Here is a 60948-nt window from a genome sequence, read left to right as displayed (position 1 = left end):
GGCAGTGTGACATAGTGTGAGCTTCAGTCTGAGTGGTTGGTGTTTGTGTGTGTGCAGGAGAATCAGTAATAATAGATAATATTATAGATATAATAATAATAGATAATAGATACAACTTTATTGTCATTGCATAGTACAGATACACAGCAACAAAATGCAGTTTGGCATCTACCAGAAGTGCAAAATATACCAGAAGTGCAAAATGTTCATTAATGCACTTCACAATGATGAAGTGCTTGTATCTTTTGTCTGTTGTGTTTCACATGGCTGCAGGTGAGTGATGTTATTTTCTATTACAGAAAGGAAAGAGAATATTATACAGTTCTTAGTTCAGCTGCTTTGAGTTTAGTTAATGTACTTACTGTCCAGATTGGGTTTACAGTAGTCTGTAGTTCAGCCCTGTTCATGAACAACCACCCAAACACTGTCAAATGTTTATTATTTTAATGAATACTACTATTCTACGTTAACAGCAGACATGAATAATTTTGATTAAAATATATAAAGTAATGTGGTTGTCAATAAATAAAGATAAATTGTCCGCTAACATCAATCTATATTAACAAGAGAAATAATGAACTGATAAAGCGAGGTAGGCTAATGATTCAGATTAAAAGATTTTACATCCCCATAATACTTAACGTGTATGTTTTTATACATTTACTGAATGACATCTATTGCAAATGGTTTATGGTTCAACTGTTTAGACAGCAGTAATTGTGGCCTGCCCAAGACCTAAGACCTAGGAAAAGTGGGCTAGTCAGTTTCTGAGGCTGGTGGTTTTAATATAATACAGTGGAACCTCGGGTTACGAACGCCACGGCATACGTATAATTCAGGTTACGAATCGCAGTTCATCAAAATTTTTGCCCCTGGTTACAAACAATATATCGGGATACGAACGTCGCTCACCAAAAAATCGCAGGCAAGTTGGTTGTTTTTGCTCTATCCACGCAGCTCATCACATCAGTTAGCATCCTGTGTCCCTAGCGAGAGCATCGTGTTACTTATCCGCTTGAACTTTTCCCAGCAGCAGCGTAACAACTCGTTAGTTGATGCTCGTGGAATGATGAGATGGACAACATTAGCCGATGCATAACCACTTTACTTGTTTTTATGAAGATAGATTAGCAGGGTTACAGTCTTTTCCAAGTACAATACCCATAATGAATTTCACTCTGGACTTCAATACCAACTGATAGTAGCCTTAAAGAAACAGCTCTCATTTTCCCTCTAATGCAACAATTGTCTCAGCGTTCGTGTTATTAACACTGTCTTTAATATTCTATAATATAATATATAATAATATATAATAATATAATATATAATAATATATAATAATATAATATAATAAGATTCTCCTTCCAAACAATAACTCTCCTCCTCCCCTTCTCTGACGTCGTCTCCTGCAGCGAGTCTTCTCAAAGGAAAGTACCGGTAAAGATCTTTTCTCTTTTGTATGTTTTTATGTGGTATAATTTTAATATAACATGTTAAAAGTAAATAATATTAGTGAATATTGGCTTTATTTTTATTTAAGTAATATTTTGGTTGTCCAGAACAAATTACAAGTTTCTGTTCATTATTATGGGGAAATTTGTATCGGGATACGAACTTTTCAGGTTACGAATAAAGTACCGGAACAAATTAAATTCGTAACCCCACTGTTCCACTGTATACGTTTTCACCTAATTATTTGTATCTAACCAAACTCTGACTAATCTCACTTTAAAGTAATGTTTTTTGACATGATCCAGTGGACAGGGTTCTTCGGGAACTCGAGCTGCGTCAAAACGCTTTGGGAACGACCCAAGAGAGTTGTTCACGCTTGGGCATTTCCAAAGCGTTTTGAAGCAGCGTCTCATTCCCTCGGGGAACTAGGGTTACGTCTGAACCTAGAGACATGTATATTGTACTATTTAATTCAAATGAATGCTTTACAGCATAGCAGCTTTACAGCTTTGATGAAAAAGTACTATAAAGTTGGGAAAGCTGCAGGAAAATATTTTTGGGCCAGTACTATAGTGGACAGGATAGGCCTTCTTAATTTTATTCTGATAAAATATAGATGTCCAATAAGCAATTATCTGTAGTAGCAGGTTCTAGGCACAAGATGGCACTAAACGCAACATAGAACGACTTATGAAAAAAATTCAAAAGTGAGAAATGACATAATGGTAGTTGTAATTTCCTGAAAGCAGAGTATATGAAAGAAAGACATTCAGACAGTTTGAAAGAGTGTGTGTGTGTTTCACTGTGAGAAATTAGTGGTTGTGCAGAAGAATCAGCGATGAGGAAGTGCTTGTATCTTTTGTCTGTTGTGTTTCACATGGCTGCAGGTGAGTGACGATATTTTCTATTACAGAAAGGAGAGTGAAAATTAGCCAGTTCTTAGTTCAGCTGCTTTTTGTTTATTTAATGTGCTTTTAGTCCAGACTTGGTTCACAGTAGGCTGTAGTTCAGCCCTGCTCCTGAACAACCACCCAAGCAATGTCAAATGTTTCTTATTTAGAGTTTTTATTAACAACAACTTTACATACTGTAGTGTTAGGATCTAAGTAGATGTGTACTTGTAGTTAAATTGTCCAAAGAACAGCAGTAATCTTTATACACAAGGTAAATCTACATATCATGCCTTGTGTTATATTGTCTTCGTTTAGTTCTGTAGATTTTTCTTCTTACTTTTTTTATTTTATTTTATTTTATTATTATTATTATTATTTTATCAATATAAGTATAAAATGTACTGATGAATAGAGGTGGCCTAATGAATAAGGAGGCTTCTACCATAAGATAATTCTACATCCCTATAAGCCTTGGTGTATTTTATCTAATAATAAATTATGTCTCACTTACTGTCTTATTGAATCTCTATTAACTCATAAAAGTGTAATAGAAAAGGTAATTTCCTGTTTCTAGTTTGTCACTGCTTTATTGTGGTCATGCTATAAATAGATGCGTGTGAAGTTCACACCTCTTTCTTTGTTGTCTTATTGGTGGTCAGTGACCACAATCTTCACTTCCTGCAAATCAATGGCATGCTACATACCACTTGTAAACATAAATGCAAATTACTGGCCAATAAAAACAAGTCTGAGACAGTTTAATGTTTTTTTTTTCCTGTTCAGCTATCAGATTATGATAAGCTGCTGGGGATAACATTTTCACCAGACGTGAAAAGATATGTACCCTCTCTGGATTACCACCCTACCTTCATGTGGCACTGGTCCAGGAAATACCCGGGTTCACTGCAAAACCAGCAGACTGCCCAGGTCTTCGTTATAAGTAGATACATGAGAATTTCACACCTTTTTCTGTTGTCTCTCTGGTGGGCAGTGACCAGCTTCAATTTCTGTTTCATGTCTTATTAAAGTTTTTTTTAGATAGTAACATGCATTTATCCTGCATATTATTAATACTGCATTTATATTTTCAAAACTCACAGTGGTATGTAAACTGATGTGTATTAATTGTTATTACTTTAACACAAAAGGATTGAATCACCTCTGTAAGGAGATTGTTGGCTTATATAATATGAAATGGGCACATTTATTTTGACATGTTAATGGTAAAATTTTCCATGACAGCACAAATATGCTTATACACGTACACATCTCTCTCTCTCTCTCTCTCTCTCTCTCTCTCTCTCTCTCTCTCTCTCTCTCTCAAGGGTCTTGTCTGTCCCCCTTTTATCCTCGCCAATATTCCCTAAAACAGAAAACTTATTAGTGCAACTAAGCACATGTATGTGATTTGTACCACTCACATTCTCTAGCTGCACTATAGCTGCAATAATAACAATGTTTGATCAATACATTAAGTGAGAGTTGTGTTAATATATTTCACATTTTGTTTACAAAAAGAATATGAAAAGTGCCCTTTTTTTTTTCAAATTAAGCCCCTGCCTCTCAAAATGTCTGTGCAGAACCATGCTCAGGAACTGGGATGAGAAACAAGATTTTACAATTAAATGTACCAAAGCATAAATATTTTCTCAGATTTATTGTGAAATAGTGTACTTTATATTGTTGTAGTAAATACTGACATTTTGTATGCTTGTTTGTAAAGGCTGTGCTCTCTCTGGTGATAAAAATACACTAGATATGGTTGGACACAAAGGTGGTTCAGTGCTGTTACCCTATTTTACAAGCAGGGAATATTAATAATTGCAGTATTTCAATTATTACCTGTAAATGTTCTGTTTACAGGCTGTGAGCTGGTGAAGAAGACAGCAATAGAGAAGGTGACTGGGTTCACAGGAGAGTCTGTAGTTCTGCCCTGCGTCTGCACTGACATTCATCACAACCCAAGCTCTGTAAAATGGGAGTTTAATAAAAAGGAATTTGGGAAAGATCAAGAAATTTACCCTAAACTGACTGGACATCACAGAAACAGAGTGAAACTGGTCAGTAAAAACTCTCCAGGAAACCTCTCTCTACTCATATCAGACCTGACTGAAGAGGACCAGGGAATCTACACATGTTTTGTACAGGCGGAAAAAAGAGATTTAATACTCTTTGTTGAAGGTACTTTAACTTTTTCATGCATTACTCTAGTGTCATTTGTTATATTACTATCAGTGTTAAAAAACGATCATTTGTTTTAATACGTTTTGTCATTCTTTTCAGTAAAAAGAGGAACTTCAGTGCCATCAAGGAAAACACAGACAACACCTCCGTCAGAACAACCTCGGAGGAAAGAAACGTCAACCGCTACACCTACATCATCCTCAACAACACAAGGTAAAAAATGAAGCAAACTCTTAGACTCCCACTAACTGATATAACTTTCTGTTTTAATGACAATTGAAAATTATATTATGCACATTATTAGATTTACTCACATCTTGGATGTGGTTAATTACACAGTTTTCTTCATTCCTGTGTTTTTTCTGCTGCTGACCCTTTAATGTAGTGGCATTTATTAGTCATAGATTAAATCTGTCTATTAAACTCTAATGTCAACTTCACAATTTAGAATGAAAGCAGATTTGGAGATTAACTGAAGAATTTACATGAGCATGGGTTTACATGAACATTAACCACATCATTCAATTCATACTGAAAGAAAACTAAATGTTTTGCTGATACATTTTCCTGATTTATTTTCTCCCGGGATCAGATCAGTGGAGGGCAGTCAGTCAGTAAATCTGTCTGTCTCTGTATTTGTTCACAAGAATTCTTAGATAAATCAATAAATGCTTTCTTTTTCACTTATAGCCAGTACTGCAACATAAATGTTTAAACATGGATATTGGTTTTGTTTAGTTTTGTTTTACTCTCTGTTATTGTTTGAGTGCAAATATCACTGCAGGCCTCCACACCCTACTTGAGAACCACTTACAAACCACTACTATTATCTGAGGACCAGCTGTAGTAGCAGCTTTATGAAACAAGATGGCACCAATTTGTCATAGATTTATTATCAAGGAATTATAAATGATATAAATACCTTTGTTTTAAATTATATTAAGTAGCTCTTTAAACTCTAATAAGTCATTATCAATTGCAATTATACTTTTTATTTAAATTTATTTATAAAATTTAATAATGTGTCATGCTCATCACTCATGACCAGCTTCTACATGCTCTTCAGATAAGACATGACAAATTTGTTTGGTCTGATCTATGTGAGAAAATAGACAGTGGTTGAAGTTTTCTGAAAAATCCAAAGTATGTAGATGAGAGACACTCAGGCAGTGTGACAGTGTGTGTGTGTGTGTGTGTGTGTGTGTGTGTGTGTGTCTTCAAATAAATAATCTCCATTTAACACAACTTAAGGGGAAATCTACGAGTCATATTGTGACACATCAGAATCAATTTATAAATTAAAAAAAAAATACTGATTATGGAAATGAGACTTTGAAACCGAAACTTTGGATTTGTATATTGCATTGGACAGATTACTCCAGGGGTGTCAACTTCAGCATGATTTCTCTTTTAATTGGATTGTATCAAAGTCTCAAAATATAGTGGTCTATGGCCCTCACATAATATTTGAGCTTAAATGCATTGTAGTTCTGAGTTTCAACACTAGGTGGAGATACTGTTAAAGAAAACAGTCTCTTTGTCTCATTTAACCATCTCTTCTTTTGAATTTCATGCAGTTTCAGTTACCTCTCCAATCAACCTTTTCATCATTGTCATCTACCGCCCTCCTGGTCCCCTTGGGGACTTCCTAGAAGAGATGGACACGCTCCTCAGTACTTTCCCCTCGACGGCACCCCTCTGACAGTTCTTGGTGACTTCAACCTCCCATCCGACAAACTTCAGTCATCTTGCCTCTTGCCTTTTCTGAATACCTTCTCCTTGACATTTAACAGCTGCCCTCCAACACACAAGGGAGGAAATGTCCTGGACCTGGTTTTCACCCGTCCTACTCCAGCTACAGACATGACTGCCACTCCACTTCCAATCTCTGATCATCACCTGGTTTCCTTTTAATCACTCTTCCTATTCAACCTAAAAATAATTTACATGTCTCTCTTATCCGTCCTAACCTTCACTCTATCTCTCCCTCCTCTGTAACTTCATGTACTCTTTCATCTCTTCCTGACCCCGTCTCCTTTTCCTCTCTACCCTTAGACGTTGCTACGGACTCCTTCCTCTCATCTCTTTCCTCAACCATGGACCTCCTTTGTCCCTTGACTACAAGACCCAAGAAGACTTCTTGTCCCACACCGTGTGTCAGAAGTTTTGCGCAGTAATCGACGAGAACTCCAATCTGCAGAGAGGAAGTGGAAAAAATCACAGCTTGATGTAGACCTCTCATCTTACCATGCACTCCTGACCAAATTTTCTTTGGAGGTGACTTCTGCCAAAACTGCCTTCTACAAAGAAAAGCTTGAGGCCTCTGCACAAGATCCTCGTAAGCTTCACTACATCTTCTCTTCTCTACTAAACCCCCCTGCTGCACCTGCTCCATCCTCCCTGACTGCTAATGACTTTGCCTCCTTCTATGATGAGAAGATTAGGAAAATCTGCCAGACCTTCACTTCCTCTCCAACAATGATTACACAACACAGCCAACAATCCACTACGTCTCTGTCAAGCTTCTCAACCTTAACAGAAGATGAGATACTGCAAGTCATCCGATCCTGCAATCCCACCACCTGTCCTCTGGATCCAATCCCTTCAACTACGCTCCAGACCATCACGCAAGATCTCCTGCCCTTCATCTCCACAATCAACAATGGGTCATTAACATCTGGCTATGTACCAACTACCTTCAAGCAAGCAAGGGTCATTCCTATCTTAAAGAAACCGGCTCTGGATCCATCAGACATCAACAACTACAGACCGGTATCACTCCTTTCCTTTCTTTCTAAGTCTCTGGAACGCACTGTTTTTAACCAACTGTCTGTCTATCTCTCACAGAACAACCTCCACGATCCGAACCAGTCTGGGTTCAAAGCGGCACATTCCACAGAGACGGCCCTATTGGCTGTTTCTGAGAAACTACATGCTGCTCGGTCAGCCAAGCTATCATCTGTACTTATCCTTTTGGACCTTTCAGCAGCATTTGACACAGTCAACCACAAGACACTTTTGTCAACCCTCAAGAGCCTTGGTATCTGCGGAACAGCATGGGAATGGTTTGCTTCCTACCTGGAAGGTCGCTCATACCAGGTAACATGGAGGGGATCCACATCTGCCCCATGCAGACTCACCACTGGTGTACCACAAGGCTCGATACCACAGCTTCCGCTCGGATCTCAGCATGCTTGTCAGACATATCTTTATGGATGAGGGCTCACCAACTTAAACTCAACCCCAGCAAAACAGAACTGCTGGTCATCCCAGGTGATTCATCTCCAGGTCAAGATCTACAAATAACACTTCATGACTCTCTGCTCTCCCCTTCAGCCACTGCTCGTAACCTTGGGGTAACTATGGACAATGAACTCTCTTTTTTCCCACATGTCGCTAATGTTGCTCGTTCTTGTCGATTTCTTCTCTATAACATCCGAAGGGTTCGACCATTTCTGTCCATACAGGCTGCCCAGTTGCTTGTTCAGTCTCTTGTCATTTCAAGACTGGACTACTGCAACTCTCTGCTGGCAGGTCTTCCCCTGAACGCTATTCGTCCACTGCAAATGATCCAAAATGCAGCTGCACGACTTGTGTTCAATCAGCCCAAGTTTTCCCACACCACCCCACTGCTGCGCTCCCTTCACTGGCTTCCAGTAGCTGCACGTATCAGATTTAAAACACTGATGCTTGCCTACAAGGCAAAAAATGGACCAGCACCATCTTACCTCAGTGACCTCATCACATCTCGCACTGCACCACGCTGTCTGAGATCCTCCAGCACTGCTCGACTGGTACCACCTTCTCTCAGAATGAGAGGTAAGTACAATTCAAGGCTCTTCTCTGTTCTGGCACCGAGGTGGTGGAATGAACTTCCCCTAGATGTCCGTACAGCAGAGTCCCTGATTTTCTTTAAGCGACGACTGAAGACCTACCTCTTCCTGAAATACCTAAATTAGCACTTTCCAAGTTTGTAGAATTCGAGTTATATTTATATTGAGTTTGTATTCTTGCGTACCAGTGTAGATTTATTCACTACTAGAGATTTAAAGCACGTTTGTACGTCGCTCTGGATAAGGGCGTCTGCTAAATGCCGCAAATTTAAATGTAAATGTAAAACATTTGCTTAGTGTCATCAGAAATGGTGACACCAATGAGGCTGTCACTGAGAGAATTACCTGCCAACCTTTTTGTAAAAAATAAAATAAAAATCTACTAATGGAAAGCTGTGATAGAGGTTTTTTTCTTCCAACATTTACTTATCAAATGTAATTTACCTGCATTTGATTAATTTTACCAATATTAGTGCATTAAAAGTGAGGCAGTATACCTCACATCTAGTGAGTGGCCCAGTCCTTTGTATATTTTTCTGTATGTGGCCCTCAGGAAAAAAAGTTTGGACACCCCTTTATTACACCATCTCATGTGAATTGAACGATAATTTGACATGACATTAAAATCAGTGTTATTTTAATTTTACAGTCAGAGAAATGATACAGAACTTTGTTGTACAATGTAGTGATTGTCGTTGTCAAATCCCTTACTATATAAAAACACAATAGAGAAATATGGCCTTTGTCTACTCATTCGCAATTTGACCCTAATTGGGCAAATTAATAGCCCACTCATTACATTATATGACACAGACAGAGAAGATGGAGACTCAGCTCCATAGTCGGGTTGTAATGATATACCATAATTAGCAACACAGCTTTACCTCCAATGCTTTATGTCTATAAATATAAAAGTGTTTCACTTTCAAACTGATATTAACACTGACAAATGCAATCTTTATATCAGCTCACACTTATTGATATAAATCTTTATAAATATATTTTTGTAGGTTTATGTCACTTGTCATAAAGGATTTGTGCACATATACATGTATATTCATTAATGTGTTTGATTTGTAAAGAATATATTTTGGTTGTTAAAGGTATACGTGTCATATTACTAACAGTGATGAAAACAATCATTTGATTAAACAAGTTTAGTCATTCTTATTAGTAGGAAGAAGAGAAACTTCAATGCAATCGAGAAAACCAGACACAACACCTCCATCAGAGCAGCCTCAGAGTAAATCAACAACTTCGCTTCCTGCATCATCGTCAACAACACAAGGTAAAAAAAAACACTCTTTCACCCTATAACTTACATTAGATTTTATTTTTAAATACAAGTGAAAAAGCACAAATCTATTACAAGATTTACTCACATTAAGCATGTGTTTAATTGCACAGTTTTGCTGGTAAAAAAACTGGTAAATGTTTCCTTTCACTTATAAGCAGTACAGCAAAATAGGTTTGAACATGGACTAGAGCAGATTTCAGTGTTTCTGGTTGATTCCTGTTATATATTATATACTGTAGTTCCTTCTTGTGAGAGATAGAGAAAGATGCTGCCCTGGCCACAGTCATGCGGTTACTCTTATGTGTTTCACAATGTCTTTAAAGTACCATGAAAATATTGTCTAGAGCTGTTAAAATTACAGAGATACCTTTCTGTGCATGTGTTTGCTGAAAACATTCAATAAAGTCACAAAGGGATGAACTGTATGTCAGTATTTGAAATAATAATATGGGTGAGGAATATATATGTATATAAAAGATGGATATATCCAAAAATGATCTGCTCTTTGCTGCTGGGTGTATTTAGGTGCCAGCAAATAAAATATTATTTTACTTGAAGTTTTGATCTTATTGATATCACAAAAATTAACGCCACATGGCCTCTCATATTATATGAATTCCCGGAACTGAAATGGAATTATAAAATATATAATCAATTACATAAATGAAACATGACACATCTGTTTTTAGAGAGTGAATCAACAAATGCATTACTGTTTAAAGTACTTGTAATACATTCAGTTCCAGCACTGTTATGTAGGTTAGTGGGAGATGTTAGGTTTACTTCCACAGGGGGGTAGTGTAGAGTCATCTGTTCAGCTTTGATCATGTGGATTTTTTCTTCCTGAAGTTGTAAAATGTATTGATGAAGAGAGTGAATATGGAGAATTCTACAGTGAGATTATTTACAGTGTATGTTCTTACACATTTACTGAATTATATCTTTTACAATTTCTGTTTAATTGAATTAAACTTTAATAATTCACATAATAATTCACATAATCACAATTAATCTAATAGAAAAGTAATTTTCCTGTAAACTAGTGCATCACTTCTTTATTCTGGTCTTAGCTGTAAATAGATGAGTGTGAATTTCACACCTCTTTCTGCTGCCTCTCTATCATTCTCCATCATCTTCACTTCCTACGTCATGCATTAGATACAGTTTATCCATACAAATCTAAAAATCTGCTTATCTGCTATTAATGCTCAAAAAGGCATGTTGTTCTAGCGATCTAACAGTAGGGGGCTCTAGCAGAAATGTGCAAACGAGGAGTAGAAATAGAAGGTTACGTTTTTGGAAGTGAGTAAAAGTATGCAGTGTGTTTTTGCTGTGAATAAGCATTTCTGTGATGTAAAAAAAAAAAGAAAAAGAGATTAAAAGAGCGAAACATCAAACTACACACACTTGGAACACCTGAGACTAACTGCTGTACTGAGCTGAACACTGGGAAAGGAAACTGTAAAAAGTTTTGAAAAAGTGATCATAGTATTGAGAAATGTGTTTAAGTAACTGTAGAAAACTAACTGAAAACAGGTGAAAGAAATCTGCACATTGTCTAGTTTTACTTTCTCCAAGTGCTTTTTATTTTCACATGGAGTTGTAACATGGTGTCTAACCAGAGCTGCATATGTGTACATTTCACTCTGGGATTTAAAATAAAAATTACACACATGAGCACAGGAAAGTGTAACACACACAGTAGTTACTGTAGGAACTGGGCTGAGAAACAAGATCTGAGATTTAAATGTGCAGAAATGTTTATTTTTCTTTAAATTTTTTGTATGTTGTCTTTAAAAAAACATTGTATAATATTGTACTGCATATTGTATTTAGTAGATTGTGATGTTTTGTGTGTTTGTTTCTGTAGGCTGTGTTCTTTCTGTTAAAAATCACACAGAAATCACACAACACAAAGGTGGTTCAGTGCTGTTACCCTGCTCCTGCTCTGACCTGCTCTCCAAACCTCAGAAATTCACCTGGATGTTCTTTAGACCAGGACAGTGGACTGAATTAAATAATAAACACTACCGTGGCAGATATCAGCTGTTTAATTACACTTCTCCTGCTAATCTGTCACTACTCAAATCTGACCTAAGAGAAGAAGATCAGGGAGTCTACAGGTGCAGCACTGAGAAGGAACACAGAGACTTCACTCTTTATGTTAAAGGTAAAACGTTTAAATACAGAATTGAAATTGATATTTATTGTAAAAGCAGACTTGATGACTCTTAAATTGAAGTTAGAAATGTAATAAAATATTTACTCCATTTACTCCATTAAGGAGTCATATTGTAACACATCAATATCAAGTTATAAATGACAATAAATACTGATTATGAAAATCAGACTGACCTGAAACTGTGGACTGCTATCAGATTGGATGTGACAGATTTCTCAGTCTAATCTATGATTTATTTTGGTAACACTGCAGTGTTTATAGAGCTACATGACACCTGTATAATCCCTTTATTATAACAGACATAAACCTACAAACCCGATTCCAAAAAAGTTGGGACGCTCTACAAATTGTGAATAAAAAAGGAATGCAATAATTTACAAATCAGGCTCAGGAATTTTTTAGAAAACATTGTCAGTGGACACAATCCACCGTGCTATTCGCCATTGTCGGCTAACACTCTATAGGTCTAAAAATATGCCATATCTAAACATGATCCAAAAGCACAGGCGTTTTCTCTAGGCCAAGGCTGATTTAAAATGGACTGTGGCAAAGTGGAAAACTGTTCTGTTGTCAGACGACTCAAAATTTGAAGTTCTTTTTGGAAAACTGGGATGCAATGTCATCCGGACTAAAGAGGATGAAGATAACCTAAGTTGTTAACAGCACTAAGTTCAGAAGCCTGCATCTCTTATGGTATGGGGTGGCATGACTGCCTGTGGCATGGGCATCTTACACATCTGGAAAGGCACCATCAATGCTGAAAGGTATATCTAAGTTCTAGAACAACATATGCTCCCATCCAGACGTCGTCTTTTTCAGGGAAGACCTTGCATGTTCCAACATGACAATGCCACACCACATACTGCATCAATTACAACATCATGGCTGTGTAGAAGAAGGATCCGGGTACTGAAATGGCCAACCTGCAGTCCAGATCTTTCACCCATAGAAAACGTTTGGCTAATCATAAAGAGGAAGATGCAACAAAAAAGACCGAAGACAGTTGAGCAACTAGAAGCCTGTATTAGACAAGAACGGGAAAACATTCCTATTCCTAAACTTGAGCAACTTGTCTCCTCAGTCCCCAGACATTTGCAAACTGTTATAAAAAGAAGAGGGGATGCCACACAGTGGTAAACATGGCCTTGTCCCAACTTTTTTGAGATGTGTTGATGCCATGAAATTTTAAATCAACTTATTTTTTTCCTTAAAATTATACATTTTCTCAGTTTAAACATTTGATATGTCATCTATGTTGTATTCTGAATAAAATTTTGAAATTTAAAACGTCCACATCATTGCATTCTATTTTTTATTCAAAATTTGTACAGTGTCCCAACTTTTTTGGAATCGGGTTTGTACGTAAACATTAATAAAAGCTTAAGTTGATGTCACTCTCACATTGTTCTGTGAATTTGAATGTAAATCTATAGTTAAAGTTAATGTAAACATCAGATACATCAGAATTATATGTTAATGTGACATGAAAAATTAAACACCAAACTCACTGTAATTTACAGTCAGAGAAAATCTACATAACACACTTTACATAATGATCTAAAGAAAGTCGACCTGGAAAACGTCATAAAACCATTTAATGTCTACAGAAATCTGTCACTAGACGAGGTGTTATAACTTAACATTCACACTGAGAAACACAGTCTGTACATCAGCTGACACTTCTGGAAGTACATGTCTTTATAAATGTTTATTTAACTTCATGTCAGTAGTTATGAAGGGTTTATGAAGTTGTCTTGTAGCTCTATGAATATGTTCCTTAAATAAAGTCTTACTTTTATTTATATGATAAAGCACATGCTAAAAACACTTCATCATAATAAGTAATTTATTGTTTTATGCAAGGTGAAGTAGCTTATATGGGATTATTATTATTATTATTATTGTTATTATTACTAACTGTTCAAACTGATGTTGAAGATTATTGTGGATTCAGCAGTTATTTAATTATCTTTATATATATTTAAGTCTCAGAGTCCTGATATTGGATTCATGTAGAGAATTTAAACAGCTGATTGTCACATCATTTAAAAATCTCTTCTGGTTTGCAGCAGAAAATGTTGTGATTTACAAACGGAATATTAATAATTGCAGTATTTCTATTATTACCTGTAAATGTTCTGTTTACAGGCTGTGAGCTGGTGAAGAAGACAGGGGTAGAGAAGGTGACTGGGTTCACAGGAGAGTCTGTAGTTCTGCCCTGCGTCTGCACTGACCTACAGAACGACCCGATGAGAGTAACATGGGAGTTTAATAAAAACAATCACTCTCAGGAGATTTACTCTAAACAGACTGGACATCACAGTAACAGAGTGAAACTGGTCAGTAAAAACCCTCCAGGAAACCTCTCTCTCCTCATATCAGACCTGACTGAAGAGGACCAGGGAATCTACACATGTTCTGCACAGGCCGATTTCAGAGATTTGAGACTGTCTGTTAAAGGTAAATTTTTTTATGAATGATTGTGTGATTACTTTTCTCCAATGTCATGTGTCATATTACTAACAGTGATCAAAGCAATCATCAGTTTTAATAAGTTGTCATTCTGTTCAGTAGGAAGAAGAGAAACTTCAACACAGTGGAAGAAACCTGACACAGCACCTCCTTCAGAACATCCTCAGAGTAAAACAACAAAGTCTCAACCTGCATCATTCTTAAAAACACCAGAACAAGGTAACCAGCCCAGCAGCCTCCTTCTAGGTGCCAAAACTTTTCATTAGCAATGAAAAATAAACAAATCTGTATTATTACATTCATAACCAATTTAATGTGTTTTATTTCAGTTTTCGGCATTGTGGCAGTTTTAATGTTGGTAATACCCGGTGTAGTGGCGTTTATTTGTTGGAGACGCAAAGGTACAAAACACACACACAAAATGTGATTTTAGAGGTTTTTGTGTGTCCTTTTGGGAATCAGATCAGTGCTGGTTTCTCCGTTATAAATAAATCAATAATACACAAGATATTTTCACTGCAAAATGTGTCTGTTTGCATCACAATTCTGTAGTTCCCACAAGAGGTGTGATTTCTCTTTAGGAGGAAAATGTGGAGAGAAAGTGATTACTGAAGGATGTCCATATCATAAAGGAAATCAGAAGGATGAGGTTAGTGCACATGCAGTCTTGAATTCAGCTGCATGTTTTATCATCATGGGGCAGTCTTTGAGTCCTCCTGTTTTCCACTTTCATGTCCATTCAGTTCTGCTACTACTTTCAGAGCAACCCATAGTGGAAGGTTTCAGATTTGGAAAATCTTGGCACATAAAAGCTTTTTGCTTGCCTTTTGGAGTCTGGTAAAAGCTTATAATGAATAAGTGTGATTATATGTATAATTTTCTTGTTCTGTCTTTTCTCAGATTTTGTCTGAAGATGCTTCATTTACTACTGTCACTTACACCTGCTATGCTACTGACCCACATTAACACAGCCGGAGCAGCAGATGTTCAGGTCGTCAGTGTAGAGGAAACTGATTATGCCAAAATTTTGACAAATAAATCCACAGTAAATGCACACACGTTCTCATGTATAACATTAAAAAAAATCATTATTATGGAAGGCACAAAATTCACAGAATTCATTTCAATTTGAACTTTGATCATGTGTAATATTAAATAGTTTTAGGCCATTTGCATGTGTTTTACATTTTTTTTATGTTAGCTAAGGGTAATGTTCTGCATTCACTGTAATCTTTAAACATTGCTGATTAATAATCTTTTAAATTATATTTTAAATGTATGTGCCATTTATTTCTTATGTGTAACATTTTTTTATATCACGTTCAGAAATGAACATTCCAGAAGGCTGTTACCATCATACTAATACAGAAGTTCTTGTTTGTGACTTGTGATTAAAAATAAAAGAAGAACGATTGTTGAATCTGACTGGACTTAATGTGTTTCTACTTTAGCTTTTGTAAAAATGTTCATAATAGTTGCTATTGATTGTTGCAGGTTTGTTTTTTGAACAGTACAGAGTTAATATTTTGTCAAAGCTCACACAGTTTAGCACAACACCACTCTGAGTGGACTGAAATGTTGATCAGCTTTCAAAAGGCACTGTAGAATAAATAGTTAAAATATTTTTTCAAACAAATTACCAGTGTTGGGCAGTAACGTGTTACTGTAACGCAGTTACTTTTGATAGTAACTAATACTGTAACACGTTACTTTTTAAATAAAGTAACTCTGTTACCGTATGGTGCGTTACCCATCACTTTTTTAAATGAATTAATTCCGGCTGAAGTGTAGCCTACAGTCTAACCTGTTTACAGCAGCGACACATTGTAGGATTGGTGGATGAACCACTGTAAACACGAAGAAGATGCACTGTGGGCGTGTCTCCGTTTATTCAGGTCTGTGCAGCAGTAATGGCAAATCGAGGCGAGAGCAAGACGAGTTTCTCAAAGTGGAAATATGCTCATTATTTCACTTTGAGTATAAATACAAAAACTTTTAAGTCAAATGTAAGCTGTGTCTTTCTGGTTCGAAGCTCGTATCTACTGCGATAGCAACACCTCCAGAAACTCCATGCCTCGATGAAGCTAGAAGCTAGAAGCTAACCCGGTGTTCTGTTCTACATTGTTGATAGTTTTCATATTTAAGCTGTGAAAGGAAAACAGCTTTTATGATGCAGAAGCCACTTTAGTTTTTGATTGTGAATATATTATTCAGCTTGTTTTGTTATTTATTTCAGAAATCCTTGTGATATATTCAGTTTGTGCTGGTCTGACTTAAATAGTTTAAAAATTACTTTGTGTTTAAGTCTAGTGTTTAAGTTTGTGTTTGTTTAGACTATAACGCATAAAAGGGCATTAATGGGAACATTAAAGAACGTTCTTTAAAAAAGTTATTTTTTACAGTAACGCACTACTTTGTGGTGTAAGTAATCAACAAAGTAACTGAGTTCCTTTTTGAATGAAGTAACGAGTAACTGTAACTTGTTACTATTTTTCAGTAACTAGCACAACACTGCAAATGACCCGCTGTGACCCTGAGCAGGATGAAGTGTTTACTGAAGATGCATGAATGAATGAGCATAGAGCTAATATGCTAATCTTTGGTTGTGAGGTTAACTGCTGCACTGAGCTGCATGTTAGTAGAGAAGACAATTCTGAAAAGTGAACTCAGTGTTGATAAAGTAAATTGAACCAACTAAACCAAAAATTATTCTTAGAGATGTATGACAGTGTTTTTGTTGAGTGTGGAGTATTGCATAATATCCCACCGTGCATTACACAATATTAGTTAACCAAAGCTGTAAGAAAGAGGAAGTAACCATTATTCCATTAGAAAATCTTTTTTAAGAAATCAGAAAAACTAGTCTGGACTGCTTCTTGTTGAATGCTTTATGGAGCTAGCAAACTAAACTTGTCAGAAGTTGCTTGTTTATGTTCCAGAACATTAGAGCTAATGATACTGGTTAAAAGATAAGAGACTATTAGACAGATTGCAGTGGTGTAAGAGTAATAATACAGTATGACATATACTGTATGAAAATGACATCAGACCACACTGTTGTTGATTATTTTTTCATAACAGAACATCTCAGCTATTTCAGTTGTTGCAGGAAGTTGACTTCTACTGCTGGGATGCTAGATTTTCTTACCACTAGAGCTGGTGTTGTAGGACCAGATGAGGTTCTCCTCTAGGTGAACACCAAGATATCTGGTGGTTTTTATTATCTCCACAGAGGAATTGCCGATGAAAAGAGACATGTTGGTGGCTTGGCAGCAAAATTAATTTTATTGATTATTTGTAACAATAGAGATGGTCACATTTAGATGTAAGTTTCAGTTTCAGCCACTTTCATTGCTGGTCCCAAGCCCGGATAAATGCGGAGGGTTGCATTAGGAAGGGCATCCAGCGTAAAAACATGCCAAATCAAACGTGCGGAGGATCCGCTGTGGCGACCCCTAATGGGAGAAGCCGAAATAAAGTAGTAGTAGATGTAAGTTTAGATTTGTGATGCGCAATTGTATGTATACCAGCTGTAGTAGCAGCTTTATGGCACAAGATGTCGCCACATAGTCATGTCTCTAGAATAAAATGATGTAAAAATAATGTAATACTCTAAAAAAATATGTTAGTAATTGCAATTAAACCTCATAATACATTTTTATTTTATAATGAATTATGCTTTTCATTTAAGTCTCAATTTAAGTGCTTCTCATCTCAATTAAGGGAATTTTTTGTCCAAGATTGTCACATGATCTATGTGAAATAACAGACGAAATTTCCTGAAACCACAGTATATAGGAGAGAGACACTCAGGCAGTGTGACAGAGTGTGTGTGAGCTTCAGTCTGAGGGATTGGTGTGTGTGGAGGAGAAACAGTAATGATGAAGTGCTTGTATCTTTTGTCTGTTGTGTTTCAAATGGCTGCAGGTAAATGAACTTATTTTCTATTACAGAAAGGAAAGAGAATATTATACAGTACTTAATTCAGCTGCTTTGTGTTTAGTTCATGTACTTTCTGTCCAGATTGGGTTTACAGTAGACCATAGTTCAGCCCTGTTCTCAAACACCCAAACCAAACACTGTCAAATATTTCTCATTTAAAGTTTTTATTAACATCAACTTAACTTACTACAGTGTTATAATATTAATAGCTGTGCACTTCTAGTTAAATTGCCCAATGTAAAGCAGTAATTTTTATACACAAGGTAAATCTACTCATTATGCCTTGTGTTATAAAGTCCTTTTTGTGACCTGTTCAGCTTTGATCATGTGGATTTTTTTCTTCCTGATTACCTTCAGTGTAAAATGTTTGTTTTTACACATTTACTGAATCATATCTTTCGGAATCTCTTTCTTATTAAATGTATCTTCAATATCTCATGTAAAGTCTAACAGAAAAGTAATTTTCCAGTAACTAGTCTGTCACTTCTTTATTCTTAGCTGTAAATAGATGAATTTCACATCTCTTTCTGCTCCCTTTCTCTCTCACTGATCATCATTTTCACTTCCTTTATTTACATATTTACACACTGTTTCCAAATTCAATTAGTACGATTTCAAAACCAAATAGTACGTTGTAACCATGGTTGGATGTGAATTTTACACCTAGGCTTCTATTAGTGTACTATTTGAGTCAATTCACCTCTTGAAAACCATCATTATGACACCACAGCTATTGGAACCGTTATTATTATTCTGAAATGAAATATAATGGAGCGGACAGGTTTCTCATGTAGCGAGAATAAATGCCATTAATAAAGCATTACCCCATTCAACACAATTCAACAAGTCTTTTTTCACTACAACTACAGCTGCACTACCCACATACATCATCTCCAGAGAGGTGGTAAATCAGTGAATAAGGAGGATTCCAGTGATATTATTTTACATCTGTATAATACATATAGTGTAGGTTTTTACACATTTACTGAATTATATCCTTCACAATCTCTGTTTTATTAAATTTATCTTAAAAATCTAATATAAAAGTTGTTGTAGCGATCTAACAGTAGGGGGCTCTAGCAAAAGAAATGTGCAATCGAGGAGTAGAAACAGAACAGTTTGTTTTTTTTTTTCTTTGTTTTTTTTTTTGCATCTTGTCTTTAAAAAAACATTTTATAATATTGTACTGCATATTGTATTCAGTAGATTGTGATGTTTTGTGTGTTTGTTTCTGTAGGCTGTGCTCTTTTTGACAAAAATCTCACAGAAATCACACAACACAAAGGACGTTCAGTGCTGTTACCCTGCTCCTGCTCTGACCTGCACTCCAAACCTCAGAAATTCACCTGGATGACCTTCAGAACAGGACATTGGACTGAAGTGTTAAATGATGAACACTACCGTGGCAGATATCAGCTGTTTAATAACATTTCTCCTGCTAATCTGTCACTACTCATATCTGACCTGAGAGAAGAAGATGAGGGAGACTACATGTGCAGCACTGAGAAGGAACACAGAGACATTACTCTTTATGTTAAAGGTAAAACATTTAAATACAGAATAAATAAATTAATTGTAAAAGCAGACTTGATGACGCTTCAAATGAATTATAGTTACATTTGTAATAAAATCTCTACTCCATTGACAATAACTAAAGGGGAATTAAATATAGGAGTCATATTGTAACACATCAATATGAAGTTATAAATGACAATAACTACTGATTATGAAAGTTGGACTGCTATCAGATTGAATGTGACAGATTTCTCAGTCTAATCTATGATTTATTTTGGTAACACTGTAGTGTTTATAGAGCTCCATTACACCTGTATAATCCTTTCATTATAACAAATATAAACCTACATAAACATTAATAAAGGCTCAGTCGATGTCACTGTCACATTGTTTTGTGAATATGAGTGTAAATCTAATAAAATCAGAATTATATATTAATTTGACATGAAACATTAAACCCCAAACTCACTGTAATTTACAGTCAGAGAAAATCTACATAACACACTTTACATAATGATCTAAAGAAAGTCGACCTGGAAAACGTCATTACACCATTTAATGTCTACAGAAATCTGTCACTAGACTAGGTGTTATAACTTAACATTCACACTGAGAAACAAAGTCTGTACATCAGCTGACACTTTTGGAAGTACATGTCTTTATAAATGTTTATTTAGCTTCATGTTACAAACCTGATTGCAAAAAAGTTGGGACACTGTACAAATTGTGAATGAAAACAGAATGCACTAATCTGGAAGTTTCACATTTCAATATTTTATTCAGAATACAACATAGATGACATATCATATGTTTAAACTGGGAAAATGTATTATTTTAAGGGACAAATTAAGTTGAATTTAAATTTCATGGCCTCAACACATCTCAAAAAAGTTGGGACAAGGCCATGTTTACCACTGTGTGGCATCCCCTCTTCTTTTTATAACAGTCTGCAAACGTCTGGGGACTGAGGAGACAAGTTGCTCAAGTTTAGAAATAGGAATGTTGTCCCATGCTTGACTAATACAGGCTTCTAGTTGCTCAACTGTCGTAGATCTTCTTTGTCGCATCTTCCTCTTTATGATGCGCCAAATATTTTCTATGGGTGAAAGATCTGGAATGCAGTCTGGCCATTTCTGTACTCGGATCCTTCTTCTACACAGCCATGATGTGGTAATTGATAAAGTATGTGGTCTGGCATTGTCATGTTGGAAAAATGCAAGGTCTTCCCTGAAAGAGACGACATCTGGATGGGAGCATATGTTGTTCTAGAACTTGGATATACCTTTCAGCATTGATGGTGCCTTTCCAGATGTGTAAGCTGCCCATGCCACACGCACTCATGCAACGCCATACCATCAGAGATGCAGAGTTCTGAACTGAACGCTGATAACAACTTGGGTTGTCCTTATCCTCTTTAGTCCGAATGACATGGCATCCCAGTTTTCCAAATAGAACTTCAAATTTTGATTCGTCTGACAACAGAACAGTTTTCCAGTTGGCCACAGTCCGTTTTAAATCAGCCTTGGCCCAGAGAAAACGCCTGTGCTTCTGGCAAGATGGACTGTGTTCACCGACAATGTTTTCTAGAAGTATTCCTGAGCCCATGTTGTGATTTCCATTACAGTAGCATTCCTGTATGTGATGCAGTGTCATCTAAGGGCCTGAAGATCACAGGCATCCAGTATGGTTTTCTGGCCTTGACCCTTACGCACAGAGATTGTTCCAGATTCTCTGAATCATTGGATGATATTATGCACTGTAGATGATGATAACTTCAAACTCTTTGCAATTTGTCTCTGAGAAACTCCTTTCTGATATTGCTCCACTATTTATTGCCGCAGCATTGGGGGAATTGGTGAGCCCCTGCCCATCTTGACTTCTGAGAGACACTGCCACTCTTAGAAGCTATTTTTCAAACAATCATGTTTGACCTAATTTTGCAAATTTTGCAATTGACCTAATAAGTTGCAAATTGGTCCTCCAGCTGTTCCTTATATGTACATCTAACTTTTCCAGCCTCTTAGTGCTACCTGTCCCAACTTTTTTGGAATGTGTAGTGCTCATGAAATCCAAAATGAGCCAATATGTGGCATGACATTTTAAAATGTCTTACTTTCAATGTTATCTATTTTCTATTGTGAATAAAATATAAGTTTATGAGACTTGTAAATTATTGCATTCCTTTTTTATTCACAATTTGTACAGTGTCCCAACTTTTTTGGAATCGGGTTTGTAGTTGTCACTGTTATTTATATGATCAAGTACATGCCTAAAACACTTATCATAATAACTATTATATTATTTTTATGTAAGGTGAAGTATCTTATATGCCATTTTTATTATTAAGAACTGATGTTAAAGATTATTGTAGATTTAGCAGTTATTCAAATATAAAGAACCCAGTATAAGTTAAGTGTTGGGTATCAGATTGTCATATCATTTAAAAATCTCTTCTGGTTTGCAGCAGAAAATGTTTTGTTTTAAAAACGGGGAATATTAATAATTGCAGTATTTCTATTATTACCTGTAAATGTTCTTTTTACAGGCTGTGAGCTGGTGAATAAGACCGTGGTAGAGAAGGTAACTGGGTTCATAGGAGAGTCTGTAGTTCTGCCCTGCAGCTGCACTGAACTACAGGACGACCCGAAGAGGGTAACATGGGAGTTTAATAAAAACAATCACTTTCAGGAAATTTACTCTAAACAGACTGGACATCACAGTAACAGAGTGAAACTGGTCAGTAAAAACCCTCCAGGAAACCTCTCTCTACTTATAACAGACCTGACTGAAGAGGACCAGGGACTCTACAGATGTAATGAACAGTATGATAGTAGAGATCTGAGTCTGTCTGTTAAAGGTACATTTTTGTCATTAATGACTGTGAGCATGTTTTACTTCAGTGTCATGTGTCATATTACTAACAGTGATAAAAGCAATCATTAGTAAGTTTTGTCATTCTTTTCAGTAAGAACAAGAGAAACTTCAAAGCAATCGAGAAAACCAGACACAACACCTCCACCAGAACAGCCTCAGCGTAAAACAACAACTTCGCTGCCTGCATCATCCTCAACAACAGAAGGTAAAAAAAAATCATTTTGGATTTTATTTTTAATCACAAGTGAAAAAGCACAAATCTACTACAAAATTTACTCACATTAAGCATGTGATCAATTACACAGTTTTGTTGTATTCTGAAACAAAATGGTAAATGTTTCCTTTCACTTATAAGCAGTACAGCAACATAGGTTTAAACATGGACTAGAGTAAATTTCAGTGTTTCTGGTTGATTCCCGTTATATACTATATATAGAGAAAGTCCCCATGCTGCCCTGGCCACATTCATGTGTTTAAGTGTTTCATAATGTCTTTAAAGTACCAGGAGAATATTGTCTAGAGGTGTCAAAATTATACTTTCAGTTCCAGCACTTTTCTGTAGGTTAATGGGAGAGTGCCTTTCTTACAGTGCTAGTTAAATGTTAGGTTTACTTCCACAGGGGGCAGTGTAGAGTCATCTACAGAGGCAGGTGAGCCAGAACCACTCAATATACATCAATCTTTCAAAAAAAATGTTAATATAAAACACATTTTTAAATGATTAATGATTTCACTGTTTTTATTTAGCAGATGTGGTCCATTTTTAGGTTGTGCAGCCTCCCATTTAGCTCTCTGAAGTTATTTTTGCACCTAGTGGTCAACTGGGTCTACTATATATGGGTCTTAAAATAACAGTTCATGTAATGTGAATGTTTCTAATGTATAGGGGAAGAAATTGCATCCCCCTCAGATGTTTATGTTTTATTTTTTGTAGATTATTTTGATAGTTATTTGTTCTAAATTCATGATGGGTTTAATGTATAAAACCTGATTTAAAGCAATGTTGGTGCTGTGAATAAGCGCTTCTGTGATGTAAAAAATAAATAGAGATTAAAACAAACCTATCAAACTACACACACCGGGAACTTTATTTATTTCGGCTACAACATATTCTCCTATCTGCTTTCCGCCAAGTACAGTATATGTTGTTGAGAGAGTCTTTACTAGTGTTCTGGTAGAATGAGTTGGTTTGGAGGTGAAGGGTTGATAGTTAAAGTACATTATGGATGTGAGATTAACTGCTGTACTGAGCTGCACACTGGGAAAGTAAACTGTGAAGAGTTTTAAAAAAGTGATCATAGTATTGAGTTTCCCATTCGGGAACATCGAGCTGCATCAAAACGCTTTGGGATTGCCCCTGCGTTGAACACACTCTGAACCACGTGTGAAATCTGGCCAATAGGCAAGACATGACGTCATAGACAGGCAACGTCGCATAAACCAGGAAGCTACAAGATGACATTAGCTTCTGCTCATTCAGGTAAGCGCTTTGTTTGTGTTATCTGTGCAGTCATAAGCTTACATGCAGGCAAAATTCCGTCTGCGATGTGTTGTTTGCTTAGCTTAGGAGCGTGCTTAGTCGGCTCTCGAGTGAATCAGCTGTTAGCATTTTAGTCGTGTGGCTATGCGCTCCCTAGCCGAATTCCCGTTCCCTGGCTGAGAGCGCTCGTTTGGCAGTTCCTTTTCCCGGTGCATGTAACGCGGTGCTCCATATTTCTTCCTCCGAGGTGGGAAAAATTTCGGAGAGCGCTCTCCGTGAGAGAGAGCGCTCTCCCTCGCGGCTCAGTTTCACTATGCCGAGGTTAGCGGCGCCGGCGGTCGTGTGTCTTGCAGGGCGATTTGGCAGAAGGCGTGGAGTCGGACGCATCCTCTCCAGCCTCCCCTGCCATGTCGAGCGCCTGCTCTTAAGGGAAGCATGCCTGGCGGCTGCTTCTTTTCCTGGTGCGGGATGGCGGGTTGCATCCCATTCTGGATCTCCACTCCTTGAACCACTCACTTATAAGGCTCGGGTTCAGGATACTCACTCTCAAAGAGGTCTTGTCTCAGATCAAGTCCAAGGACTGATTTGTCACATTAGATCTGGAGGACGCATGCTCCCATGTGGGGCGAAGCTTACCAATATCAGTACTCCCGTTCGGCCTAGCACTCTCACCCCGTACCTTCACAAAGTGCGTGAACGCAGCACTGACCCCGCTGCAGCTTCAGGGCATCCGTATTTTGAATTATATCAACAATTGGTTGATATTGGCTCGTTCAGAGCACCAGGCAGTTCGGCATCGAGATGTCATTCTCGCCTGCATGAAGGTACTGGGGTAGACTAAATGCAGAGTAGAGTGTACGTTCTCCATCGCAGAGAACCACTTTTCTCGGTATGGTGTGGGACTCGGCCAGGTTGCAGGCACGGTTGTCTCCTGCCCGGATCGAAGTCATCCTCACCGCAGTCAAAAGGGTAGGGGCAGGCCAGACACTCACTGTGAGGCAGTTCCAGAGGCTGCTGGGTCTCATGGCGGCAGCATCCAGTGTAATTTCACTCGGCCTCCTCTACATGAGGACCCCTCCAGTGGTGGCTACGGGGCAGAGGATTTTTCCCCAGAGGGAGTCCATATCATACCATCAAGGTCTTGCAGCGTGTATGGAAGGACCCAACGTTTCTGTTCCGAGGCCCCATTTTAGGGACTCCGTATCATCGCGTAATGCTAACGACGGACGCTTCCCTCATGGGGTGGGTAGCGGTCATGAGTGGCCACTCCGCCCAGTGTCTGTGGAGCGGCCCACATTTCTCGTGGCATATAAATTGCCTGGAGACTTTGGCAGTGTTTTTGGGGTTGAAACACTTTCTCCCGGACCTAAGGGACCACAATGTGTTGGTCCGCACGGACAATACTGCGGTGGTCTCGTACATCAACCACCAGGGGGGCCTCTGGTCTCGCCCCTTGTACAAACTGGCACAAGAGGTCCTCTTGTGATCCCAGGACAAACTCCTCTAATTGAGAGCCGTTTACATCCCGGGATGGTTGAATGTCAGAGCAGACGCACTGTCGAGACAATAGCTGCCATGGTACGTGCGCCTTTCCCCCGATTGCGCTGCACTGAAAATAGTTTGCCGGGATGGAGTCTGTCTCCTCCTGGTAGCACCTCGATGACCGGGCAGACCTGGTATCCCTACTCGAGGGCCCTCCATGGGAAATTCCTCCCAGGAGGGATCTCCTCTCGCTGCCAGAAAGAACCCTGGTTCAACCCCACCTGGAGTTGTGGAAGCTGCGGCTGTGGCCCCTGAGGGGGCATAGTTCGTAGCAGCTAGTCTCTCTACCGAGGTAGTAGAGACCCTTCTCCACTCCAGAGCTCTCTCAATGAGGAGGTTGTACGCTGCACGGTGGTGACTGTTCACGTCATGGTGTGAGCAGCGTGACTTGAACCCAGTTAACTGCCTGGTCGGTTCAGTTCTGGAGTTTTTACAGAAACAGTTTGCCACAGGGTTAACCCCTTAAACCCTGAAGGTTTACGTGTCCGCGATAGCGGCATATATCACCCCGTCTGCAGGGCAGTCGCTGGGTAGACACCCTCTGGTGATTTCCTGTGCCTGTCTGGGACTTGGCAGTTGTGTTAGCGGCTCTATCTGAGCCCCCTTTCGAGCCCTTGGCCGAAGTGGCTATTAGGTTTCTGTCGGTTAAGACCGCCTTCCACTTCGCCCCGTCCCGCCTGGAATTTGCCCCTGGCATGGCCACAGATTTTCTATACATGAAACCTGGGTACGTACCTAAAGTGCCTACGGCTCCCACACGACGTGTTGTGTTACAGGCATTCTGCCCTCCTCCATTTATAGCCCCCGACCACGTGATACAGAACCGACTGTGTCCAGTGCAAGCACACTTGCCTTCACAGGATGAGTCCATGGAGGAAGTCGAAGCAGCTGTTCGTCTGCTGTGGCCCTAATAGGAAAGGTTTCCTAGCCGATGGGCAGATGTTAAGCAGGTGGGTAGTGGATGCCATCCTTTCATCTACGAGTCCTGGTCTCCCCGCTCCTCTTGGGGTCAGGGCTCACACCACCCAGAGTGTGGCTGCCTCCATGGCCTGGTCTTCTGGAGTATCACTCCAGGACATTGCGACTTTGCGGGTTGGTCCACCCTGCTGACCTTGTTGGATTTATGGCCTCGACCTAGAGCCACTCTGGGATTCTCTTCCTACATGCAGGTGCCAAGGCCCTCACACACTAAGCATGGTCTGGTCAGTGTGGCGTGATTGGACACTCGTTCCCAAAGCGTTTTGACGCAGCTCGAAGTTCTTGAATGGGGAACGTCTCTAGGTTATGTATGTAACCCTAGTTCCCAGAGGGAACGAGATGCTGCGTCTCCGTGCCACACTCCCTGCATCCCTGCGGCGCTTACCTTCTCTCTCTGCAGAAGCTAATGTCGCTACCACCGCATCTTGTAGCTTCCTGGTTTACGCGACGTCACCTGTCTATGACGTCACGTCTTGCCTATTGGCCAGATTTCACACATGGTTCAGAGCGTGGACAACGCAGGGCCATTCCCAAAGAGTTTATGACACACCGTCTCGTTCCCTCTGGGAACTAGGGTTACATACGTAACCTAGAGACGAAATTTGTTTAAGTAACTGTAGAAAACTAACTGGAAACAGATGAAGGAAATCTGCACATTGTGTAGTTTTACTTTCTGCAAGTGCTCTTTATTTTCACATGGAGTCTAAACAGAGCTGTCTATGTGTACATTTCACTCTGGGATTTAAAAGAAAAAAATACATGACATGAGCACAGGAAAGTGTAACACACACAGTAGTTACTGTAGGAACTTGGTTGAGAAACGAGATCTGAGATTTAAATGTGCAGAAATTCATTTTTCCATTCAATGTTTTTGTATAATATTGTACTGCATATGGTATTTAGTACATTGTGATGTTTTGTGTTTGTTTCTGTAGGCTGTGCTCTTTCTGTTAAAAATAACACAGAAATCACACAATACAAAGGAGGTTCAGTGCTGTTACCCTGCTCCTGCTCTGACCTGCACTACAAACCTCAGAAATTCACCTGGGAGACCTTTAGAACAGGACCGCTGACTGAAGTGTTAAATGATGAACACTACGGTGGCAGATATCAGCTGTTTAATAACATTTCTCCTGCTAATCTGTCACTATTAATATCTGACCTGAGAGAAGAAGATCAGGGATACTACAGGTGTAGCACTGGATTACAGGAATACAAAGACATCAGGCTTAATGTTAAAGGTAAAACATTTAAATACAGAATTAAAGTTGATATTTGTTGTGAAAACAGACTTGGTGATCCTTCAAATAAATTATAGTTACATATGTAATAAAATATTTACTCAATTTATCATAACTAAAGTGGAATTTAGTTATGAATCATATAGTGTGATTTCTGGATTTTTTTTTTTAGATTATGTCTCACAGTGGACATGCAGCTACGATGACAATTTCAGACCCCTCCATGATTTCTAAGTGGGAGAACTTGCAAAATAGCAGGGTGTTCAAATACTTATTTTCCTCACTGTAGTTCTGTTTGCTGGTTTTTGGATTGTTTGCCTGTGTTTTGACCCTGGACTCTTTATTGGACTTTATTTTTGCCTTTGCCCTATTGCTCTGCTTACTGACCTGAAACTGTGGACTGCTATACGATTGGATGTGAGAGATTTCTCAGTCTAATCTATGATTTATTTTGGTATCACTGTAGTGTTAATAAAGCTCTATGACACCTGTATAATCCTTTTATTATAACAGATATGTACATAAACCTCTGATACATCAGAATTGTATGTTAATGTGACATAAAATTTTAAACCCCCTTTCTCAGTCTAATCTATGATTTATTTTGGTATCACTGTAGTGTTAATAAAGCTCTATGACACCTGTATAATCCTTTTATTATAACAGATATGTACATAAACCTCTGATACATCAGAATTGTATGTTAATGTGACATAAAATTTTAAACCCTAAACTCACTGTAATTTACAGTCAGAGCAAATCTACATAACACACTTTATATAATGATCTAAAGAAAGTCGACCTGGAAAATGTCATAACACTATTTAATGTCTACAGAAATCTGTCACTAGACGAGGTGTTATAACACTGAGAAACACAGTCTGCACATCTTATATAGGATTATTATTATTACTAACTGTACAAACTGATGTGAAATATTATTGTATGTTTAGCAGTTATTTAAATATAAAGAACCCAGTATAAGTTCAGTGTTGGGTATCAGAGTCCTGATATTGGATTCATGTAGAGAATTTAAACAGCAAGGAATGTTAATAATTGGCATATTTCTATTATTACCTGTAATTGTTCTGTTTACAGGCTGTGAGCTGGTGAAGAACACAGTGGTAGAGGAGGTGACTGGATTCACAGGAGAGTCTGTAGTTCTGCCCTGCGTCTGCGCTGACCTACAGAACGACCCGAAGAGAGTAACATGGAAGTTTAATAAAAACAATCACTTTCAGGAAATTTACTCTAAACAGACTGGAAATCACAGTAACAGAGTGAAACTGGTCAGTAAAAACCCTCCAGGGACACTCTCTCTACTCATATCAGACCTGACTGAAGAGGACCAGGGATTCTACAGATGTTCTGCACAGGATGATCACAGAGATCTGAGACTGTCTGTTAATGGTACATTTTTGTCATTAATGACTGTGAGCATGTTTTACTCCAGTGTCATGTGTCATATTACTAACAGTGATAGAAAAAAATAATGATTAGTTTTAATATGTTTTGTGATTCTGTTCAGTAGGAAGAAGAGAAACTTCAACACAATCGAGAAAAACAGACAAAACATCTCCATCAGAACATCCTCAGAGTAAAACAACAACCTCACCACCTTCATCCTCAACAACACAAGGTAAAAATACAGAAAAAAGAACAAACACTCAACACAAACACTCAGTTTCCCTCTAGCTGACATAATTTTAATGTTAATAAAAAACGTATCTCTATTATAAGATTTACTCACATTTTCTTATGTGTTTTTTAAAAAATTAATTCATGTGTTTTTTTTGCATTCATGTGTTTTTGTTTTTGCTGTGTGTTTCTTCTGTGTAGGGGAAATTAATTTTAGGGATGCAGAAACTCAAAACACACACACACACACAAAGCACTAAGCACTAAGCACTAAGGGTTTTTTAAAGGTTTCTAAAGCCATTTTATTTTTCTAAACTTGAGATTTTAAAAAGTTTGATCATTATTTTGAACAGGTTTTGTCATTCTTTTTAGTTGGAAGAAAAAAACCTTTAACACAATGGAGGAAACCAAACAAAACACCTCCATCAGAACAGCCTCAGAGTAAAACAACGACTTCTCCACCTGCATCATCCTTGACAACACCAGAACATGATAAACAGCAGCCTCCCTGTAGGCACCAAAAGTTCTCAACAGCAATGAAAAAACACATTATTATTATTACATTTATAACATATTTTTGTTGTGTTTTATTACAGTTTTCGGAACTGTGGCAGTTTTACTGTTGGTGATACCTGTTGTAGTGGCATTTATTTGTTGGAGACGCAAAGGTACAAAACATACAAACACACACACACACACACACAAAATTAGATTTTGGAGGTTATTGTGTGTCCTTTTTTGTTAATCAAATCAGTGCAGGTTAGTTAATAATAATTTAGTTATACAGTAAGATGTTTTCACTGCTAAATGAAGTTAAATGTATGTGAGTTGAAGCAGAACAGCAGCTTCCACACTTTACTTGATTACTTCACATAGTGAAATTCTGTTGCTCCTACAAGAGGTGTGATTTCTGAGTGTTTTCTCTTTAGCAGGAAGAAGTGGAGAGAACATGATTACTGAAGGATGTTCAGATAATAAAGGAAATCCGGAGGATCAGGTTAGTGCACATGCAGGCTTGGGTTCAGCTGCATTTTTATCATCATGGGGCATTTTTAAGTCTTAGAGTTTCACTGTATTACAATTTCATCTCCATTTAATTCTGCACGGCTTCTACAATTATCAGAGTGAACAGATTTGTTTTTACCTTTAGAGCTTTTGTTGTGTTTGTGTACACAACATGTACCACACATGCTTCCAGTAAACAGTGTGTTATAGGAATATCTTCTGCTGCTTTTATCAAAAAAACACCTGGTGTAAAGTCAAGATTTTAATCACATCTTACTGTCAGTAGTAAAAGACAGAATTTATATTGTTTTATAAGTATAATTTTCATGTTCTTTCTTTTCTCAGACTGTTCCTGATGTCACTTACTCTACTGGAACCCACATAAACACAGCTGGAGCAGCACGGGTTCAGATCAACGATGGAGAAGAAACTGAAAACGCCAGCATTATAACAAACTAATCCACGGTGAATAAGTAAAATAATAAGAATAGCAGTAAAACAGTGTGCTGCATCACAGACAGGTATCTTATGCAGTGAGAATAAATGCCACTACTAAAGCAAGAAACCCAATTAACATAATACAGCAAGTCTCCTTTCACTGCAGCCACAACTGCACCTCCAGGATACATCATCTCCAGCATCAATATAAACCTAATCAAATGGTTTTCCAGGATTTTTTTTTTGCTTTTTTGTGCAATTCTTCTGTGCAGTTTTCCTGGGGATTTGAAAGGGATGCAAATGTGGTGTTTTTGTGCAGATTTTAAGGAAAACAAAAAGCTTGAAAAAGCTAAACAATTGTTTTAAACTGTTTTGACTGACCTTTCCTCATGATGTCCAGCTTTTCATAAAAAAAATGAAAATGGCGTTGTCAGTACATCTGGAATCAAAGAGAACTATTAAATAGTATTTTTATGATTCTTGAATTAAAGTTTAGGATTAAACAGAGCATCAGTTGATAGTTGGAGGTTTTAGGAATTTAAAGAGATTTTTTTGCAGGATTGTTTTTGTTTACCACAAGGAACCTCACATCATTTGGAAATCAGTAATGATATTAAACATGGCACAATATTTCCAGCAATATTTTAACAGAAATGTGTTTATTCTCAAAATAACGAAAAAATTTACTTTACTTTTACTTTACTACACATCCATAATCTTTTTTTATTATTATTATTTCCTCTTTCTTTCTTTGTAGGCTGTGATTTTTATACTTCATTCATGTTTTAAAAATGTTGTTTTGAAATGCTTGATTAATAAAAAAAGAATTGTTATTTTTTAAAGCAAACTAGCTAGTAAAAAGCCTCCATGATTGACATGTAATATTAGAGATGCTGATAGGATTCCTTTTTCCCACAAATTCCCATATTTCAATTTATCCCTCCAGTGCTGTGATTATTTAACACCAACCCGTTTCTGTGCTCAGATTGGCTCAGAAATGAATTTTCTAGAAGGCTTTTCCATCATCATGTTTTGTGTAAGAAGTTTTATCTATGCTTTTCAGTAAAGAGAAACAAACTAAAAAAAAGGTGATTTTCACTTTCTTACAAACATGCAATGTATTTGAAGGCCTGTTAGTGGATTTATTACAATCTGTGTGTAATGGTGTTCCACAGCGGAAAAATGCCATCATCTGTCCGCTGCTAAATAATATAAATAAATGCTACTAATCAGTGCCATCTGCTGGTCAAAATAAAAAATTGCAGAATCCGTGAGATACTTTAAAGACGAGCAATAAGGAATCCAAATAAATTATGTACAAATCAATTTTATTACCGGTGTAGTTTCTGCAATCCTAAATATTAAAGCATCACATTCTATCTTCACTGGTTAAATAACTACCCTTTTCTTGGCTAAGCGAGCTGTTAAAAGCTACATTCACAAAGCTGTTTTTCTAAATCTCTTCCTGCCTTGCTGGTGAAGTAAGATACACTTGGACGTTCAGTTTTAACATACTAAAACTTTTATCCTGAATATATGATATCCAGAACGAATGGCTCAAAACTACATGTACAGGACCAACTGTACAGCTTTTGTGAACGTGTATACTTTATATTATCTATACATGAATGTACTTGAAATTATTGTTGGCACTTGACAGTTCCAGTTTCCCAAGTTCAGCTCTGAGCTCAGATGAAGCTTTACAGAACTTTGGATGTACGTTTAGTTTTATAATGGGAATTAGCTGTAGACCAGCTGTAGTACCATCTTTAAGGCACAAGATGTCACTATATAGCCATAGCGCTATACACACGGGAAAGAAGAACAGCTAAATGAACAAAGAGCATTTACAAGATAGAGTTACATTTTAATTAGTTATTAAACTAATAAATAATAGCAATGTTAGTGCTTTACAACTCACATATGGTAAAACTTTTGCATTATTTCCTGTAAGTTTAGGGAAACACACTTGTTTGTACTGTAAATGTCTAAGATAGCTGTGAAATTCTGATTGGTTCTCTTAAAAGATTATAACTTTTCTAAATAGTGTGCTTCTTCAAATCCACAAAAGCATCACATGATTTCATAACATAATTTCTTGCTTTTGATTAAACTACCTGGGCACCATGTGAGCGTTACATGGATTTCTGTTTCAGCTTTGTCTTCCAGCCTTCGTTTTCACTCCAGAATTATGTCTCACCTAGATATACACAAGGATGAGACGAGCTCTGATCCAAACATTAAGTACAAAAAACTATCAGCCAGTGTCTGTCCTCTTTCTTTACCAGATGGCAGCTTTCAAACTTACTCAGCAGCATCAGCCTACAAAACCTTCCTACACTTCATTCCCACAACGTCTTACTATTTTCATCCTGAGAGCTGTCATCCGGATCACTGGAAGGTCACAAACCTCTCCATCATTTTACAAAATTTACACTGCCCCTGATTTAAATTATTATTTTTTTCCAAACTGGTAAATATATAAGCTTAGTTGAATTGTATTTATTACTTATTTATTGATTTATTAATTATAACAGCAGCTCTAAATTGGGATGGACATTTTATCAACATGTTCAATTTTTTTTTTTCATGTTACATCTCTATGATTTTGCAAAATTTATACTGCCTCTGATTTTGATTATTTCTTTTATTGCTACTTCTTTTTGCAAACTGTTCAAATATATTAGCTCTGTTGAATTCTTTATTGCATTGAAGTGTTGATTTCTCATAACAGCTCTGATTTGGTATTGAGATTTTTATCAACATACTCATTTTTAAATGTTATTGTTTCTATAGTAACAAAAGTCAGACATGTGAAGAAGAATACAGTACAAGCTGATGAGGGAATTCGCCTTTATTTCTGTTCTAATAGCCGCGATTACAAAAACTTGCAAATGTTTCACAATAGTTTTAACTTTCTTAATATTTGATAAAATATCTGTGTGAAACATTATCATATTATTATTAATATAGCAATAATAATGATTTTAATATATTAATTTGTTTTTTTCAGATACAGTCTAAAAAAATGCTTCATATAATCATTGAGAAAATGTTGCCTAAGATAGATAATAATGAACATACTATGATTTGATGATTCGATATAAAAAAAAAACATAAAAATGTATGAATTCTTATTAATTCTGCATGTAAATGTAAATAAACCCAGAAATTAAGGAAAGAAAACTTCAGAAGTAGGAAATGATGCAGCGATGATTGAGGTTTTGAAAGTGAAACTCAGGCAGTGCGACAGATGGTGAGTGTTTCATTTGGAGGACCTGGTGTGCAGAAGAATCAGTAATGATGAAGTGGTTGTGTCTTTTCACATGGCTGCAGGTAAGTGACGTTATTTTACTTTTAGGAGAAAGAATATTAGCCAATTTTAGTTCAGCTGTTTTGTGTTCAGTTAATGTGCATTTTGTACAGATTGGGTTTACAGTAGTCCATATTTCAGCCCTGTTCCTGAACAACCACCCAAACACTGTCAAACGTTTATTATTTTAATGAATACTACTATTCTATGTTAACAACAGACATAAATACTTTTGATTAAAATATATAAAGTAATGTAGTTGTCAACAAATAAAGATAAATTGTCCGCCAACATCAATCTATATTAACAAGGGAAATAATGAACTGATAAAGCGAGGTAGGCTAATGATTCATATTTAAATAATTTTACATCCCCATAATACTTACAGTGTATGTTTTTATACATTTACTGAATGACATTTTCACAATCTCTGTCTAATTGAATCTATCTTTAAAACCTCATATAAAGTGTAACAGAAAAGTAATTTACTTTTCTATTTAATACTAAATGAGGTGGATGCAAGCACAGGAAAGATACAAATGATTTCTCAAATTAACAAGTAGAACAACCTAAATCATAAACCAAATTCATAAACATAAAAATCAAGAAAAGGGTCGATGATCAGAAAACAACACAAACTAGGCAAAACAAGAACATGAAACCAAACTGAGAACACAGAATAGAGAAAGATGGAACCAAAAGTATATGCAGCAAACTGAATGTATTATTTTGCAAAGAACAAACAATACAAAGGGGTGGTTAATTAATAAAAATAAAAACAGCTGTAAACAATTAAGATGTGAGGAAAATGATAAATCACAAGACAAGGGTTGTTTTTTTTTTACTAATTTGTTTAGCTGAGATGGGCTTTCTCTGGTCAGGTTGCTGGAACAAGGGTTGGGTGGTTAAGGCCTCTAGAATGAGCAGGACATGGAAGGAGATTGTGCTATCAGCCTCTTGGCAGGAGCAGGTCGTGGAAGGAAGGAAATGTTTGTCCATCAAAAATACAATGAAGGACACCCACTGTTACTGTTGAACTGTTAAGCAGCTAGAATACAGTATCAGACACATATGGGACAACATTTCTCTCAATATCCCAAATGTATATGGACAGATGCCATGATGCTAAGCACAGTGTTAAACATGGCCCTGTCTTAACTTATTTGAGACCTGTTGCAGCCATCAAATTCAGAATGATCTTTCAGTAAAATGGTTTATAGTCTCAGTTTAACCATTTGATATGTTTTATTGGAAATACAATATGAATTTATGAGATGTGTAAATCTTTGAATTCTGTTTTCATTTACATTTTACACAGTGTCCTAACTTTTTGGAATTGGGGATGTTACGTGCATTTATCACAATTGTTTTACATTTTAAAAACTCACACAAATGTCTATGTAAAGTGAACTCTTACCAGTTGTCATTGCCTCTAAGTATCTCCAGCTCATTTTTCAAAACTACACAATACATATTTTAAACCAAAGAACTGTGGATGATGGCTTCAATTTCCCTGCTTTAATTCAGTTATTGGGTCCCCATCTATGTAATGTTACTGTGATTGTCCACATGTGTTTCCTCTGGGTTTCTCCCACGTCCTGTCATTTGGTCAAAATATAGATTGTGGGTGTCAATGTGTTTGTTGGTGTGTCTGTGTGGGTGGGTGTGTTTATTTCCTGCAATTGACTGTTTGCAGGAAATTTCCTGCAATTGAACAATCCAGGGTGTATTTCTGATATCTTCCAGGTATATGAGAGGTTTTTTTGCTAGTGTTCTGGTAGAATGAGTTGTTTTAAGGTGAAGTGTTGGACAGTTAAACTACATTATGGATGTGAGATTAAATGCTGTACTGAGTAAAGAGATATTTTGTGATCAATAGATCTAAAATTGATCAATCACACTATTGAGATATCTGTGTAAGTATTTTGTAAGTACTAAGTTTGGCATTTAAAAGAAAGAATACACACAGGAACACAAAATAGTAGTTAGGAAGATGGCTGAGAAAAAAAGAGATAAAAATGTACTGAGGCATAAATAGTTTCTTAACTTTCATGTTGAAATATACTGTGTATTGTGTTTAGTAGTCTGTGAAATGCTTGTATATTTGTTTCCGTAGGCTGTGTTTTCTCTGGTGGAAATAATTGGTTAGAAATCACAGGACATGAACGTGGTTCAGTGCTGTTACCCTGCTCTTGCTCTGACCTGCACTCCAAACCTCAGAGCTTCACCTGGAAGTCTTACAGGACAGGACATTTGACTGAAGTGTTAAACGAGGAACACTACCGTGGCAGACTTCAGATGTTTAATAACATTTCTGCTGCTAATCTGTCACTACTCATATCTGACTTGAAAGAAGAGGATGGTGGAGACTACAGATGCAGCACTGAGAAAGGATATAAAGATTTCTGGCTTAATGTTAAAGGTAAACCATTGAAATACTTATAAATGTGATTTATAAGCATTAAGCATAAGAATTAATACCTGTAAATGTTCTGTTTACAGGCTGTGAGCTGGTGAAGAAGACAGTAGTAGAGGAAATGACTGGAATCATAGGAGAGTCTGTAGTTCTGCCCTGCTTCTGCACTGACCTACAGGACGACCTGAAGACTGTAACATGGGAGTTTAATTATCAGGAAATTTATCATGAACAGACTAGATATCGAAAAAAACGTATGAAACTGGTCAGTAAAATCCCTCCCGGAAACCTCTCTCTAATCATATCAGACCTGACTGAAGAGGACCAGGGAATCTACACATGTTCTGTACAGGATGATAAAAAGAAATTCAGACTTTATGTTAAAGGTACATTTTTTCATTAATAAGCATGCTTTTCTGCAGTTTCATGTGAGAAATTTCTAGGGATGATAGCAAAACATAATACTCCAGTGACGTGTCGTATTACTAATAATGATAAAAATAATCATTCTTTAATAAGTTTTGCAATTCTGTCCAGCAGAAAGAAAAGAAACAACAACACAACCAAAGGTTGCAGCCTCAAAGTAAATTAACAAACTCTTCTGCATCACTTACATCTACCTCATCAACACAAGGTAAAAAAAAACAAGAAGCACCAAGAAACCCTCCACCTGCATCATCCTTATCAACACAAGGTCAAACAAAACAAGAAGCACAAACAAAACCTCCACCTGCATCATCCTTATCAACACAAGGTCAAAAACCACAAGAAACACCAAGAAACCCTCCACCTGCAGCAACTTCATCAACACAAGTTCAAAAACCACAAGAAGCACCAAAAAAACCTCCACCTGCATCATCATCAACACCAATGGAGCAAGATGAACACCAAAATTACAGCATCGTCCCTCTTCTTGTGGTTTTGCTGCTGCTGATGTTCGTTTTAGTGGCATTTATTTGTTGGAGATGCAGAGGTATACACACACACACACACACACACACACACACACACACACACAAGCAGAGTTTAATATTAATTCAACAATACACATATTTTGTTTTACACAATATAATTTTTTTAAGCTTTTTATGCTACTCCTGTCTTATATCATTCAATTAAAAGATTCTGATATATCACTAAAGGTTTAATTTGTGAGGACTGTTTCCTTTAGGAGCAAGATCTGGAGCGTACATGATTACGGCAAATCGTCTGGATTTTTTTAAGCGAAAGCAGGAGGATCAGGTTAGTCTACATGCTCATCTACATAAACTCTAAAATATGCTCAATTAATTTTTTTATGGCAAATAGAAAATGTTTTGGCTTAATTAATATGAAATAAAATCCAACCATATATGTTTGCCTTAGCTAACATTAGACATATGACATTTTTAACACCAATGATTGTAGTGGTAACAATAATTAGAACGTAATCATATATACTGATTTTAATCGTTTTAATCATCACGCATTTTGTGCAGCAGATCAGTAGTGAAAATCTCCATTTGGATATTCGATTTTTTTAACACATGATATACTGGTGGTCTAGTGGTTAGGATGCGGCGCTTTCACCGCGGAGGGCCGTGTTCGATCCCCGGTCAGGGAACCTACCCCAGCCACTCTTAGTGCTGGTCCCAAGCCTGGATAATTGGGAAGGGTTGCATTAGGAAGGGCATTCAGCGTAAAAACGTGCCAAATCAAACATGCGGATGATCCGCTGTGGCGACCCCTAATGGGAGAAGCCGAAAGAAAGTTTATACAAGATTATGTTTTTTAAGAACTTTGCTAGATAGTTTTCCAATTCCAAAACTAGTATCTGTGTAATTACCACTGCCAGCAAGCAACTAGTAATATAATTTATTAAACAGGAAAAAAAAAGTGTGTAAAAAGTCAAACCTGAAAGAGTAGAAATGCTTATTTCTTGATCTTTCCTTTATGATTAAATGTTTTTTTGTTTTCACTGAACAGTGTGTTACAGGAAAGTATTTTCTGCTTCAGAACAGTAACAGTAACACATGATATAAAATTAGATTCAGATATTATTGTTACTGTATCTAAAAGCTTTTTTTTTAACAATCTCGTTGTGGTAAAAGGCATACAATATATATGTAATATGTATATATATAATGTGAGTATAATATTTATGTTCTGTTTTTTTCAGCTTGTAACTGGTGACACTTTATTTACTACAGTCAATTATACTTGTGACCCTACTGACCCACATTAAAACAGCTGGAGCAGTACAGGTTAAGATCATCACTGAAAAGAAAACCTAATATTAAATACAAGCCCAGGATATGTGTTATTTTTACTTCCTTATGTTAGTTATGGCCATTGCACTGCATTCACTCTATTCATTGCACATCATGCACAGGATGCACTATTGTGATAATCTTGCTAATTACATTTAAGTGTGTATGTGACATTTAATATCTTATGTGTTACATTTGTATATCCAGGTAAGATATATTGTTTTCATCATGCTCTTTTGTGTAAGAAGACTGGTATAAAAGTTCTTGTTTATGAATTTTCCTTGTTAAACAGCTGTTCTGCAATTTATAATTGTAATCGCAATGTTTTAAATGTAATCAAAATGTAATAACAAACAAATTATCACTACGTCACAGCTGATTCCCAATTAAACTGAAGACAAACAAATGGGTTTTTTTTCCTATATAAAAGAGGACATATTTGGGTCTATGGGCAATATTATGGTACAGAAGGTAGCATTGCTGCCTTATAAGTCTAAGGTCCCCAGTTTAATTCTGAGGCTAGATTACTGTTTGTGTTTAGTTCCCCCAGGTACTTTTCAGTTTCCTTCCAAAGAACTTTAGAGTGGATCAACTAGGGTCCAGATCCTTTGTGAACTTGAGAGGTTTAATGGATTAAAGAATGAATGAATGAATGAATGAATGAATGAATGAATGAATGAATGAACATGCATACTAAAAAAAGATAGGAATTACAAAAAAACTAAACACAATTTTGAAAATATCTAACCAACTAAAAAGAATATTGCACAGGATATACAGTATGTCAGTGTGCTTGATGAGTGTGTAGAACTATTTACCAACACAGAACCAACTAAAACTAAACAGACCCACAGGCCTACTGGACTACTTAAAGTCTAGTAACTGCCAGAAATCTTTTGAGTGTTGGGGGCTGTGCTGGTGGGGACTGTGAGGGCCAAAAGCTTCATTTGTGAGTAATAGTCTTTTTTTTTAAGAAAATTCCTCTAGTTCCTGGGGTCACCGACATGGTTCCTTTTCTAAAAATAGTTCAAAATAAATACATTTTTTTGTTGCTATTCTTTTTTTTATAATCTGTCACGGATAGACCAAGAGTCGGAAACCGGAGTATGGTTAAACACCTTGTCTTTATTTAGTCTGAACATGTACAAGGCAGAGGTGTGAGCCGTAATGCAGGTAGTCCAGGGATGATCGCGAATGTGAACCGATAAAGGCAAAACAAGGTCCTTCAATGCGTTGCAAAATTTGCACTGCAGTTTGGGCACGACAGGGGTAGGAAAAAGCTGCATCCTCCTTAACTGAATACTCAAGCCAATCTTTTTTCTGAAACCTCAAAATTACAAGTCGAAATTAAAAATAAAAATGATCATTAGTAGTATTTGAATTCATCAACAACAAAAAACATTGAAAACATAACTGGTTTGTTTGTTTTTAACTCTCACCCACATTGAGATAATCCCGCCATTACCCCTGTAAATGGTTAACACAGAATTTTGCGGCGCTCTCATTGGCTATTAGGACTACAACGTAATCCTGTTTACGAGTGGCTTGCAGGAGAGTAACATTGGAGAAGCTGAAATAGATTCAAAGTCCGACCAAGTGACCTTTTCTTTCTGTTTTAAATCCAAGTGGCGTAAAAAAACTTTTATAATTGAAAGTTTGGATGAAACAAGAAGCACATTTGAGTACTTTAATGGTAAAGAATTCCTCTTAGCAAGATGGAAATGAAGTTCAAATTATGGGGTGACCAGAGTATGGGTGTGATTCATCACCGCGGTTAAAAAATGTTTTGAAAAATTATGGTAAATATTTTGCTACGTCAGCAGTTTTCAATTTAATACAAATACATCCTTTGGTGTTCGAGATCGTCATTACCACTCTTAGTCCAGGCAAAGTGGTATGTAGGTTTATTTTCTGTTTAATGTATAAATTTAAAGTCGTGTTTTTCTCTGTAACTGAATATATTTTTGTATATTTATCCTTTTATTCAGTTCTAGGATGTCGGTGTTGGTGTTTATGTCGGTGTTGGTATTGACTTCCATTATGTGTAATAAACATCAGTAAAAGAACCTTGGCATTCAGATTGTGACTAAGGGTGGCATAGTTGCTAGCTGCTGTTTGGTTGCCTCAGTCAGGCCCAAATAGGATTATTTATTTCATTATTTAACATTAAACTAACTGCTGCCGATTGTAAAAATTTTTTTACAAACTGCAAGTTCCAGATGTTCTACAACAAGAACAGACGCGTCCTCTTAAAAATGCCTGGGACATTTCTATGTCTGGGATGCACAGCTTTCGTGCACTCTGGATTCAAAATCTTGTACTGCAGGCAGCACTGCAGCACACGATCATCGTTGTTTTCAGTCCCAGTCTGCCTGTAACGGAGTTAACAAACAGCGCCATCAGGTGGTGAGCTGCTGCATGAATTCCTACAGGAAAAAAATAAAAAAAATACACTCACTGGAGGCTTGAGAATCTTTTTCTTAGATTGGCCCCCGAGTCGCGGCTCATTGTTCATCAGCTTGGTGTATAGGCAGTCAACAGCTGCCCAGGCTTTTCTTTTAATGTTCTTTGCGGGTTTTTATTTTCCGCTTTATAATTCGTCGAGCTCCTGAAAAACCACCCACAGAATCAGGGGTGATGGAAATCTCAGAGCTGTAGCACAAAAAAATAAAAATCTCAAATGTGAATCAATTGCAGTAGTTGTACTATAGCCCCAATTCCCCCAAAAAAAATTACACTGTGTAAAATGTAAATAAAAACAGAATGCAATTTGCAAGTCTCATAACTCTATAGTTCATTCACAATAAAACATATAAAACATCAAATGTTGCAACTGAGGAAATGTACCATTATAAGTAAAAAAATAAGGTCATTTGAATTTGATGGTTGCAACACGCCTCAAAAAAACTTGGGACTGGGCAACAAAAGTCTGGAAAAACTGATATTTATTCAAATTAAACACTTAAAAAAAACATTTTTCAACTAATTAAAATAATTGACAACAGGTCAGTAGGATGACTGAGTGTAAATACTGTATCTTAAAGAGGCAGACATTTGCAGATCTTCACCAATCTGTGAAAGACTATTTTGAAATTGTTCCACAATTGCTAGACAATGTTCTTCCATATATCAATATCTCATCATTTACAGCACAAAATATCATCAAAAGTTTCCAAGAATCTGGAGAAATCTCTGAACACAAGGTACAAGGGTTAAAATCAATATCGGATGCTTGTGATCTTCGGGCCCTCAGGCAGCACTGCATTTAAAACAACCATGATTGGAAATGGAAATCACAGCATGCTCTCATTAACACCTGCAAAAGTCATTGTCTTTAAATACAGTTTGCCATGTCATCCACAAATGCAGGTTAAAACTCTATCATGCACAAAGAAGGTATGTGTGAACATCATCAAGAAACATCCTCTGTAGGCCAAAGCTTGTTTAAAATGTACTGAGGCAAAGTGGAAAACTGTTCTGTGTTCAGACAAATCAAAATTTTGATTTCATTTTGGAAACCATGGACACCATGTCCTCTGTACTAAAAAGGAGCGGACTCTTCTTAGTATCTTTCTAGAAGAATCTGACACCAGACCTACGCTCACCCATACACATTGGTTGGAATGCCCAGTGCTGAGTGACCACTGCTGAATGGTGTTCTGGCCTTTTATACTTTATAAAATATATATTTTATACTATACTTTTATACTAAACGAAAATATTTATTGTCCTGCAACCTGTCTGGTCTGCACTTCAGTCACATCTCGACTGAATGACATGAAGGTCAAATTATTTTTGGACCTTAAAGCACACGACTGTATATAATATGCATCAAATAAACCAATTGAGTAGCACCAATGAACACCATCATCCCCTGAATGAACACAATCCTTATCTTGTCTGACATGTACGCCATTTGACAGAGGCCCTTATCCAGAGAGACTTACATGTTTTATCTCATTCATAAAACTATGTATGGGGGTTTAAAAGGTAGAATGATCTGAGAAGTAATTCAGTTACTGGCTGTTGTAAGATGAAACTGTTTAAGAACAAACTGCTTGTTTTGTGCAGATTTAAGTAGGTAAGATACTTCTGAGCCTGTAGTGGTTGCTTTAGCTAAAAAGTTTGCATGAACCTAAAATATGTTCATTAACTTGAATGAAGGTCTAGTAAACAATTTTAAAGCTAATATTTCTTAGTAATAATAATATAATAATTATTTGGATCAGAAAGATGAAAGACTTCATCTATGTTCTGGACACACAAGAAAAAATTACAAAACAACAAATGGACATACTTTTAACTTGGCACAATATTATGACGGCTCCAGTCCCAAAAGCGTGAAAGGTCAGAGGTCAACCAGGCTGTCATGAGTTGCTGAAGGTCTGTCTTTTTCTCTGTCTCAATCCGGAGGAGGAGTCAGTTCTTGCAGCTGTTGCTGTTGACTATTCTCTAGTTCCTCCAGTCTCTTCTGCAGTTCTGATAACTCCCACATGTGCTGCTCCTCCTGTGGGTTTTTGAAGCTGCCCTCAGGTCCTTTAATGAATAGAGTTGGGTACAGACATTGAGAGCGTGTGGTTTCCCATCAGCAGCTGCCGAAACTCCTCGTGTCTCCTCTGCAGCTCGGTTAGACGTCTGCAAAGTTGAGCATGCTCCTCCGCAAACAAGGGATTTTTCTTTGCTACAGAACTGTCAAATTCCAGTTCCTCTATCTTGGCTTCCAGAAGCTGTAATTTATCCTGCAGTTTCTTCTCTTTAGCCTCACTTAGAGTCTTCCTCTTTTTTTGGGCGAGTGCAGCTTTTTGCATACGTTGTTTGGCTTGGCTGTACTTCTCTTGCAGTTCTGCCTCTCTTTCCTGAAATGTATGTTTTTTCTCCAACCATTCCACACGTCTTTCCTCTTCAAGCCTTCCAGTTTCTTGCTGAATCCTCTTGGTTTGTGTGCGAGCATTTCGCAACTCTTCTCTCATTCTTTCCAGACTCTCCCTCAGCCTTGCGTTGGTGTCCATCAGCTCATGCTTTGAATATGACAGAGTGCTGACTTGCACGTTTAGCTCCGCATTATGTCTTCTCAACTCCGTGTTCTCTGCCTTTTGTCTTTCCAGCTCCTCTAACTGCTGTGTCTGCTGCTGCAGTTTAGCATTGATATTTTGCAGCTCTTTATGTGCAGATTCTTCCCCAAGAGTTTGCAGTTTGTCTCGTTCTCTTTCCAGCTCTTCTCTGGCCTTCAGAAACTCCATCTTAACATTAGCAAGTTCCAGCCTATGGGCATGTTTATTTTCTTCAACCTGACTGTTCAGGGTGTGTATTTCCCTCTCAGCCTTGTGCAGTTTGCCCGTGAGGACGGCGTGCTGCTCGTGGCTCGAGCGCAGCTCCTTCTCCACTCGATCTAACTGCAGGCACACGGACTGCTTCTCCGACACCAGGGTCTTGTGTGCACTCTGGGACTCGGCCAGCTGGCGGAGCTGGATGCGTTGTGTGTTTTCTGCCTGTGCTCTTGTGCTGTCTCTTTCCGCTCGGAGCTCCGCCACCTCGGCCTCAAGGCTGCAGAGCCGCTGATGCATCTGCGCATTTTCTCTCAACAGAGCTTTCACACGCTTCCCATCGGTCACACAATCTCCACTCTGCAGCTGTGCACTCAGCTTCTCCTTCTCCCTTTCCACAAGAGCCAGATCCGCACTGTAACTTATTCGCTGCTCCTTTAAAACCCGCTCATGGTCCTCTTTCTGGTGATCAAACACGGATTTGAGGAAGGTGAAGTCATAGCGCAACTTATTGTATTTAGATCTGTATTTCTCAGCTTCCTCCTCTAGCTTATTAAAGCGCTCCTTAATAGGAACTTCCATTTCCTGCTGCAGCTGGGCTTTTAATAACTCCAACCGCTGAGGCGTTATCACCTGTAATCGAAGCTCATCGAGCTCCTGGGTCATATCCAGCACTCCTCCTCTTAGCCCCGCCAGTAGCAGCTGCAGCTTCTCCTGACCAACCTGCTTCTCACTTAGCATCCTTCTGAGTTCAGCCAGGGACTGTGTATATTTACCCTGTAATCTTATGTACTCTGCTTTAAGTCTCTGGTAGTTGGTTTTGTGCTTCTCACAGCGCATCCGTTCATCAATCAGTATCTTCTTGAGCTCTATGTCCAAGCTGCGGAACCCTGCACTTACTTCCTGGGCTTTTCCACTTCCACCAGCCTTCAAGTTTGGAAATATGGCTGAGAAATTTACTCCACCATCCATCGTTTCCTTTTACACTTCCAGTGTAGTCCCTCTGGCCTTTTATACTCTTGATGGAGAACGGTGCACTGTGATGTCATAGGTAACTTGTCATGGTTGGTAAACTGTATGTCTGCCTCTAGTGGTGAAACGTGTCACTTTTATTTATAAGATAAAGTACATACAAAACACATCATAATAACTAATCAATTGTTTTTATGTAAGGTGAAGTATCTTATTTTTATTATTACTAACTGTACAAACTGATGTTAAAAATTATTGTAGATTTAGCAGTTATTTAAATATAAAGAACCCAGTATAAGTTCAGTGTTGGGTATCAGAGTCCTGATATTGGTTTCATGTAGAACATTTTAACAGCTGATTGTCACATCATTTAAAAATCTCTTCTGGTTTGCAGCAGAAAATGTTGTGATTTACAAACAGGGAATATTAATAATTGCAGTATTTTTATTATTACTGTCTGGATCTTCGGCATCGGTTTCGCGGCGCACTTCCGGTTTCGCGGCGCGCACTTCCGGTCGGCGGCCATCTTGCCGTTTTTCCCGCGCCTCCCAGTATATAAGGACACCCAAGAGTTTAGCTCGGGGCTAGCAGTACATCACTCGAGAATATGATGATGTGCTGCAGGTATTTATGGACAGCTCTAAAGACCCAGAATCTGAAAGGGCTGCGGCAGCAGTATATATCCCTGCTTTTGAGAAAAAGATCGCAAAAAGACTTTCAGATCAGGTGTCTGTTTTTGCTACAGAACTTTTAGCAATCATACTAGCCCTACAGTGGATAGAAGAATTAGTACCAGAAAGAACGGTGATCTGCAGTGACTCGATGGCAGCCCTCACTAGTTTAAGAAGTGGTAAATCCGAATCTAGGCAAGACTTAATATTAGAAATTTTACAAAGTCTGTTTAGAATTAGGCAGCTGAGGGTGGAGGTAAATGTGGGTACCTGCTCATGTTGGTGTGGGTGGTAATGAAATGGTGGACATGCTAGCGAAGAACGCACGGAATCATTCCCTGATAGACATCAATGTAGCGTTGAGTAGAGCTGAATTCAAGGCAGTGATCTCATCTGAAGTGGGTAAAAGATGGCAGGAAGTATGGAACAGTGGGACTAATGGAAGACATCTTTTCCTGATCCAGGAGACTGTTGGGAAAGCGAGGAAAAGATTGGGAAATAGGAGGAAGGATGTTATCGTCACACGGATAAGAATTGGACACGCTGCATTAAACAGTGATCTCTTTAGAATAGGTAAGCACGAATCCGGGAATTGTGACAAGTGTGGGGAACCGGAAACAGTGAGACACATCTTGTATAAGTGTCCAGCATATGAAAGGGACAGGTTCCAGCTGATCCAGGAATTAGGGTTAATAGGAGTGGGCAGTATCTCTTTGAAGGTATTGTTGGGATGCGAGCACGGGCAATCGAGATCTCTTGAGCTGTTGTTTGAGTACCTTAAGAATACAGGGACTATAGACAGAATATAGGTAGTTATTTATTTCCGTAACCCCTTTTTTTTTTTTTTTTTTTTAATTTCTTCTTTTCTTTTCCTATTCAGTGTTCGCTCCACACTCCAGATCAGTAGGTGGCGGTAATGCACCTTTCGTTGGTCTGCCAAACCGCCATAAAACACCACGAGAAGAAGAAGAAGCTCAGGGCTAAATTATCTCACTGGCTTTCTTATAGTCTAGGAGTCATCGACATATTTTTGTTGTGTTTTATTACAGTTTTTGGCATTGTGGCAGTTTTACTGTTGGTGATACCCGGTGTAGTGGTGTTTATTTGTTAGAGACACAGAGGTAAAAAAAACCACACACAATGTTATTGTGAAGGTTTTTGTGTTCTTTTTGGAATTAGATCAGGGCAGGTTGGTCAGTGACTAAATAAGTCAGTGTAATACAGTAAGATGTTTTCACTGCTAAATGAAGTTAAATGTATGAGAGTTGAAGCAGAACAGCAGCTTCCACACTTTACCTGATTACTTCACATAGTGAAATTCTGTTTCTCCTACAAGAGGTGTGATTTCTGAGTGTTTTTTCTTTAGCAGGAAGAAGTGGAGAGAACATGATTACTGAAGGATGTCTGGATCATAAAGGAAATCAGAAAGATCAGGTTAGTGCACATGTGGCCTAAGAAATATAAATTCTGTGTCTTTTACTGTTTGGGGGAACCCAAAACAGTAAAAGTTCTGATTTTTCCCTCTGAATGTGCCTGATGTTACTTACTCTACTGTATCCTGTGTAAACACAGCTGGAGCAGCACAGGTCCAGATCATCGATGGAGAAGAAGAAAGTAAATACGCCAGCATTATGACAAACTAATCCACAGTGAATACAGACGCTCCCCAAGTTACGAATGAGTTGCGTTCCAAACGACCGTTCGTACTATGAACTTTTTTGTAAGTTGTTACTGTTTGTTATTGACTAGGCATATCTCCTAATGATGTAAGAGCTATAAATACTATTAAAAAAACAAAATATACTAAAACAAATCGAAATGAAAATTAAAAATTATTAAAATAAAAAAAATCACTCAATTTATTATCATAATCATTAGTAGTAGTATTTGAAATCATAAAAAAAAAAAAACATTGAAAAAACTGGTTTGGTTTGTTTTTAACTCCCACCCACATTGAGATAATCCCACCCTTACCGCTGTGATTGGTTGGCACAGAATTTTGCGGCGCTCTCATTGGCTTTTAGGACTACATCATAATCCTGTGTACGAGTGGCTTGCAGGAGAGTAACGTTGGAGAAGCTGAAATAGATTCAAAGTCTGACCAAGTGACCTTTTCTTTCTGTTTTAAATCAAAGTAGTGTAAAAAAAAAAAACGTTTCTAATTGAAAGTTTGGGTGAAAAAAGGAGCACATTTGAGTACTTTAATGGTAAAGAATTCATTTTAGCAAGATGGAAATTAAGTTAAATTTATGGGGTGACCAGAGTATGGGTGTGATTCATCACCGCAGTTAAGAGCTGCATCTTGAAAATACACGGTCAACTCTTATCCACTATTGTGGCTCATTTTGCTAACATAATCAGTTTTCAATTTAATACAAATACATCTTTTGGTGCTCGAGAACGTCATTCAATTCCAGCGCCAATGTCTCCTTTTTTACTATCTAGCTCGAAGGACCATATAAGGATTTTTACTATCTGGTGTGTGCTGATCAGGGGATTGTACTCGCCCCAGCGTAGCAGTAAACACACGGTACAGGATTTAGAACACTCAAACTTCCCTGGGTTTAGAATTGTTTGTGTATGATTCTTGCTGTCAGTTGCTGTATCTGCAGTCGTTAACAGTTGCATTTATGCCATGTTATGTCCACAAGGTGGCGCCTTGACACTTAAATGTGTTTCGGTTATTTTTTGTTGGTTAAACTTGTTTATGAAAATTGTGTATATTTGACTGGTACACCAAGTTTTTGATTTTGCCAGAGTTACTGCATATTTCAAGTTTTGGGTTTTTACGTATTCCCATCATACTTGTCTGGAATGCAAAGCTTACATGCACAGCATGATATTGCCCTCTGGATTCATCTCCTAGTACTGCAGGCAGCAAATGATCGTCATTATTTTCTGTCCTTAGGGCACATGTAACAAAGTTAACAAACAGCGCCATCAGGGGATGAGCTGCTGCATGAATTCCTACAGGAAAAAAATAAATACAGCAGCTCACAGGAGGCTTCAGCAGCTTTCTGCATTGATTGGCCCTGGAGATGCTGCTCTTTGTTCATTTAGTGAAGTGTATACGCTGTCAACAGCTGCCTGGGCTTTTCTTTCAATATTCTTATTTTTCTCGCTTTTTAATGAGTCGAGCTCCTGTAGAACAACCCACAGAATCAGGAATGGGAATCCCAGAGCTGTAGCACAAAAAATTGCTTCTCGTGGATTGGCCCCAGAGACGCGGCTCATTGTGAGTTTATTGTTGATAAAATCTATAGCTGCTGTCGAGCTCTTGAACCACTCAGGGTATTATTGAGGACTACACATTTTCCTCATTTTTTTTCTAAGGGATGCCTCGCAGGTTTGCCTGTATAAATTTGTAGATTCCATGCAGATTTATTTATTATTTTTTTTATTTTATTTTTTTTTTCTTTCCCCCAGATCAAAACGTCTTGATGTCACTTACTCTCATTACTGCAAACCTAGTGATTCCAGGGGTAATTTTGATGACTTTGCAGCAGTTACCCTGCCTTGTAATTCAGAAGGTACTGAGCTCCAACAGATGTGACCACTTTTGTATTTGAATGTTTCAGCAGGAGTGGAAGCAGCTTCAGCACCGGTGACCTCCTCATCAGATGTCTGTGTCTTCTGGTTGATACTCTACATTGTCTTCCTCCTTCGAAACCTGCTCTTCTGTATCGCGATGCTGCTCTGTGTCGTCTGCCCCATTTTTAGCAAAGCGATGATTGAGAGATTGGCTTTTTGTAAATCTTCTATGCACTCTGCAAGTCACAAACTCTAAACTGAATTGGTATTATGCATGTCTGGACATGTCCGTGTTTGTTTTGTTTGTTCAGGGAAGGCGACAAACAGGCAAAGGGAGAAGCCTCTAACTAAAGCTTACAGGGTTAGCAGTTAGTTGGCAGTTTTAGTTTTGATTATTGTATTAAAATGTTTTATATTATAATTCAACAAATTTGTGTGGTACTTCTGTGCATTTAAACCTAAAAATGGGCCGGTGCCGACCCTAACCCAAGAGGAAGGTTAAGGTTCTTTGACATTTTTTTCTGATTTCAACGAGTCGAGCTCTTGAAGAACCACCCAGGGTGTTGGGAGTGATGGGAATCTCAGAGCTGTAGAAAAATCTCAAATGTGAATCGATTGCAGTAGTTGTACTATAGCCCCAATTCCAAAAAAAAAGTCGACACTGTGTAAAATGTAAATAAAAACGGAATGCAATTTGCGATTCCCATAAATCTATAGTTTATTCACAATAGAACATATAAAACATCAAATGTTGAAAATAAGGAAATGTACCATTATAAGGATGAAATAAGATCATTTAAATTTGATTGTTGTAATAAAAAGTTGTGACGGGGCAACAAAAGTTTGGAAAAAGTGATAGTTATTAAAATGAAACACTTAAATTTTTTTTTATAACATTTTGCAACTAATTAAAATAATTGACAACAGGTCAGCAGAATGACAGTGTAAATAGTGTATTTTAGAGAGGCAGAGTCTCTCAGAAGCTAAGATTTGCAGAGCTTCACCAATCTGTGAAAGACTGTCTAGAAATTGTGGAACAATTTTGGAATAATGTTCCTCAATATCTCATTATTTACAGCACAAAATATCAGCAAAAGTTTAAAAGAATCCGGTGCAATCTCTATACACAAGGTACAAGGGTTAAAATCAATATCGGATGCTTGTGATCTTTGGGCTCTCAGGCAGCACTGCATTTAAAACAACCATGATTGGAAATGGAAATCACAGCATGCTCTCATTAACACCTCCATAAGTCAATGTCTGTAAACACAGTTTGCCATGTCATCCACAAATGCAGGGTAAAACTCGTTCACGCATGCCTTCTTCGTGCATGATAATCATCCATAAACATCCTCTGTAGGCCAAAGCTCTTTTAAAATGTACTGAGGCAAAGTGGAAAACTGTTCTGTGTTCAGACAAATCAAAATTTTGCTGATTGACCACTGCTGATGGTGTTCTGGACTTTTATACTTTTTTTATTTCTTTGTCACAATTCTTTAATAAGAACAAATTTAGCAAATTTGAAATGGAAAATAATAGTACTCAACATATATAAAAGTGAAACAGAATTCTTGGTGGATCCTAAGAAAGTATGGCTAAATTATTTCAGAACAATACATTTAAATAAAAAAAAATTAAATATAAAACATGGAAAAAGATAACTAACAAGGAAGCTCCAACCTTCATAGACCCCAAGTTACGATCCCCCAGCATCTACTAAAACAAAAAAAAAAAAGGAAGAAGGAAAGGAAACAATCTTACTCAACTAACAACTTGACTTTCTTGCCTGTGTAGATACATGTATTTCAATTAACTTATACAAATCAAACCCAAATAAATTAAAATGTAACAGATTGTCACCCGAATAGTCAAGCATCTAGTCGAGCTAGTCAAGCTCTTCTTTTGGTAATAAAGCACAATAAAGGGATATGCGCTGAGAAGAGGTTACAAGGGGACATGACTGAAGAGATACGAGACAGACTCGTAGTTGTGGGTCCTCCGAATAGCTTCTGCCAGGATCATTGAAATGTCGATGACCTGTATTTTAGGACAATGCTTTATCTTCTCATCCTGTGGAATGGTGTTGGTCACGACTACAGCTTCAAAGCAGGCATTGTTGATGCGCGATATGGCAGGCCCTGAGAAAATACCATGAGTAAAGATGGGATACACCTTGGTGGCACCAGCTGATAATAGCTTGTTAGCGGCATGGCAGATGGTGCCACATGTGTCAGCCATGTCGTCGACTAAGATAGCCACGCGGTCTTTCACGTCTCCCACCAACACCATGTTATCCACTTCATTAGCCTTCTTTTTTTCTTTGTGAATGAGGGCAAAGTCAACATTCAGTCGATCAGCTATAGACGTGACCCTTTTAGCTCCTCCAGCATCTGGAGAGACAATGGTGCAGTTTTTCCATTCAGGAATATTTTCCTTAATCCACTTCAGCACAGCAGGCTCAGCATACAGGTTATCAACGGGTATGTCAAAGAAGCCCTGTATCTGAGAGGCATGCAGATCCATAGTAATGATATGATCTGCTCCTGCGACAGACAGCATGTTGGCCACCAGCTTGGCAGAGATTGTCGCTCGGCTCTTATCCTTCTTGTTTTGCCGAGCGTAAGGGAAACAGGGGATGACTGCGGTGACACGGGAAGCTGATGCTATCTTGCAGGCGTTAATCATAATCAGCAACTCCATCAAGTTGTCGTTGATCTCGCCACAGCCACTCTGCACAATGTACACGTCCTCGCCACGTACACTTTCTCCGATCTCCACACACGTTTCTTGGTTACTGAATTTTTTTGTGACGACCTTCCCCAACACGAGTCCGAGCCGGTCGGCTATTTTCTGAGACAAATCCTGATGGGAGCTCCCGCTTAAAATCTTAATTTTCGGCATCGTTTTGTGTTCCAGGGCCTGACGTGGTGCACAACCGAGAGTGTCAGGACAGAAAGTCTTCTCTAGAACGATGACTTCCGCTTGAGCAGACTGAGGCTGGTGTGTCGGTCCGATTGTTTCTAGCTGATTCTGAATCCCCTTGTTAACGTCTTTCCGCTATAGTTGTATCGTCGGCTCTCTGATGACGCGCAAGATCTCACACACAAACACACGCCTTCTGGCCTTTTATACTTTTGATGGAGAACAGTGCACTGTGATGTCATAGGTAACCTGTCATGGTTGGTAAACTGTATGTCTGCCTCTAGTGGTGAAGCGTGGAAATTCACCTGAATGGAAATCCTTTCTTAAAGAATAAAAAAAACAATTATCTGTTGTTCAAAATTTTTAACTGTTGCTATTGAGTTTTGAAAATACATATAATACATTTTATTATATTTTTGTCAATAAATATGCTTTAAACATTTCTCCCAATAGTTCATTATTTTTCCTTTCATAGAGTTGCTGTGGCATGATTGAAAGTTTACATTCGAGTTTCTATCCAATCAGATTTTAGCAGTCATATCATGTAGTTCAGTAAGGCTTTTTTTTTTTCTTAGAATAAACTTCATGTTTCTTGAAGCTGACTGGGATTTGCCCACTCCATTAACTTGAATGAAGGTCTAGTAAACAATTTTAAAGCTAATATTTATCAGTGTTAGTAATATAATAATTGTTTGGATCAGGAAGACGAAAGACTTCATCTAAGTTCTGAAAACAAAAGAAAAATTACAAAACAACAAATGGACCCACGTTTAACTTGGAATAATATTATGACGGCTCCAGTCCCAAAAGTGTGAAAGGTCAGAGGTCAGCCAGGCTGTCATGAGTTGCTGAAGGTCTGTCTTTTTCTCTGTCTTGATCCGGAGGAGGAGTCAGTTCATGCAGCTGTTGCTGTTGACTATTCTCTAGTTCCTCCAGTCTCCTCTGCAGCCCTGATAACTCCAGCATGTGCTGCTTTTTGAAGCTGCCCTCAGGTCCTGTAATGAATAAAGATTTGGGTACAGACATTGAGAGCGTGTGGTTTTCCATAAGCAGCTGCTAGACTCTTTGTGTCTCCTGCAGCTCGGATAGATGTCTACAATTTGAGCATGCTCCTCCGCAAACGAAGGGATTTTTCTTAGTCATAGAACTCTCAATTTCCAGTTTCTCTATCTTAGTTACTAAAAGCTGTATTTATTCTGCAGTTTCTTCTCCTTAGCCTCAGTTAGAATCTTTCTCATGCAGCTTTTTGCATACGTTGTTTGGCTTGGCTGTACTTCTCTTGCAGTTCTGCCACTTTTTCCTGAAGTTTATGTTTTTCCGCCAACCATTTCTTTGCTCTTCAAGGCTCTCCAAGGAGCCAGACAAATTATTGCATGCCTGATGATGCCGATAAAAATGAGAGGGAAACAAGAGAGGAAACACCAAAAATAGAGAAAAAAATACATTCTCGAACACCGAGACAACTGAAATTAGTGCCAAAGTATCTTACTGCATATACGCTGCTAAGATTGACTGATGCGCAAAAATTTAATATTTGAACAATTTTGTCATATAGTCATCATAGGATCGAAAAATCGTAAGTGGAACCATCGTAACTCGAGGTATATGTATGTATATGTATGTATGAATGTATGTATGTATGTATATATATATATATATATATATATATATATATATATATATATATATATATATATATATATACAGTGTTGGGGGTAACGCATTACAAGTAACGTGCGTTACGTAATAATATTACTTTTCTGGAGTAACGAGTAAAGTAGCGCGTTACTTTATAAATTTACACATTAATATCTGAGTTACTTTTTAATATAAATAAATACTGAAAAAAATAAATACTGAATTAAAATGAACGTAGTCACGTAGAATCGTGCACTCATTCGTGCGAGCCGCGGAACAGAATCTGGTCAGAAGCAGAGATGGAAAACCAGAGAATTACATTACTGTGATGGAAGTATTCTTATTATTTTTAAATAGTCGAGGAAAAGGAGAAAGGAATAATGGTTAAGTGTAGATTATGTGTTGGTGAAAAGCTCTTGTTAACTGCAAAAAATAACATTTCAAAAAAAAAAAAAAAAAAAACATCTGCATGCAAAACACAGTACTAAAGATGTGTGTGTGTGTGTGTGTGTGTGTGTGTGTGTGTGTGTGTGTGTGTGTGTGTGTGTATTGTTGCATATATGGAAATGGAGACGGAAATATAGAAAACTTTTGCCGACTTTCCACCACTGCAGCTCTATGGACTGCTCAGAATAAAAGTTTTCCGTTGGAGACACATGTACGATGCCATCACAGCGGAGAGAGAGAGCAAATTCACAGCTCATTTGCTCTTTGTGGGAAGATAAACTGCCACGGTCACTGATAATAGCGCGAACTTTGTAAAAGCGTTCAGAATGTTTCAAGCTGATGATCAAGCAGAGAATGATGTAGACGAGGACGAGGTCATATTTACGGAACTGCACAAAGTTTTATGAGATGACAGTGAAAGGTATGTTTTCCCTCCACATCACCGGTGTGCAGCCCACACATGTCTTTTGCCCTAATATAACTTATTTCTTATTGGCAATTATCTATATTACACCTGTTACACCTGTAAGGCGTGAAAGAGATACAAGTAACGCAAAAGTAATATAACGCATTACTTTCCATAAAAAGTAACTAAGTAACGTAATTAGTTACTTTTTTGGGGAGTAACTCAATATTGTAATGCGTTACTTTTAAAAGTAACGTTGCCAACACTGTATATATATATATATATATATATATATATATATATATACACACACACACACACACACACACACACACACACACACACACGTGTTGATAACAGCGCTATCCGCTGGCAAGGCTTCCAAGTCCAAGGTCAATTTACACCAGATGTCTTGATAAAATACCTCAGTCAGGCCCAAATAGGATTATTTATTTCATCATTTAACATTAAACTAATTGCTGCAGATTGTGACATTTTTATACAAACAGCAAGTTCTAGATGTTCTACAACAAGAACAGACACGTCCTCTTAAAGATGCCTGAACATTTCTATGTCTGGGATGCACAGCTTACGTGCAAAGTATATTACCCTCTGAATTCATCTCCTTGTACTGCATGCAGCATTTTATCATCGTTGTTGTCGGTTCTCGTTTTGCCTGTAACAGAGTTTACAAACAGCGCTATCAGGTGGCGAGCTGCTGCATTAATTCCTACAAGAAAAAAATTATTTCTTTCGGCTTCTCCCATTAGGGGTCGCCACAGCGGATCATCCATGTTCATGATCTGCATGTTCGATTTGGCACGTTTTTACTCTGGATGCCCTTCCTAACGCAACCCTCCCCATTTATTCGGCACTATAAGTGCACTGGCTTGTGCAACCCTAATGGCTGGGGATGGTCCCCTCACCGGGAATCGAACTGGGGCCGCAGCGGTGAGAGTGCTGCATCCTAACCACTAGACCACCAGGGAACTTCCTACAAGGGAAAAAGGGAAAAAAAAAAAAATACAGCAGCTCACTGGAGGCTTGAAAATTGCTTCTCATAGTTTGGCCCCAGAGACGCGGCTTGTTGTTCTTAAGTTTGTTGTGGATAAAATATATAGCTGCCTGGCCTTTTCTTTTAACCTTCCTCTTATGTTAGCTTTCTGTTACTATCTCTTCTGTTAAAGGGTCGGTTTTGACCCATGTTTAAAACAGCCATAAAATACCCTCTTAACAATTATTTATCATCCAATTTGTTTCTTACCTCTTGGTTACCTTGTTAGATTTCCTTATCCATGAAAAGATTGCTTTTAATATTTTTGGTGTGGCCCCCTGGGCCTTTCAATTGACAGCATACCTCTCGTTTTCAATGAAAAAATGGTAAAATTAACCTCAAGAGAATTATATAAATAAATAAAAGATTATGTTGCCTGACTATTACTGAGGGGTATTAGAACACATCTCTAAAATAAAAAAAAAAAATATATATATTTTTTATATCATTAACTATAGTAACATCTATGGTATTCGGGTCAATTTTGACACATATATTTTTACACAAAAAAAAGAAAAAGACAATTATTATTATTATTTATTATTTTTTTTTTAAATAAAGCTTTCATTCAAATACAAAATGAAAATCAGAACAAGTAATAATAAAAAAATATAGATTTAGGGTTGTGGCTGGTGCTGATGCTCCTTGAGTTGCTGATGGCATGGATAGAGTGCTAGGTGAACTCTGTAGTTTTCTGACCAAGGTTGGGTCTCAGCTTCGCTTAATGTGCGTCTTGACTAGGGAACTTCCTAGCTCCTCAAGAAACATTATTCACTTGTATTTTTTGGTTGCGTTCCACCCTAGGTGGATTTGGGTCCACAACACAAATGCATTGTATGCAGACACATCTAGGATGTTATAAAACACAACCATTGGCCATCTCCTGGTCAGTCGCTGGCAAGTGTAGGTGGCAGTCAGCTTATCCAGGTTGTCCACTCCTCCTTTGTTTTTAATATAGTCCAAGATAAGTATGGGCTTTTTCGTACTTCCTGATGACACAGCTGCATCTTTGTGAAAAGTGTACATAAGTACCACATTTATTTATTTATTTTTGGACAATATAAAACAACGGTGATATAGTCTGTAAAAGCAAATTTTAAAGAAAGTGGAGCCCTGTCTATTACCTGCAAAATTTCAGCGGGTAGCTCAAGTTTATTGTTTTTTATTGTCCCCACTATTGTAAGTTTCCTCCTGAGAAGTTCTTGTCAAAGGTCATAGCTGGTAAGAAAGAAAATCACGCGTGATATTGTGACCCCTTAGTCCAGTATTCATATCGAGGACTACACATTTTTTTCTTGTTTTTTTCTCAGGGATGCCACTCGCAGGTTTGCTTGTGTAAATCTGTAGATTCCATGCATAGCTTCACCCCCCAATCACGTCTTGATGTCACTTACTCTCATTACCGCAAACCTAGTGGTCCCAGAGGTCATTTTGATGACATTTGCAGCAGTTACCCTGCCTTGTAATTCAGGAGGTACTGAGCTTCAGCAGATGTTACCACTTTTGGATTTGAATGTTTCAGCAGGAGCGAAAGCAGCTTCAGCATCAGCGACCTCCTCATCAGACTCATCAGATGTGTCTGTGTCTTCTGGTTACTCTACATTGTCTTCCTCCTCAGAAACCTGCTTATCTGTATCGTGATGCTGCTCTGTGTTGTCTGCCTCATTTTCAGCAAAGGGATGATCGAGAGCTTGGCTTCTCATTTTTTACATGCAACCTGGAGATATGCACTCTGCAAATCACCAACTCTAAACTGAATTGGTCTTATGCATGTCTTACATGTCTGGACATGTCCGTTTTTGTTTTTTTTGTTCGGGGAAGGTGACAAACAGGCAAAGAGAAAAGCCCCTAACTAAAGCTTACAGGGTTAGAAGTTAGTTGGCTGACTGTGTTAGTGAGCTGACAGTGTGTCTATGATTAAATATTGTTTCAAAATGTTTAATATAATTAAACAAATTTATGTAGTACTTCTGTGAATATAAACCTAAAAACGGGTCGGTGCCGACCCTAACCCAAAGGGAAGGTTAAGGTTCTTTGACATTTTTCCTGATTTCATCGAGTCAAGCTTTTGAAGAACCACTCAGGGTATAAGGAGTGATGGGAACTCAGAGCTGTAGCACAAAAAAAGAAAAATCTCAAATGTGAATCGATTGCAGTAGTTGTACTGTGGCCCCAATTCCAAAAAAAAAGCCGGGACGCTGTGTAAAATGTAAATAAAAACAGAATGCAATTTGCAATTCTCATAAATCTATAGTTTATTCACAATAAAACATTCATTTTCACGTTCATTGAACCTCAAACGTTCATTAAACCTCTGTTCTTCAGAGTGGTAGTCTTTAAGGGGTTGAATAATTATGTCAATGAAGAATTCACAAAAGAAACATTTACTACTGTATTACAAAACTAATTGATGTCATTTTAGTTGCATATGGTTCTTTAAGAAGTCCTTGTAGGATTTCATTCTGAATACAATTACAAATGTACACTAAATTCCCTAAAACCATTTACAGCATTGGGGGTTGAATAATTTTGAACACAACTGTAACAGATTGTCACCCGAATGGTCAAGCATCTAGTCGAGCTAGGTGGAACCCGTGTAAGGTACTAAACAGAATGCTTTTAAGACTAGGAACTAAATGTTCACTAGGAACTAAACAGCTCAGACAGGTACACTGGGTGCCAGGATTTCACAGAAGGGTCTCAATCAGTTTACTGAGGTCTTGGGGTCAGGCTCCTTTGTTTCTTTCTTTCTTCTTTTGGTAATAAAGCACAATAAAGGGATATGCGCTGAGAAGAGGTTACAAGGGGACATGACTGAAGAGATACAAGACAGACTCACAGTTATGAGTCCTCCGAATAGCTTCTGCAAGGATCATTGAAATGTCGATGACCTGTATTTTAGGACAATGCTTCATATTCTCTTCCTGTGGAATGGTGTTGGTCACGACTACAGCTTCAAAGCAAGCATTGTTGATGCGCGATATGGCAGGCCCTGAGAAAATGCCATGAGTAAAGATGGGATACACCTTGGTGGCACCAGCTGATAATAGCTTGTTAGCGGCATGGCAGACGGTGCCACATGTGTCAGCCATGTCGTCGACTAAAATAGCCACGCAATCTTTCACGTCTCCCACCAACACCATGTTATCCACCTCATTAGCCTTCTTTCTTTCTTTGTGAATGAGGGCAAAGTCAACATTCAGTCGATCAGCTATAGACGTGACCCTTTTAGCTCCTCCAGCATCTGGAGAGACAATGGTGCAGTTTTTCCATTCAGGAATATTTTCCTTAATCCACTTCAGCACAGCAGGCTCAGCGTACAGGTTATCAACAGGTATGTCAAAGAAGCCCTGTATTTGAGGGGCATGCAGATCCATGGTAATGATATGGTCTGCTCCTGCGATAAGCAGCATGTTGGCCACCAGCTTGGCAGAGATTGGCGCTCGGCTCTTATCCTTCTTGTCTTGCCGAGCGTAAGGGAAACAGGGGATGACTGCGGTGACACGGGAAGCTGATGCTATCTTGCAGGCATTGATCATAATCAGCAACTCCATCAAGTTGTCGTTGATCTCGCCACAGCCACTCTGCACAATGTACACATCCTCGCCACGTACGCTTTCTCCGATCTCCACACATGTTTCCTGGTTACTGAATTTTTTCAAGATGACCTTCCCCAATTCAAGTCCGAGCCGGTCGGCGATTTTCTGAGACAAATCCTGATGGGAGCTCCCGCTGAATATCTTAATATTCGGCATCGTTTCGTGTTCCAGGGCCTGACGTGGGGCACAACCGAGAGTGTCAGGACAGAAAGTCTGCTCTAGAACAACGACTTCCGCTTGAGCAGACTGAAGCTGGTGTGTCGGTCCGATTGTGTCTAGCTGAATCTTGTAAACATCTTCTCCGATAGCGCACGAGATCTCACACACAGACACACGCCTTCTGGCCATTTATACTCTTGATGGAGAACAGTGCACTGTGATGTCATAGGTAACTTTTCATGGTTGGTAAACTGTATGTCTGCCTCTAGTGGTAAAGCGTGGAAATACAACTGAATAGAAATCCTTTCTTACAGAATAAAAAAACAATTATCTATTGCTCAAAATTTTTAACTGTTGGTAATGAGTTTTGAAAATACATATAATACATTTTAATATTTTTGTCAATAAATATGCTTTAAAAATTTCTCCCAATAGTCCATTATTCTTCCTTTTATAGAGTTTCTGTTGCTGTGGCACCGATTGAAGGTTTACATTCGAGTTTCTATCCAATCAGATTTCAGCAGTCATATCATGTAGTTCAGTAAGGCTTTTTTTTCCTTAGCATAAACTTCATGTTACTTGAAGCTGACTTGGATTTGGCCACTCCAAAGTCCATCTAGCAGGCGTCCAATAACATCGACATAATGATGCCATTAAGAGGTGGATTCCTTCATTCAGGACACCCCCTAAAGGCCTGGTTGTGAAATGCATGACCCGATATTGGTAACCACTGTATTTTACCTCCAAGTCCAGTTGAGAGAATTTGATTCACAAATTCTAGGTGGTGGAAAAAAAATATTGGTATCGAGGACAATTAGGAGGTCCTCGTATTGCCTCTGATCTGGAGATCATACACACGAACATATTACAGACACACATTTTACTTATAAACTACTCATTATATAAACGCTTCAACTTTGATAAGAAATTTTTATTCAAGGAAGATTATTATTTATTGAATTATATTATTTACTTATTTAGGACACAAAACCTTGTGTGTTGGTGGAGCTCAGTTGCCAGGTCGACGTCCATGCTGGCCAGGTGCAAATCTTCAGCGATTCGCATTCAAACACTCATAAAACTTTTTTCTTTATAGGTTCGCGCCATCTTTCAAATCATTCCTATTTGAGGTGTCCCTGTATAATACTCTATATAATGTATAAAATTACTATATAAAAGTCATTTTACTGTGTACTTTTTTAAAAAAGAATTAAAGGCAAATTCACTCCAAACATCAGTGCAATTTTCAATCATCTTCCATATTCATCTTTATAGGTTTGCTCAATCTTTTAAATCATTCTTGTTTAGAACTTCAATGTCTATTATTTTCTTGACACTTGT

At 37.8% G+C, this 60948-nt stretch overlaps 6 protein-coding genes across 14 annotated transcripts; 3 read left to right on the top strand and 3 right to left on the bottom strand.

Annotated features, from left to right (window-relative positions):
- The first annotated feature begins 230 nt into the window (after positions 1-230).
- On the top strand, positions 231-15738 carry LOC124401129 (junctional adhesion molecule-like). 5 transcript variants are annotated; one of them, XM_046873127.1, is made up of 10 exons: positions 231-273; positions 4209-4526; positions 4629-4742; positions 9537-9650; positions 11530-11829; positions 13990-14301; positions 14413-14532; positions 14643-14714; positions 14895-14962; positions 15214-15738. In XM_046873127.1, exons 1-10 carry the CDS (start codon positions 264-266, stop codon positions 15277-15279), a joined length of 1494 nt encoding a protein of 497 aa, XP_046729083.1. In that variant the 5' UTR covers positions 231-263; the 3' UTR covers positions 15280-15738. The 5 variants fall into 5 exon arrangements, with proteins under 5 accessions (XP_046729083.1, XP_046729082.1, XP_046729081.1 ...); XM_046873126.1 differs by lacking the exon at positions 231-273 and adding an exon at positions 2199-2339 and having other exon boundaries at positions 9540-9650; XM_046873125.1 differs by lacking the exon at positions 231-273 and adding an exon at positions 2199-2339 and having other exon boundaries at positions 14416-14532.
- A 2382-nt stretch (positions 15739-18120) lies between these two features.
- Positions 18121-32251, top strand: LOC124401128 (polymeric immunoglobulin receptor-like). Of its 5 annotated transcripts, none has more exons than XM_046873120.1 (12): positions 18121-18240; positions 19493-19795; positions 22316-22627; positions 22736-22849; positions 23265-23294; positions 27580-27885; positions 28984-29295; positions 29417-29524; positions 29896-30033; positions 30120-30191; positions 30453-30520; positions 30874-32251. In XM_046873120.1, the coding sequence occupies exons 1-12, from the start codon at positions 18192-18194 to the stop codon at positions 30985-30987; spliced, it is 1926 nt and encodes a 641-aa protein (XP_046729076.1). In that variant the 5' UTR covers positions 18121-18191; the 3' UTR covers positions 30988-32251. The 5 variants fall into 5 exon arrangements, with proteins under 5 accessions (XP_046729076.1, XP_046729075.1, XP_046729079.1 ...); XM_046873119.1 differs by having other exon boundaries at positions 29414-29524; XM_046873123.1 differs by lacking the exon at positions 22316-22627 and having other exon boundaries at positions 29414-29524.
- Positions 32252-34236: 1985 nt separating this feature from the next.
- Positions 34237-39573, top strand: LOC124401140. The gene is made up of 6 exons (XM_046873150.1): positions 34237-34302; positions 36396-36701; positions 36782-37081; positions 37233-37668; positions 37867-37937; positions 38854-39573. Exons 1-4 carry the CDS (start codon positions 34293-34295, stop codon positions 37280-37282), a joined length of 666 nt encoding a protein of 221 aa, XP_046729106.1. The 5' UTR covers positions 34237-34292; the 3' UTR covers positions 37283-37668; positions 37867-37937; positions 38854-39573.
- A 474-nt stretch (positions 39574-40047) lies between these two features.
- LOC124401130 (centrosomal protein of 83 kDa-like) lies at positions 40048-45172 on the bottom strand. Its single transcript, XM_046873129.1, is given in 5 exon segments — positions 40048-41316; positions 41403-41596; positions 43242-43527; positions 43529-44670; positions 44842-45172. Coding segments are annotated over 3 exon segments (1530 nt in total). The 5' UTR covers positions 45049-45172; the 3' UTR covers positions 40048-41316; positions 41403-41596; positions 43242-43346.
- A 6105-nt stretch (positions 45173-51277) lies between these two features.
- LOC124401137 (ribose-phosphate pyrophosphokinase 1-like) lies at positions 51278-52674 on the bottom strand. The gene has a single exon (XM_046873143.1). The coding sequence runs from the start codon at positions 52281-52283 to the stop codon at positions 51327-51329; it is 957 nt and encodes a 318-aa protein (XP_046729099.1). The 5' UTR covers positions 52284-52674; the 3' UTR covers positions 51278-51326.
- Positions 52675-58335: 5661 nt separating this feature from the next.
- LOC124401132 (ribose-phosphate pyrophosphokinase 1-like) lies at positions 58336-59809 on the bottom strand. Its single transcript, XM_046873132.1, has one exon. It carries the CDS (start codon positions 59794-59796, stop codon positions 58648-58650), a length of 1149 nt encoding a protein of 382 aa, XP_046729088.1. The 5' UTR covers positions 59797-59809; the 3' UTR covers positions 58336-58647.
- Positions 59810-60948: the final 1139 nt, after the last annotated feature.

This window comes from Silurus meridionalis, chromosome 18 (genome assembly GCF_014805685.1).
Source record: "Silurus meridionalis isolate SWU-2019-XX chromosome 18, ASM1480568v1, whole genome shotgun sequence".
Taxonomy (NCBI): Eukaryota; Metazoa; Chordata; class Actinopteri; order Siluriformes; family Siluridae; genus Silurus; species Silurus meridionalis.
This window is presented reverse-complemented; position numbering and strand designations above follow the sequence as displayed.

Coding starts and splice junctions, on each gene's coding strand:
- LOC124401129 (XM_046873124.1), top strand. CDS start 2,291: ATGAGGAAGTGCTTGTATCTTTTGTCTGTTGTGTTTCACATGGCTGCA. Junction 4,527..4,628: donor TTTAATACTCTTTGTTGAAG/GTACTTTAACTT, acceptor CATTCTTTTCAG/TAAAAAGAGGAACTTCAGTG. Junction 14,302..14,412: donor TTTGAGACTGTCTGTTAAAG/GTAAATTTTTTT, acceptor CATTCTGTTCAG/TAGGAAGAAGAGAAACTTCA.
- LOC124401128 (XM_046873119.1), top strand. CDS start 18,192: ATGATGAAGTGCTTGTATCTTTTGTCTGTTGTGTTTCAAATGGCTGCA. Junction 30,192..30,452: donor TATTTGTTGGAGACGCAAAG/GTACAAAACATA, acceptor TTTTCTCTTTAG/CAGGAAGAAGTGGAGAGAAC. Junction 30,521..30,873: donor AAGGAAATCCGGAGGATCAG/GTTAGTGCACAT, acceptor TTCTTTTCTCAG/ACTGTTCCTGATGTCACTTA.
- LOC124401140 (XM_046873150.1), top strand. Junction 36,702..36,781: donor TTTCTGGCTTAATGTTAAAG/GTAAACCATTGA, acceptor TTCTGTTTACAG/GCTGTGAGCTGGTGAAGAAG. Junction 37,082..37,232: donor ATTCAGACTTTATGTTAAAG/GTACATTTTTTC, acceptor AATTCTGTCCAG/CAGAAAGAAAAGAAACAACA.
- LOC124401137 (XM_046873143.1), bottom strand. CDS start 52,283: ATGCCGAAAATTAAGATTTTAAGCGGGAGCTCCCATCAGGATTTGTCT.
- LOC124401132 (XM_046873132.1), bottom strand. CDS start 59,796: ATGGCCAGAAGGCGTGTGTCTGTGTGTGAGATCTCGTGCGCTATCGGA.